This window comes from Schistocerca cancellata, chromosome 9, assembly GCF_023864275.1.
Source record: "Schistocerca cancellata isolate TAMUIC-IGC-003103 chromosome 9, iqSchCanc2.1, whole genome shotgun sequence".
NCBI lineage: Eukaryota > Metazoa > Arthropoda > Insecta > Orthoptera > Acrididae > Schistocerca > Schistocerca cancellata.
In genome coordinates, this window is record NC_064634.1 from 14,165,421 (window position 1) to 14,237,509 (window position 72,089).

The following is a 72,089-nucleotide window of genomic DNA, read 5'->3' on the forward strand; positions in this document are numbered from 1 at the left end:
TGTGACGATGTAGTAACATCAAAATGAACCTATAGCAGCATCAAGCAGCAGCACCCCGGATTACAGAAGATACATATAATTACTTGCAAAATTTATACCAGCCTACTTGAACTTTGTTTAATTTTTGATATTTTGCTGTTAAAGCAGTAAAAAAGAAACAACCAACAAACTCGTGGAGGGTTAGCTGAATGCTGGTAATGTGTTTTAAAATAATTAGATAGTGACTGAACATTGTTTTTTCTCCATGTTTTATTACAGGCTCTATCAACAAAGTGGTCTCATTAGGAGAAACATGTCCATTGCCAGAGTGATTATGTTGACAAATAAATATGTAGACATGAAGAATAAAGACATAAGATGTTAATAATAATGTTTGTGATGCTTAAAAGCTTTAAGAGTTTACATAAAAAATTTGGATGCATTACTTTTCAGCACGCACGCCCTCATACATCCACAATACTGTTTTTAATATATCCACTTACAATAAAACCCACACCCAATTTCCCACCTGCTTGTTTTCCTGTAGTACAAGATTTTAATTTAGTAACATTACTATAGCCTACCTGATGTTGAGTAATGAATTTTGTAACTGCATTACCCTATCTTCAAATCCTAATTCTGCCATTTAATGTTCTAAATAAAAAGCAGTAGAAGAGATTGGTTTCCGACTCTCACGTGGCACCAAGATCTTCGACAACCCTTCGCAATGTAGAGCTCATGCAGGATATGGTGGCTGATGTGCAGTGGCCAGTTTTCATCCAAAGTGCTGGGTGAGTTCATTCGTTTGTTCGGAAGGGGGAAGCCCATAATCGTTTTCCACCTTTCGGCAGGTCACGGATGACAGAATCGAGGCGCACAGTCTGCAGTCTTTCTCAAACAATTTTACGGAAACTAATCGATGAAAATAATTTCATTTTTGCTTCACTTAAGCTTTATATGTAAGGTTCGTGACATTGTACCGGTTTCTTTAATAGTCATTATTATTGTGATATTTACATGAAATTAAGACACTGTGCGAAATTTGGGGAAGTGTGCAATGAAAAATGGAGGTCACTATGATTCTGCATTTGTTGGATATTACATAATATGTTGTTGTATATGAAATTTGGGTAACATATTGAATTTTACTTTAGACTTGGGGTTGGTATCTGCCTGTCACCAATCTTGAGGAAACTGTTCTGATGTAGCACTCATTTGCAATCGCGCAATAAAGCCAGAGTGAAATATCGACAACATTCCTCATATTTCATAAATGGTTTCAGATATCGAAATGAGATTTTGGCAATTGTGTCTGCACAACATATTAGTGAGGTCAGACAGTGTAAACTCTGCTGTGTTTAGGCACAAAAAGCAAATTTTGACATGGCAACCAGAGAAATATGTAAGTTTCACTCAAAATTAACAACTCATGATGCTTCTCTGAAAGTTACAAATGTTTAATAAGCCAGGCGAAAATAAATTGCTGCATTTTCGGCAGAATTCTTTTTTGGGTGACAGTAGGTCTTTTTGAATGGTCACCATGCAAGTGTGGGCGTTGATGGGGCCCACTTAAAATTTGCAAAAAATGTGAGCATAGGCTTCAGTTCAGAATGGCGTGTTCCTCTCCAACACTTGACATATCTCCTACAGTGCTCTGAGCAAGCCCTCACCACTGCTGCTCTCTTCACACTTCCCTAACCGACTGCACATCTAGCGACCACAGCATTTTGCATGCACTGTACACTAGGTTGCCTGCCAGATTCCACAGTTTCAAGAGATATGAAACAATGCTGAACAGTCTCAGCTGCAAATCAGATTGTTAACACTACTTAGTGTCATTTAACACAATTAACGGAAGTGATATTTTTTAAATAAAAAAGGGACATTAAGTTAAATGTACTTGTAGAAGCACTGTTGCTGCTTTCAGCACCTTAGTCTAATTACAGAATGTATGTAAGTTATGTTGGTGGAAGGAGTATAATGAAAAACAGCATTTTATACAATCAATATATTTACGACACCATGCCACACTGCAATATAGTTCACACTTAACCTGTGAAAAGTGTTTTTATAACCATTTATGTCTGAAAAAACTTGGTAACTACTATAAAGTGGAGTAAAAACAAAAAAACTTGATATCAGTAGCTTCTTGCAATTCACATGAATTATATGGACAGGGCACAATTTTTTTTTAATTGAATGTCCTGATGTCTGGAACATCTTCAGAGTATGGTAAACGTATGTACATGAGTTATCTACAACAGAGACAAGGAACAATAAAGTCTGGAAAGAAGTGGGAAATAGGGCGGCTTCTTGATGTTACTGAAAATGAACCAGTCCAGAGATCTTCCAAAGAAACCTGTCCTTTCACTATGGTGTATGATAGTTAGCAAAAGTACATTACATCTTGTTGCAATCATATTTTAATTTTAAATGCATGAACAAAAGACAATGATCAAGTTTTGGAAATGATTTGTCGTAATTTTTTACACATGGAAAAATTTCACATTTGTTATTTAGAACATAACTTTATCAGCCTTATTATCAAACTTCATCTCAAAAACATCTTACATAAAAATGAAAACAAATATTTATTTAAAAAAAATTTATAACAAAAGCCAGAAATCACATTTATTCTGAAGATGATATTTAATAAAATAATCCACATTCATACTATTTCTTTACATATCAAGTACACAGATGAAATGACTTACGTCCCAATCTCAAACTGACATCATGCACACATGAATGAACTTAAACACTAAAACACTTCAGAGGAAGTAGTCAGCTTGTGGTTTCTTTGATGGTATTCCTCTACTTTCCTGTGGTGCAGCCTCAAAAATTGTGAAGTCTCTTTGTAGATGCTCACTGAGTTCCAAAATTGCTGCAACATTCCCACATCTGAAAAAGCAATAATAATGTGAGAACTCTGCAAATAAGTGAACACTTCTCTAAACAGTGACACGATCAGCAGCACAAGCCATGTTGCTGGTATTGACAAGAACTTTCTGACAGATACGATATAGAAAAAAATTGTTACGCTAACACCTACTGTTAATGCTATGCAGTAATGTAATTGTATGGAAAAGTTATGTCAAATTAACTCCAGTAGAATGAAAATAAATATTTTCTATGCATAAATTAAAAGGGAAAGTATAAAGGCATCCCAGTGCCAACTAGGCCACAACACATGACGAATGGGCCTAATTATGAAGAGAGTTGTGTGTTGTAATACAGTGTTTATAACTTCACAATGCAAGAATATTACCTTCAAACAATATGCGTACCAACTGTGGGCTATCTGACATACAAACAGGGGGGGGAGAGAGAGAGAGAGAGAGAGAGAGAGAGAGAGAGAGTGTGTGTGTGTGTGTGTGTGTGTGTGTGTGTGTGTGTGTGTGTGTGTGTCTGCGTCTGCACATCCGTTCGTCCATTCTGCTTGTTATGTTAATGCTTACTGGAGTAAGCATGTGATCAGAAAAGGGCATTTTCTGTATAAATTTCAACCATTCTGTCAGAAATGTGACCTACTCATTAATGAAGACAGACGCGTTTTGTCACAGTTACTCTCTTATTAGACATTGGTACTGTACTTATACCTGCCATTTGTCTCAAGGTTTGCTCAGTGACTAAATAGAGAAGGGCCAGGCTACAAATCAAAAGGTTTGGTTTTCTATTCCCTGTTCTAATATTTTTTTTCTGTCACTTATCGTTTCTTTCACTTCTGATAACAATTTGCTAATATGAAAAATGCTGAGCTGTACCGCCATTTGGAGTCCCAAGCTAAAATCTAGGTTGCCCCCCAGTGACTGGATGAGGAAGTTAACTGAAAGATCAGACAGAAATGGCATACCACCTACAACAAGACTATGCTCAGTGTAGCACTACGCCGTTTACTAACTCAAATTTTAAAACAATGTTTGTATGCGCACGCAAGTGTGAGTGTCTTATGCCTTCCTCTGCTATTTTCTTGTGGAGTAATTGTTATTGCTATATACTGGGTGTCTCTCCTGAGAGTTGTCAGACATTTTTTCTGGTGTTTTCACGAATACCTGCAACTTCGTTTTTGCAATGTATAGCTCATGTCAGCCCAAACAAATACTGCTCATTGGATGTGCTCAGCACTAACAGAATACATCAGTTTGTTTCTCATTACCCACATGCACTCATTCTGACCATAAATGAATATTCCTTACACCAGGCAACAGAGATTCACTCAGTTTGACAAACATAGTGTGTACTGCAATAGTGACACTGTATCTTTATATCTTGAATCCAAGAACATATTTTTTTTAAAACTAAGTTGCCAATGTAGCTGAAACCTAATTTCGTGAGAATGTACACAGATTACGTCACTTCCAGGCAGCAAAGAAACACTGACAGATTGAATGGTGACAATTTTTGGTGCCAGGTACCTCACACTAAAGTAGCTCTGAAAGCAATCGATATGAATTTATGACATGTTACTATGGTGCCAGTTGTCAGAATAATGCTGAACACTGATGTGCTGTAGTTTGAGCAGCTCTGATTAACACTCGCCAGTCGATTGGCAGTAAGGGAGGTCAGATGGCATTGAGTAAAGACATGTGGGATGTCAAAATTTTATCAGTAGTCTATTGAAGTATTTGTAATAAAGTTCCCGAATTTACTGCCCTCCGGGAAAGTTCTCACACTAAAATTATTCTTGGGACCGAGAGCTGGCTGACACCCAAAGTTGAAAGTTCTGAGATATTTAGCGTGTCGTGGTGTAATGCGTATCAGAAAGACAGATTAGAGGCCATATGGGGTGGGGTGGAGGAGTGTTCATTGCAGTTCACAAAAATAGTCTCTCCATTGAGGTAGAAGTTCAGAGGGGCAGTGAAGTTACCTGGTTACGTATAACAGGGGTAGGTGAATCCAAGTTAATTGTTGGATGTTTTTACTGGCCACACAATTCCCCTGCGACAGTTCTAGAGTCATTTGAAGAAAGTCTATGGTCAATAGCGTGTAAACACTCAGATCAGCAAAACTGGTGGGAGGCAACTAACATACCGAGCATAGACTGCGATTCATTGTGGCGGAATACAGACGGAGAGTCATGTGAAATACTTCTGACAACATTTTCTGAAAACTGTCTTTAGTAACTAGCTTGAATCCCACAAGCCACGGAAATATCTTAGACCTTTTAGCTATAAATAGGCTGGACCTTATCAAAAATGTCAGTATAAAGCAAAGACTAGTGATCATAATGTCATTATAGCAACAATGGTTAATTAGACAGTGAACTGACATCACTTAGTTTTAGTAAGATGGATGTAGAGGAATTATGGACGAAGTTCAAGCAGATTGTAAATCATAGTCTAGAGTTGTGTGCTTAGTACGTATATAAAGGATGGAAAAAGAGTCATCATGGTTTAATTACGAAATTCGGGAGATGTTGAGGAAGCAGAAGCTGCTGAACTCTCGGTTCAAATGAGAATGCACAAACAACAAGAAACAAAGGTTAGTAGAGATTTATGCATCTGCGAAAAGATGCATGTGTGAATCTTACAACAGCTACCACCGTCACACCTTAGTAAAAGGTCTGGCAGAGTGTCCGAGAAAATTCTGGGCCTATGTAAAATTGCTACGTAGATATAAGTCTTCCACTCATTCCCTTGTTGACCAGTCTGGTGTGACACAAAGATAGCAAAACAAAAGCCAAAGTTTTAAATTTCACGTTCAAAAAGCCGTTCACACAGGAGAAATGTACAAACATACCATCAATTTACAATCAGATGGACTCCCATATGGGCAACATAATAATAAGCAACCCTGGCATAGTGAACCAACTGAAAGATTTGAAAGCAACCATATCTTCAGTCTGGGTGGAATCCCAATTTGATTTTACGATGAGTACTCTATGCCATTAGCTCCTTATCTAGCCTGACTATCATGAATATCTCGCTGAGCACAAGCACAGGTGAGTATGTAAGACGAGTGTAAGAATGGATCCACAAAATTACAGACCAATATCCCCAACTTTGGTTTGCTGCAGAATCCTTGAACATATTCTCAGTTCAAATATAATGAAGCTTCTTGAGACTAAGAAGCTTAGGTCCAAGAATCAGCACGGTTTTAGAAATCACCGCTCATGCAAAACTCAGCTTGTCCTTTTCTCATGATATACTGTGAACTATGAATTAAGGGCAACAGACAGACACATATTTCTAGATTTCTGGAAGGCATTTGACACACAAGCTGCCAACAAAGGTATGAGAATATGGAATAAGTTCACAGATATGTGAGTGATTCGAAGACTTGTTAAGTAACAGAACCCAGTGTGTTGTCCTTGATAGCGAGTGTTCGTCACAGACAAGGGTATCGTCAGGAGTGCCCCAGGGAAACGTGATAGGACCGGTGTTGTACTCTATATAGATACACGATTTGGCAGACAGGGTTGGCAACAATCTGCAGTTGCTTGCTGATGAAGCTATGATGTATGGTAAGGTGTCTAGCTTGAGTCACTGTATGAAGATACAAGACAACTTAGACACAATTTCTAGTTGGTGTGACAAATGGCAGATAACTGTGGAAAAGTTTAAGTTAATAAGGCTGAGTTGGAAGAACAAATCCGTAATGCTCGGATACATTATTACTGGTGTCCTGCTTGAGACAGTCAAGTTGTTTAAATATCTGAGCATAATGCTGCAAAGCAATATAAACTGGAACGAGCTTGTGAGACCTATGGTAGGGAAGCTGAACAGTCAACTTTGGTTTATTGACAGAATTTTGGGAAAGAGTGGTTCACATGTAAAGGAGATCCGTACCATGTCAGTCAGACTGGAGGAAGATATTGAAGAAATTCACAGATGGGCTCCTAGATTTGCTACCGGTAGGTTCGAACAACACATATTACGGAGATGCTTCAGCAACTCAAATGGGGAACCCCTGGAGGTGGTGCAGGGTACCCTCCATATACACACCATGTGACTGCCTGCGGAGTATCTGTGTGGATGGATGTGAATGCATGTGGATAGCCACATGTGTAAGGGCCTATTCTGATATGATGAGGGGCTTGGGTTTGGTCCTGACCCTATTCATTTGTATTTCTTCTCTCTACTTTTAATTTTGAGAATAGACAATAACTGTCATTATTACATTACTAACAAAATACATGACAAAGAGTTAAAATACAACTGGTTTCATTTTTAATAGGCAGAAGGAGTATACATCTCTGTTTGTTAGATTGCAACTTATGATTTTTACAAGTGATACCCATCATAGAAACACTGGCAACAATGTTAACTGATATTTTCCGACAACTGCAACATACTGTGTACAATCAGATCAGATGGAACGAATAAATAAATAAAAAAAAGAACTGTTTTTGCACCATGAACAGTGTAAGGCGGACACCTTGCCACAGTGACAGGTTCCAGTATAGCCAAATTCAGTGTTTTTTTCCCTATTTTTCCATCAAATATGTCAACATAATTTCATACTCAACAAAAATTTAAAGAAACGAAATTATCGTATGACTTATACTGACCCCAAGTGTGCCAATCTACCATCATACCCGCTCGGCTGTCTGAGCGCTATGAAAACTGGTGCCACTTTAGTGGGTGATAGCTAAATTTATCTCGTTTGATTTTTGAAGATATCTCCTGTATGATGACGCACTGTGGTTCCAGACTTTAGTGTGAGGTAGGTGGTACTTCAACCTACATCACTATTCAGTATGGTCTCCAGTCCCCATTCCCAAACCTGTGCCTCCCCTTGTGAGAAAAAGTGTTCTGTCTTGAAATTTGTTTATAAAAGGTGCCAAAATAAAGGAATTATCCTGAACAAACAAGACAGCAGTTAAAGAAGAACGAAAATTTTAGATTTTCATGAAAAAAAATGAAACATAAAAAGTGACCAATGGTTTATTTAAACAAAATGTGGATTCATAAATATTACGTTGTGAATAAAAGCCAGGGAAGTTATAGTGCCTGAGGAGTACTGTCAAACAAAAGTGCCTATACACGTCCAACTTCTGTGCTATGCAGGGCACTGGCATACAGATGTGTAGCATGTGATTGTGCTCCACTTGTAAAAGTACTGGAGTGTAGGCTATTACTACCTCCTCTTTTCTCGAGTGTAAACATGACAGTACTGCCACCCTGACTGAAGTTCACTTTGCCTGTTTCTACTTGCATATAACGGTAGTGTATCATCTAACAGTAGTGTATCATCTTTCTACAACAGATAACACCACTGTCTCCTCTAACCACACATTATTATCAAAAATTACACTCATAACTTTCCACAGGATTCTGCACTGATACTCAACAACATCTGTCCTTCCCATTAATATTTTTCACCCATGAACAACTGAATCTTTCAGCACTGCACTCTATGAAAATTTACTGCATTTACAAAGATATCTTTTCAAAGGCAACATTAGCAGTTTTGGAAGTACTGTGTGTTCCTTATTCTTATAGTAGTTAAATATATTAAAACAAACGGAGCCTTTCTGGAAATCATCCAAGGCTGTTACTTGCTTCTTGCTTGGGCACTTCTTTCCAGGTGCCTACAGTTCTGTTGTGCCCCTCTCATCATAATCTACAGTGTACTGTTCTCTCCTCATCTCTCTCTCTCTCTCTCTCTCTCTCTCTCTCTCTCTCTCTCTCTCTCTCTCTCTCCCCCCCCCCCCCCCCACCACATACACACACAGCACTCCCCCACTCAAAACACAAATTAGTAAGCTTTGCTGATGTAAACCATTTTTCCCCCCCTCCAATTCACTTCGAAGTTGGGCTTGTTCCATTCATCATGCTAGACATAGTTTGAGATGAAACATGAGACAAACACTACGAACATCACAAATAAAAGTTACTATGAAGCACATTTCAAATTTACCAAAGCCGAATGAAAGACATATCTATAATCAGAAGGCTGCAAAACGGTGTGTGGCAGGGACTATTCCATGTACGACTGCCACTTCACCCATTTCCTGTACCAGTCACGAATGGTTTGTGGGAAGAACAATTGTTGATAAGCTTCCATGTGAGCCTGAATCTCTTTTTTCACAGTCTGTTCACAACATAAGCAGTAGAAAGCAATATATTGGTTGCCTCTTCTGGGAATTTAGACACTCAGAATTTTAACAGCAAACCTCACTGTGATGCAGAATGAATCTCCTAGTATCTGCCACTGGAGATGGCTGAGCATCGCCATGATGCTTTTATGCTTACTAAATGAACCTTTAATGAAACATGCTGGTATTCTTCCGATCTCCACTATTTGATTTATCAATTTATCTGATACAGATCCCAGAGTGGCAAGCAATATTTAAGTACTGGTCGAGCAAGAGTTTTGTAAGCTACTTTCTTTCTGGGTGGACTACACTTCCTAAGGTTTCTTCCAGTGAATCTCCCTGGTATCTGCCTTACCCGCGATAAGATTTATGTGGTCGTTCCACTTCAGATCACTTATCTGCATACTCCTGGGTAATTTATGGATGTGATTGTTTCCAGTGATTGTTCTGCAATTGTATAACCAATCCATATTGGGTCTTTTGCTGTATAATATGTTACATTTGTGTATGTTGAGGGTCAACTGCAAATCCCTGTACCAAACATTGATCCTCTGATAGTATGTCTACTTTTTGGTACAATTTCCTACTACTGTGACTTGCTTCTATAAAAATAATTTAACTATTCACACATTGTTATTCACAACTTAGGTAGGTTACAAAATGAAAAATAGGCAGATTACTCAAAAGGTAGCTGTATTGCAATTACATTGAAGTTTTCCAGTAAAAGGTGTGCTTGCGTCTGACGAACAGTGCGTCTGATTCCACTTGGGGTAGTTTTAATCTCTTCCACCAATATACAATTAATGTTTCCAATTACTATTGGCTCAGAGGTAATATATTTGGCTTCTAACTGTCAACTTAGATTTTAATTTTAAAATTTGAGTTAAAAAGTGTATCAGCATATGCAATGACACCATTTGCGTGCAACTTAATAAACCCTCAAGATATCCTTGTGATGCTTCACTAAGTAATGCTAGTGACAAACATACAGAGTAGAATTACTATCACTATTAAGTACTACTTACCGATAACAGTAGTTTGGAGCTGACCACACAGTCAGAACTGTCTCATTGAAATGCCACTTATACCCTTCCATGACAAGTTGATGTGCTCGACATATCATGTCAATGTTATTAGAAGCATTGAACTGTGACACTACATCAGATCCAAACAGATATCCTGCACCTCGAGGGCTCACTCCCCATCCCTGAGTATCTGAAACAAATTGACTCATTTTTAAAATAGCAGTATTTCAGAATATTACAAAGCCAGCTTTGCCAAATACATCAGCATAAAAATTAAGGTAGTAAGCCACAAGCAATTTCAGGTACTCATCACAGTAACACACTATTTCTAAGTGAAGTGCAGCAGGTGCACTGAGTTAATGTAACATTTTGACAACAGCTAATAAAAGGAGGATTGCTATGGCCACATTAATGAATTCAACTAACTGTAGATTCTTAATCTTGATTCTAGTCCTTTTTCCTTTGCTAACTGAACAATGTTCTGAAATAGAAGAGTATGGAGCCCAGGGAGATACACTTTTCTGGAAGGAACTTCCTTGTTTATGTTCTGTCCAGATGACACAACTACCATGTGCTGGACTGCTTTATGCGAGTGTCCTTCCTGCCTTCTCATCGCTGGAATCCAAATTGCCTTCACCAGCTGTTTAAGACAAGTTCAAGAATCACGAAAGACTGATGTACAAGTGAAAAGAGCCCGGAGACACTCGACTGTTTCAGATGGATAATATAATTTTGAGGCAGAGATTTCAAAACCAGATTTTAAACTTGAAAACACAATAATTTATTAGTTATGAACGGCAGATTTAATCTGAAAAAAATCAGAGAAAGGTAGGAAAATGAGGAGGATGGGACATGATAAATTCAAAGAACAGAAATTGATAACAGTTCAAACAGTAGCATTAGGCAACTATCGACTATTTGGGAAAGAAATGTACCAGAAGACAAATGAGTAGCTTTGAGAAACGAAACACTGAAGCAGCAGAGTATCAAATATGCAAGAAGGCAACATCTAGTACAAATCCTTGGATAACATACAATAAATTAAATTTAGCTGATGAAAGGATAAAATATAAAAATGCGGCACAATAAAACAGGCAAAAGAAAAAGAAAAAAATCTACACAATGAGACTGACAGAATGTGCAAATTGCAAAGCACAAATGATTAGAGAACAAATTCGAGGTTGCAGATGGATCTATGACTATGGGAGAGAGCTATTACAACTCAGAAAACTAAAAATACCTTTGGGGAATAGAGAAACATCCACATGAATATCAAGATCTCAGATGGCAAGGCCGTAGTAAGAAAAGAATGGAAAACTCAAGATGGAAGGAATATATTAAAAAAAAAAATAAATACATAAAAATTAAAATGTAGAAAGGCTACACAGTGTGGAATGAACTTTAAGATAATACTATAAGGGAAGAAAAAATAAATGAACAAGAATCTGGCAGGTCTGAAAGGTCTAAAGCATGGTTCCCACTGATGCGATACGATACTTGCAATACAACACGGAAGCGACCGACATCAGTGAAATGCTTAGAAACACAGTGCAATTGATTTAATTGGTTCACACTGGGACAACAACGATACAACACTGATACGTACCTCTGTCATATTGCCCAGCGCATCACAAAGTGCTGACTGCTCGACGCAACTTGTGTCTTTCAATATACAAGGCAACAAATTTCAAATCATCAAATGTACCTAAAAAATTGTTTCATGTCGATGTAGCAAACCTATACCCATCCCTGTAATTAGTTTCTTAGAAGAACATTTATTTTTTGAGCAAAACATTACAAACTACTGTTTTGGGATTCACACATGTTCACTATGCAGTCTTTGACATTCAATTTCAAAGAAACTATTTGTTAACAAAGTAGATTTTTCTGCATTTTATACTCTGACATGACAATTCGATAATGAACTGGTTTTAATTTTGCTACTGCCCATAGTCACTGTGATACTTCAAGATAAAGTAAAACGTTGCACATATTTTGAAAAGTTTGAAAAATGTGGTTGCTGATCAGTTTATGTTTGATGCATTTTAGAGCATACACTGCCGAGTACAAAGTATAGCTAACATTCTGAAATTGTTTTTAATGCTGGAAGGAGAGCCGTGACCCTTTCCAGTCTTGAGGAAGTATGCAATACATATTGTACATTTTCCATGACATGCCAAATGTGAAGGTATTGCTGTTTGCTATGGCAGAGCTCTCTCATGTTTCTGTTTTGTATGTTGACAATACATACAGAAATAATTTCTTGTATACACGCTTTCAAGCTCGAAAGATGTCTTGACCTGTGCACTTCCTTCTGTGGTGTACTTAGTGAACTTGTCACTCACGCACAAGGATTGGTCAAAGATGATCATTTTTGTCCAGCTTGTTGAGAAAAAGACCTTATATACAGAATTACACAGTGAAATCATATTCAAGGGCACATGTGACCAGCTTAGCATGGAGGAAGATAGCAACAGAAATGAAACAACAGGTAAGAAACTGCTGTGAAATCTGCACAATTGTTTTTAACTCCCTATTTTTGTTGTTGCAGTTCCTTGTTCAGATAACAAATCTATGTTTTTGGTCTGTCACTGTGAAATGTTAATTGTATTCTCAAATTACTTCATTTGTAACTAATTTGTGAAGCCCACTTAAGGTTCTGAAAACATTAATTGTTGGTATACAGACTGAACAAGCCCCAGTTTCAGTACATTCAAACATGCAGCTTGCCTGTAGCTGATTCAATGAACAGTTGACGATACAGTTCAAGAGTAATTGTTGTATGCAATGATGGCATAAAAACAGAAAATTCTTTTCACATCATTCAACATGCTTCTTGGCAACATTCAGATTATGTACTGAATTAAAGTGAAAGCAGTAAAGGAACAGCTTATCATCTGAATCTCCTGGCACACAAGAAGGATCTGGGACATTCAGTTTGCATACTTTTGACTGTCTATCAATAAAGAGTAGCAAAATACCATTCCACTGGCGTTCCCTCCAGGATCACCAACTCAATCGGTGTAAATCTGCCATTTGCATCAGCAATAGCCATCAGCACAGTTGAAAAATAGCCTTTGTAATTTGTGTTTCAATTACCCACATGTGTTTGCTGTCAATGACACAGACAATTTGGCAGATTCCACAGCTCGGCTTATCAATGTGCAATAACTTCCTACATATTTTTATCTAGGACAGGCATAAATGGGGGTTGCAGATGAGTCCAAGAAGCTTCACATGTTGGTCGAACAACGTTACGAACGGTACCTTTTCATTTATGTAACTATAGGTCTAAGTATTGAAAGTTGCTCCCTGCAAGAATAGTTGATGGGACATTTCTAATGCAGTATTAGAAATTAAATATTTCAATAAAAAATATTGAAAAATACACATAATACCTACATCTTACATACAAATAAGTGATCATTTGTCTATAAAACTGTCAGGTCGTTTCGAAGCGTAGAAACATAGTTTTAAACATATTGCTACTTCGTATATACTTTATTTTGCCGTCATTTTCAGAACAGATTTGCTGTGATCACTGGAAAGCACCTGCACTACTTTTGAAAAATTTCTGAAACCTCCAAAATCAGGATTCGTAAAAGTCAATGAAACATCACTTGCGCCACCCCCCACCCCCCACTCATTTCTTTTCCAATACATGAAGAGGTCTCCCTTTCTGGGAATGTCTCTCCACTCGAGGAAAATGGGGATGGCACAGTAGCTTCAAGTGCAACACGGTCTATCACAGGCCCTCAGAATGTGGAGAGTTGTCAAATGTCAGGAGAAACACATGATGTGATTGAATGCGACATGGTACTACAACTGCCTTCCTTAAACAGAAAAGCTGAAGCCAGCAAGAGTGATGCCAAAAAAGCATTTACCAACTGACAACTGACTGGAAATGAACTTTTTAATAATTAAAAAAAAAAATCAAGAGTCATCAGCTGATGATGGTGACCGCCCCCCCCCCCCCCCCCCCCCCCATCTTTCAGTCCATGCTTCCAGAGTCCGAGAAATTTAGTAACAGGAATAGAAGAACTCTAAAATGCAAAATTCCTGTTGCTTCTGAATGAACAGCTGGATGAAACAGAGGAGGAGATGGAATTTTCCTGATCATCATGAGCTTCTTACATTTCAAATCTTTTCTAACTCCACACAGCTACAACATCGACCTCAACATTTCTTGTGACTACATCTGAAGCTGAATCATTAAGATACTACATTAAAATACTAATCAGTTCTACCTTTTAAACTTTTAACCATTAACTGTATATGTACTTCACTGAATGAAGTATCACATTAGGTTGCCGTACTAAAACTTAATAATTCATGCAGCATTCTAACACTTTCACAAACTTACCTTATTGGAAAGAGTAGTTTCTCATCAGGAGAAACAACAAGTAAAAAATTTGTGTCCTGCTTTGTCAGAGTAGCTGATACTAGATGCTCCAAAAAGCTGAAACTGTCTGGGCCAGGTGCAGCTCACGGTTTCGACACTGGGGAAGGCTGCAACATTATCGGAAGTAACCTACACCTCAGGCTACGCTACAGATCAGTCTGTCACCACAACCAGGGTTTCAGGAGGGGGGAAATATCTCACTCTAGTCAGACATTTACATACTGTATCTTCTTTCTGCTTCATAATCAACTACTTAATAACATCAAAAGCTAAGTCCAAGATAAAATCTATAGGTAGCTTGTTTAACCCCCAATGTCACATTTCCTGACAGTTTACCACAACAAATTATTGTAAAAGATGTGTGTTGGAGGGATCTTTATGTGATGTATGTTACCTCCATTGCATGCTTATAGTTTTTGGTATTTTAGCTTCTAAACTTCAGACATTTAATGTTTTGTGCAATCAAACTGCAGTTTTTGAGTTCACATGATGAAACAGTGATGCTTCAATGATGTCCTGGATCTTGTGTTGTGATTAGCTGACATAAGTAACATGAGCAACCATCATGGAAGTGTACAGACCATATTTGTCACATTTCGACTTGTGTATTATACAAAAATATGCATTTTAAGTGATATAGGGCACACAACCCCTCAGCTGCTCTGTACATTCAGGGTTGCCACAAGTTTCCTCAAGTGAAATTCCCTGATATTTCCAGACAAGTTTTAGCATTTTTCCCTGACAAATTTTGAGATGTGACTTCTGAAATTTTCCCGGCGTATTTCTTCTTCTAATAATTTCCGGGTATGCAGCCGGATCCCGTCGACATTCTGCCACGATATTTCGGCCCAGAGACGTCCGGCCATCATCAGGTGAGTACACAACTAGTTGTGTACTCACCTGATGATGGCCGGACGTCTCTGGGCCGAAATATCGTGGCAGAATGTCGACGGGATCCGGCTGCATACCCGGAAATTATTAGAAGAAAATTTTGAGATCTCAAGGGTAAGTGAACACATAAGTTGACAAAAAATCTAAGGACTTCTGTATTTTTAAATGTGTGAGTGCAACTTAATACTAACATCAACATCTTTTGTAATGAACTCTTTTAGATGGAGAAAGCAAGCCAAATGGTTTTTTATTCTCGAATCAGAAGCATACAAATTTACAGTTGCCATACACATCAATGGTATATATGTTTCATTGAGACTACTGATGTATTTTTATTTCAATAAGATGAAATACATTTGTTGACAAAAATATGCATTTCATTGGAGTCTTAAGACAGATTTAAAATACCTTCACTGCTTTCAGAAATAACCTTACAAGAAAGTAGGCCTCATGAAAGAAGTGTATAAGGTGGGGAAGAGTTTAACACTATAGGTGACTGACAATAAAATGTTGGTTCTACTATATTCATTATTGTTGGCTATTACCCACTGTGTTATGTCTATTATTTTACAGGTATTGTGTGATTTTTCTTTCAAGAAACACATGAGTACATAGTGCACAAACTGCCAGCAACTGCCACAATTTTCTTCTTATTGTCCATACTTTCTAATATATAAACTACTTTTGAAGTGCCAAAATGTACTGGAATTAATGTCTATAAAATGCCGCACTGTACAAAGCACTTTTGATGTGAGAGTTGCAATTCCTGAAATCCATCGCCCACGGTCTCTGACCTGCCGAGGAGCACCGCAGTCCTGGGTCCATGGATAAACCAAGTAAATCCGCCACATTACACCACACACAAACAGATCTGGCCTGCAGGCAGATCAGTGAGACTAGACCTGACGGGCAGGGCATGCACGTTAGTGGGAATGATGGGCTTCAGATTGGCAGGCTCTATCCATTAGAGATACCTACAGAAATGGCCTGTGGTTTTGGCCTTTCATGGAAGTGGGTGGTTTTGGCTTGTCATGGAAGCCAACTAATTTGGCCAGTGACTCATATGTAACAGACACCATGTTGATGAAATGAGACAATGGTGGATCAATCTATCCAACAGATAACTTGCATGAATACTCTGAGAATCAATACTAATGACAATGGGTAGCAACTCACTGTTAAGATGATTGATGAGCCGCAGGCAGGTAGGAAAGACAATCCCACTCTCACAACTAAATTTTTGGCCATAGCCTTTGTGAGCAAACTAGAGTACACGCACATTCACACAATCACTCAGACACAAATTCACACTATCACTCAGACACAACTCATACTTACGAGACCACTGTCTACGGTCACTGTGTCAACAGTCCCTGAGAATCAGATACAAACAAACCACTCCCCATGCCTCCCTGCCTGTCATTGGCAGCTGGTAGACTAGAGGCAAAAAGCGATGGCAACACTGACTGCAAGCTGAGGGTAGGGTAGTGGTAGAAATAGGAGAAACAGTAAGAATGAGGGAGTAGGGAAGTGGCGCACCTGCTCAGCTGTGACCAACCAGTGATGATGCACGAAATCTCAGTAAACAAACCATTTCATCTACTGAGACAAACAAGATTTTTCCAGGATTCTTTTCAAATTTCCCTGACACATTTGAAATTCCCCGATATTCCCCCATTTCCAGAACTTGTGACAACCCTGATATTGCTCTGTTACAATTGTGTGTAAACCCTTACCTGGATTTACACTGTTTTTGTTCTTTATACATGTTTACACTGAATCCGAGTGCACCAGCTTACTTCATTTTCATCCTAACTGCAAGTTCCAAAATTTTACCTGATAAATTGCACAATGAATTCATATTCTTGAACTACTCATATGCTGCTGTTATTTGCAAGAAAGTAAAACTCACTAAACTCATGCATAATGAAGTCACAAAAAGAAACTTGCTAATAACAAACATTACCCACAGTCAGCAAGCAAAGAAACTGGGACATATTTCTTGTAAGGGGTATATTTCATGCACTTTTTCTTCTAATCATCCATGAAACACTTGCTAGGTGGTGACACTTATGTTACTGTACTCTAGTGCACTCTGGCTAGACATTTGCAAACTCATTCTAGTGGTGGTTCAAACAGCCAATGGCAGAAACAAAGTAAGTGTCTCGAACACTATCAAAACAATATAATAAACAATTATTATAGGCACATCATAGTACAACAGAGATACACAGAGACAAGGACTCAACAGTAAACTTTCAGAAAAGTTTTTATTCCGTTTTGACGTAAGCGGTGGAAAATGATACTGTTTGCAGGATGCTAGGACACCCTTAGGCTGAACCACCACAGTCTTCGGGGGCACCCATACAAGGTGCAGTTCGAGGAAACCACACCCCTAAACCTTTGCTACATAATGCTAATCGTATTTCAAGGGGCAGCCTTAAGATAGGCTACTACCTGTTCGAAAAATATCAGGTGACATCACATATAAACAGTTAAAAAAAAAAAAAATCAGCAATATTTAAATCTGTATAGGAAATACGATAGAGTAGCGTAGAGAGCTGCATCAAACCAGTCTCAGGACTGAAGACCACCACCACAACAACAACAACATCATAGGAAATATGTGAAATATGTTCTGATAATTTAAATTTCATAATACGCTACTGAGAAATTTATTTTAATATATATTTTAGGTTGGCTCTGCCTCAAAGCCTTTAATTATAAGCTGTGCCTCATCTGGACTCATACAGTGGAATTTGTGTTCATCCTCAGATGTGTCACAGGAAACTACACCCAAACTTTGTTGGACATTAACAGCACTGTATAGGTGCACCCAATACTTCCTTTACTTTTTTTCAGTTTTTTGAGCTTTACATAATGGTAAGTAAAAATAGCAATAATAATGTCCTCTTCAGAACAGCTCAAGACTGGACGTGAGGTAAAAAAGTGATTCATTTTGTCTTGTTGCTTGTCATATATTGAATCGCACCATGTATCATATTGCATATTGTTTCGCCCCACTGGGAACACGATTGTTGAACAGATAAGTATCACACAGCATGGCCTTTATTGCAATGTGTCTTATTGCATATTATACTGCCTCAGTGAGAACTGTACTGAGTTGAAACAAGGCCTCTGGAGTAGATGACGTTCATTTAGAATTACTGAGATTCCTGGGAGAGCCGGTCATGACAAAACTGCTCCACCTGATGGAGAAGTTGTCTGAAACTGGTGAAATACTAGCAAACTAAGACTGATAATTTCAATTCCATAACAGGCATGTGCTGACAGGTGTGAATGTTGTAGAACCACCAATTTAACAGCGCTTGCTTGCGAAGTACCATCACAAACTCTTCACAGAAGACTGGAGACACTGTTAGATGTCAAACTTGGGGGAAAATGAGTTCTGGGGATTTTTTTTAGGAAAATGTAATGCAATACTAACCTTACGACTTATTGTAGAAGACAGGTTAAAAAAGGGCAAAGCTAAGTTTATAGTATTTGTAGATTTATGGAAAGTTCTTGACAATTTTGAAACAAATTCTGAAGGCAGTATCAATAAAATATAGGGAGTAAAATGTTATTTGCCAGTTGTACAGCAAGCAGGTGTTATAATTCTAAGATGAAGTTCTCCTTGTCCGAAAGAGTTCCAGTTCTACAACTAGCCTTTCTCACTGAATTTCTTTGTGACAGATGGTGATGGCGTGAGGCCTGGAGGTGGAGCTCAGTGTGTATATTTTTTCTACACTGAAGAGCCAAAGAAACTGGTACATCTGGCAAATATCATGTAGGGCCCCCACGAGCACGCAGAAGTGCCGCAACATGACGTGGCGTGGACTCTACTAATGTCTGAATTAGTGCTGGAGGAAATTGAAAACATGAATCTTGCAGAGCTGTCCATAAAACCGTAAGAGTACAAAGGGGTAGAGATCTCTCCTGAACAACATGTTGCAAGGTTTCCCAGATATGCTCAATAGTGTTCATGTCTAGTGAGTCTGTTGGCCAGATGAAGTGTTTACATTCAGAAGTTCCTGGAGCCACTCCAGCAATTCTGGACATGTGGGGTGTTGCACTGTCTTGATGGGATTGCTCAACTCCATCGGAATATACTGATGTTTCGTCGAATGGTTCACACACTGACACTTGCCAATGGCCCAGCATTGAAATCTGCAGCAGCTGGCCACTGTGGCTGAGCAGTGCTAGGTGCTTCAGTCTGGAACCGCGTGACCTCTACAGTCACAGGTTCGAATCCTGTCTCAGGCATGGATGTGTGTGATGTCCTTACGTTCGTTAGGTTTAAGTAGTTCTAAGTTCTAGGGGACAGATGACCTCAGACCTTAAGTCCCATAGTGCTCAGAGCCATTTGAACTATTTTTTTGAAATCTGCAGCAATTTGCGGAAGGGTTGCACTTCTGTCACACTAGGTAGTTCTCTTCAGTCACCGTTGATTCTGTTCTTGCAGGATCTTTTTCCGGCCGCAGCGATGACTGAATTTGATGTTTTACCAGATTCCTGATATTCACGATACACTCATGAAATGGTCATATGGGAAAATGCCCACTTTATCACTATCTCTGAGATCTTGTGTCTCATCACTAATGCGCTGACTATAACACCACATCGAAACTCTGTCAAATCTTGATAACCTGTCATTTTAAGAGCAGTGACCGATCTAACAACTGAGCCAGACACTTGTCTTATATAGGCGCTGCCGACTGCAACGCCGCATTCTGCCTGTTTGTATTTGAATATGCATGCCTATACCAGTTGCTTTGGCTCTTCAGTGTACAGACACTGTATCCAGGAATCTGGCCGTTCTCTTAATAACATGTAAAGGTAGGATAGTTAGCCTTTTTTTTAAGTTCTATCAGGAATTTTATATTACGATGGACAGATTTTAAATAGAAAATTCATGATGAAGCTTGAAAAAGAGGGCCAGCTACCTTTCGATGAATTAGTTAAGAGGAGAACAATCTGATCGGTGAGTGAATGTGCACACAGAAAACCTACACACACTTATCTATCTCCACACTTCTAGCCATCACTATCAGCCACAAAGGAATCCAGTGCTGAAGACCCTGGTTTGCTGAGCTAGAACACTTTCAGACAAGAGGAGCCCCACTGAAGAACTTTAACACCCAGGAATAGTGATCCAAAGAAATGGGTACTCAGACTGGCAAAGTGGACAGGGGTTGCAGTCAAAAATAAAAAACGCCTGTGGAAGACAAGCCAAGAATTCCTTATCTACATTATGCTGGCCTAATATGCAAAAAGATTGTAACACACACACACACACACACACACACACACACACACACACACACACACACACACACACACACACACACACACGGCATCCAGTGTACTTCGCTCCCTTCAATAAAGATAACAACTTTTCTTTGTGATGTTGAAGATAATCGACCTCTCCAAAAGCCAAGTCTATTGCATTCAATGCGAAAGTGGCATGTCTTACATGGAACGGATTATCAGGGCAGTCAATGAGAGATGCCAGGAACATCATCAGCGACACACCTGACTAATATAATTGAGCACATAAGCTGTTGCCAAGTACTGCTTACAATATAACCATGAAAAGAAATACGTTGAGATCACTATCAAGGTTCAAAGGCCAAGTTTCTGGGACAGCGTAATTAATGAGTTAATCAAACTAAAGATGTGGGGAAACCTAATAAACAGGGAATGAGGTTTCCTCCGAAAAAAGGGCTGCTACTCCACATACTACGCTGTCATCACATCCACCATAGCTGGAAAATGCTGAGAAAATGTATGTTTCATGGAATATCATTGCAAGCTCCAAAACACAGAAGAGCATCAAGGAGCGGGTGTTAAACTCAGCTAGGAATAGTGGCGTGAGACCTATAATAGTTCGAGACCTATAATAGTTTGAGACCTATAATAGTTTGTATTCTAATCCGAGTCCAAGCAGCAATGACATGTTACAGCAAAAAAACAGCACCTGAAGAAGATGGTTGACGTCATTAAAATATTGTGCATTAAATGGGAACATTAACAGCATAGAACAACTGGAAGAATACCACTATTCCAAAATATTCTGTATCTGTGTGTAGAATTTATTTTGTCACCTTAGACTCTTCAGTGCTTTGAACCACACGTCTGAGCACAGCATATCATTGGCAATATTGCCAACTACCTGTTTAACACATATAGCATACTGTATGCACTCATTTCATTGTGCTAAGAGGTTTTCATTGGCTTTAAAGTATATTATGTGCACCTGACACCTGAACTGCCCAATTTGCATCAACTAAATATGCTTCCACCAGGTCATAATAGAGACAAATAGAGCAACAATTTGTTTTACAAAGTCGTAAACATCAGATGCAAATAAATCACATGTTCGAACACACTTTGCTATCCTAGAGGCTTTGTAGTTTTCAAGCATGTCGAAGATCAAGAAGTTGAAAATTTAATTGGTTCTGAAAAGGAGGATTTTGAAGATGAAAATATTTTTGTGGATGTGCACAAAAATGAGTTTTGTGTGTGTGTTAATATATATATTTTTAACAAGTCAATCTTACAATAAAATGTACGGAAAACAGCAAGAACTAACATCTTACCTTCTGGGTCTGACCACAGCAAATCACACATAGGCCCATCATGAGGTACTTCTTGTTTCCTATCTATTGTCCTTATTTGGTCAAGGGTCTGTATTGATGGCGAAAGTCCTCCATGCACACAGAAAATCTAAACATACATGAATGTAAATGATAAAAACCTATTTTCAATTTCTTGTAACACAAATATCTGATGAGAGCCTCTGGTTCAATACAAAATATATAGGCGTATTTTTAATCATATTACACTTTATAGATAGCCATGAAAATAATCAGTTTTTGAAAATTTAATATGACTGGGTAGATAAAAATAAATCTCTCACCAAGCATGGTCAGGAGGAAACACACACAAAAATATTGAAATTTGTGATCTTTTGGAGGCAGTGGCTCCTTCTGACAGAAGGGATGAAGGGGGAGGAAGATGGGTAAAAGGGGGGGGGGGGGAGAGAGAGAGAGAGAGAGAGAGAGAGAGAGAGAGAGAGAGAGAGAGTGTACATCACACAGCTGAATGCTTGAAAGCACAGCAGTGCACAAGGAAGTGATTTGGCATTGTCTGAACCAAAATCACCATCAATTACAGCGGATGACACAGAAACTAAAGTAAGAAGTGGATTACTTTGCACTAAACTCAGCAGTCCACCCAATGACTTGTCTTCACTATCTTGTGACACAGCTACTATCTGGGCACTAGAGGTAAACACAGGCAATCATGCACACTAGTTTCTCCATGATAATTAACAGCCAACTTCATTGTTTGAAGATCAGGCAGAGTCCTATTAAAAGTGTGCAACGAGTTTTAGTACAACAAATTCTTCTCTCATTGGAGTTCACTGCACCAACAAAATAAACTTGTCACTAAAACTACAATCAGGTTATGGATATCATGTTGTTGTTGTGGTCTTCAGTCCTGAGACTGGTTGGATGCAGCTCTCCATGCTACTCTATCCTGTGCAAGCTTCTTCATCTCCCAGTACCTACTGCAACCTACATCCTTCTGAATCTGCTTAGTGTATTCATCTCTTGGTCTCCCTCTACGATTTTTACCCTCCACGCTGCCCTCCAATACTAAATTGGTGATCCCTCGATGCCTCAGAACATGTCCTACCAACCGATCCCTTCTTCTAGTCAAGTTGTGCCACAAACTTCTCTTCTCCCCAATCCTATTCAATGCCTCCTCATTAGTTATATGATCTACCCATCTAATCTTCAGCATATCATGCAAAGGCAAAAATGAAAAACTAACATCAATGACGTAGTTACTTATCCTGCTCTTAAACTCTCTTTAAAGAAAGAAAGAAAGGAAAAAAGTGATGAAATGTTCCTCTCCTTTCCTTGTATGAATTCCACCCATTACTTTTTGGATTGTATCAATGGCCTATGACTGCATAATTGACTGCACAATACAGTGTACTCCCTCGATTATTCGTGTGCAGATTATCTGTTCTGAGGATTATTCATGCATAAGAAAGAAAGATGTGCAATATTCTTCTCTACCAAATGGAAATAAGCAATCCACTGCGTGTCAGTAATTGGTATTTTCACTGTTAAAATGACCACTATGTGACGACAGATTACTTTTCATATTGTTAGTGGCCAGCCCGTCCTGCATAAATTGGAAACAATCTCAGTTTACTGATGTTAATCGCCATGAAAGAGTCAAAGGAGCTAGTTAAAAGAAATTTTTAAGAGATATGATGATGAAATGGAAGAAACATGTGTCGACATTAAAACAAAAATTAGAATTAATTGAAAGATTTGACAAGGGGGAAATTTCTGTACAGGTGCTGATCGGAATGCAGACTGTGCATGACATTAAAAAGAATAAGCAGAAACGATTTTGTCAGGAAATGCAATTTAGTTCTTGACCAACTGCACAAAAAAGCATGAAGAGGCCTACATCTGACAAATTAGATTCTACTCTTTTGCAAATGGTTTCATCAAAAATGATCAGAAGGTGTAACTGTTTTAGGCATGATGTGTGCTGAAAAAGATAAATTTATTCATGAAGCTCTAGGGTTTGAGGGAGAATTTAATGCCTTATCTCGATTGTTAACCAGTTTCAAAAAATGTCACGGGATTCAGAAACCTACAATGCATGGAGTATGGCTAGGTCCAAATGTCATGGCAGCTGATTTCTTCTGTGAAGAGTTTCAGAAATGTATGGAAGAAGAAATTTGACCCTAGACTGAATTTATAGTGCAGATGAAAGTGGTCTGGCAACCAGAATCCTTGCTTTTAAGAGTGACCTGCTTGGTCCTGGATATAAGTCGACTAAAGAACACATTGTAATTCTGTGCACAACTAATGCTTCTGGGAGCCACAGAGTGAAACTACTAATGTCCGGGAGGAAAAAAAACGGCATTCAACAATATCACAACTAAGGATCTTCTTGTCCATTCTTACAACCAAAAATGAGCATGGATGGACAGCAAAATTTTAAAAAACTGGTTCACATCCATTTTGTACCATAAGTTCAGTGACCTCTAGACGAGAAAGGATTGTTACAGAAGGCTATTCTATTGCCTGATAGTGCCCCTTCACATATCAATGAGAGCATTCCCGTATCTGATGATAATCTCATCGTAACTAAGTTTTTACCGCCTAACATGACTGCCATTATACAGTTAGTGGGGCACAGCATAATCCCATCGGTGAAACAGTACCACTGGGTTGATCTTCTAAGAATGCTAGTTGACGAGGATGATTTGGTGGCGTTCTGGAAGTAGTTGGCAGTGCTTGATGCCATACACAAGATTTATGATGCCTGGCAGGAAGTCGAACCACATTCACTAGTTTGATCCTGTAGGAAAATTCTTCCAGGTATAGAAGAAAATAATTTTCAGGGTTTCAGTGATGATGAAGTAACAACTGCACAAATAATGCATTTGGCAAAGGGTTTAAACGGTTTTGAAGATGTCCATGAAGACAACTTAATGAGCAGCTCCAGATCGATCCATGTGAACCCAGCTTCCAGTACACGAGTGATGCCAAAATTTCAGCACTTCTTCACAACAAAACAAAGTGGACAGTAAATGTGAAAGTGGGGCTCAAGACAGTGACCTATCAGTCACTGTAATGCATTTAAATGTGTTGACACTCTTATAGATCATATGGGCCAGAGGGGTATTCAGTACAATGACAAATTCAAAATGTTGTGAGAAAAAAATGTCAACTTCTCACAGAAGCAGACCATCACTCTCTATTATAAGAAAAACTGGCTTACAGTAACTATGCACAAAACTTGGATAAGCTTTTGAACAAAGAATACAGGTTTGAAGATCTGTTATTCATGTTTTTTTTGGTTATTTGTGCATCTTCTCCCAAAATTACCCTTAACAATTGGGAGTACACTGTATTTTAACAATACAATAAATTGCGTGTTACTGTCGTGTACCTTCCCAAGTATGAAAACTAAGGATTATCTAGCCACTTTTAAAGTTATTCTCTTAGTTTCTTCAACTGCAACAGTGTGCCTTTACCAAGACACACTATTTGCTCAAATGTTACAGAACTTTGACATGAATCTTGACTTAGGTGGTTGTGCAAACAGTAACACACATTTCCAATACTGCATTTAAACTTCTACAGGCATTCGTCTTTACTATGCTTCACAACTCACTGCCTCAAAGCATGATATATACGAATCAGAGCTACCACATCAGAGAACTTCAAGCATCTTATTACCGTGGGTTCTATGCACCAACATACGACTTCAATTTAGCCTGCTCTTAAGGTGCCCCACAGAGCGCAAGCACCCCTCTGCTTGCTCTCTGATAGATGCAGCTAGTAGAGGCTGCCCACCAGGTGGCCCTTCTGGAAGCATTCTGTGCGTGCAGGAGCCGCCTGGCACCCCTGCCCTGCACTCGTCCAGTGCACTATGGTGGCATATGCTACAACCTCGTCACCTGATGGCCGTGTGTTACTGTTCACCCATCCCTATGCCAATTGGCCCTTGGCTGGAACAGCCTACTGTCAATTACATTAATTTGTATGCATATTTACAGAACACTTATCAGGAAACACTTTAATACTAAAACCTGTGAACATTCTAAAGATGGATTCCACAGCAAACTTTTACTGCTTACCTTCCCATCAATAATAGCAGAAAGGCTTAAATAGTCAAATATTTCAGTGCAGTATCTCCAGACAGTCACACTTCCATATTTTCTTAAGCATTCGTCATAGAATCCATAAACTTGAGTGATCTGCCTCGATTCGTGATTACCTCGAATGAGGGTTATGCGATCAGGATATCTAACCTGTAGTGAAATAGAAACAAGAATCATAAATGCATTAATCTGCTTATGACTAGGCAACTGTACTTTAACATTTATGCAGCTATATAAACATGACATAATAACAAAAGATTTTGGGCCACAGATCCATTTTTCATATAGTTTACTACACTAAAAATACATGTCATTGATATTTTCTCCTCTGTAGCAAACGTAGTTTGATTTGAATAGTATTCTTTGCCTCATTTATTGTCTATGGTTTTAATGTTGATTTGATTGATGCTTTATTGGCTTTTCTTTCATAAAAATCTTAAAATTGAGCACGTATATTTAAATGTGTGTAATCTTATTTATAAATGTATATGCTTGTTGCAGCTTTTGTGAATTATTAACAGAACTTTTGTGTGTGTATGCATATGAAGTACTATGTCCAGCAGGACAAAAATTGATATCTATGTAATTAAACAACAGTGGAGACAGTTCACGTGGGGTGGAAATATGGTGTAAGTAATGGAAATATGTTAATGGAGGATTGGTTTTGGTGTTGAGGTTACTGTAACAAGAAGAAAAAGTGGAGCGGTTTTGGAATACTTCCAGACACAACAAAGAATTTTGTCAGAGGGGCTGAGCAATGGCATCTTGGCAGGATGTATTGGCAATATCTAACTGAACATAAACATGCAAAATATTCTTTGGAGACAGCTCAAGAAGAGAAGAGGTATATCTACTGACAGGACAAGAAAAGAAGGAATTAATTTTTGGGTGAAGATTATCCATAAAGAAGAAGAGAGAAAGAACCACGATCATGAAGTGACAGAAAGTAGATGGAGTGTGGTTTTGAAAAACCGAATAACTGATGAGACTAATAATAATCTGTCTAGCAGAAGGTGAACAAACTGTGTTGCATGGAGTGTGGAGTTACGTGGACTCTATTTATGAGTTATATGAAAGGCTTACTTTGACTGTCCAGTGGAAGTCAAATGGTAACAAACTTACGAACTTTGCTTTCAGAATTCATGAATGTTATACACAATCATTACGGCACACAATTATCACTGCTTCAACTTACTGTAGGAGCAAGAGTATGGGTGTGAGGCACATTAAGCAAACTGCATGTCGCTCGACCAAATAAATTTATTGTGTGAGTGCACCGTTTCTACATACAATGCTTGTTTTACTCACATGCTACATCTAAATCCAATTCCACAGTTTTTCATTAAAAGATGGAATGATTGAATACAGAGTCAACACCTGTTTTTCTGTTTATTTTGGTGAATGTAAGAACAGTCATTTAAGCCATTCAAGATATGTATATAAAGGAAACAGACTAGCACAGATAAAGGATCAAAAGTTTTATCTGTTGACCGTGTAGCAGTTATTCCTGCAACAAGCAGCACCCATTTAGACCAGTTCAGCAATCTTTGAATGAGAGGTACTGATTGAGCAGAATTTTATACTAATCAGAGCACAACCTAAACTAAAGGGCATTAAAATGGCACCAATACAAGAAACGTTTGAACACCTGGTTAGAAGTAACGATGCACAGGTGGAACTGGCAACAGGTGAAACAGCTGAATCATAAACCTGGAGACCAGTAACAATATAATAAAGGCAGGTTTAAAAAATTATTTGTGCAAGCATAACTTATTAAACTTATGATTTCGTAATATTCACACTTACACCTGCCGTCTATGGAATTGGAATGGTTACATTCTCCTTCTTCTTTTTTTTTTAAATAATACATCTAAGGGTGTTCTGCACCTCACACATCTTGCCTACTAGGTGAAATAGTTTTCTCAGGGTTTGTTTTCCAAAGGGTCTCAGGGTCTCAAGGTCTCAATGGTTCCGAGGAAACATTGTCTACTACATGCGCTACATCAACTTACATCTTTCAGTGCTCTGTCAGAATCTTTTTGACTGCATCCGGACTTACACTCATCCACTTTCTATGGAATGTTCCTTTCATTTGTCCTTTGAAGTTCCATATCATCACACAAATCTCAGTCGTGTCTGTGGCCAGAGTCCATGCACTCTGAACTATGTGCAATGCTCAAGATAACACCCAATGCACTACTCTGTAGATTTAATCATAAACATTTATTGGTGGAACTGAAAGAATTCTCTGCAGAGCTAGACTTGTAAAATTTGTATAACTGAGCGTCACCAGCACCACTAACTCACAAAATAGGATTAACTTCTCCGTACTAGAATGGCAATAATTAAAATTCTGTAGCTGAGTTGTAACTAAGCCCAGGAAGATTTAAAGATTTGACCTATGGACTGGAAAATTTACAGTGCTAATAGTTCATACACTGTCTCCAACTGGTTCCTAGGAATCTCCTCTTATTATCGCCACAACAAAACAGGAATTTGTGAAACATCGACACTTTTGAATTACCTCTATTTTCCATACTACAAGAAATAACTTGGTTGTTCACTTACTCCCAACTAAGAAATACACTCTAAAACACCACCTTAGTCCGTGAGAACACACAACTCCTATACCCAAGGACGGTTGAGCTCACCGATATTGCAAGCTCTAAAACTGTTCCTCGAAACTGTTCTAACATTCCTGTCTTCATCCAATTTTCAAGAGTTTGTTTTCAATAGGTGATGGTGAAGACCTGTCGCCTTGGAGAAAATTGCTTATCCTTAAGCCAGCCTCTCGTGTCTCCTACACAACCTATTTAGCACGATTAGGGAAAGACAGGCCAACCAACTCTAGGCAGGAGAGAATTTCCTTCCCAGAATACTAACTCTGCTGTAGACAACAGCCACTATAAAACTGCAAAGGTGCAGCCAGGAAATGATAATATTATGTTTAGCCTATGTTGTCTTCGAGTACCTTTCCTTTGCACTGACTTTGTGTATATTCATTCTACCTTACAGCTGTCTTTCCTTTTCCAAGTACTGACTTGCCATTTGCACTCTTATGTTTATGATTCTCTTTGCTGCAAAAGTAAGCTTAATTTTTCTGTATGCAGTATTCATATTTCGCACAGTCAGGCTTCTCCAGATCTGCATTCCTCCTCATCCAAGTACTGGTTTATAACTTTAAATTTTCTGTCAATCTCATTTTTTGATCCCTGTATTCCCTTTTGCCTGATCCAGTTTTATTATTTTCTCTTTTGCTGAGTAGCTTGTATATTTCACGTGTTACCCAAGGATTTCTACTGGGTCTTGTGTTGGTCTTCTGCAGTCTCTACTTGGTATCTAGAAGATTTCTATAGTTTCTTCAGCTTTTGTCTATATTTCATGTAACACAATCTGGTCAGGGTCTGCATCTGCTCCTGGAAATATTTTGCAGTTTAAGATTTTGTTTTTAAACCTGTGCCTTACCCTTAGACAATCTAATTTAAACCCTCTATTGTCTCCATATTACTTACACACACACACACACACACACACACACACACACACACACACACACACACACACACACACACACACAACTTCCTTTTAGGATCCTTAAACCATATCTTAGCAAATTTAGCTACAATTAGCAAATCCTGTCAATAATATCAGAGATTGAAATATAAGTCAAAATGAGCTATGGATCATCCTGCTATTCGGGTGTAACTGAAGTAAGAAACTCTTCCACAGACTGTTGCAACTGAATTAAATGCTGACTGTAAATGCCTATGAAGAACATGTACAAGTTCCTTTATAGAAATGACAAATTAATACATTCAAGAAGACGAGTCTACAATCTAAGGCAATGCAATAATATGCTGTATGTAAATAATGACTGACAGCGCACATTGCCTACTACTGAAAGCAAAATTTTGAGTGCACAACAAATGTTTGTACATACAACTCTCGTGTTACGTAGATTCACTGAAAACTCACAGCATCTGTTTACAATAATTACCAAATCACTCTATAGAGTGATCCTAAAATGGCCCTAATTCATAAGATGTGCCATAGATGGATCAATAATGACCCGAATATCACTTTTGAATAATTTCTTTGAACTGCAATCCACAGTCTAAAAAATTGTAAAGTGATATTTTTCTCTATAAAAGAAAAATGACATCAATTCAAAGCCTTTATTCTACTGACAGCTACAGCCATATAATAATAATAACAATAAATGTGAGAAGCCATGTAAGCACACAGTGTTATAGTCTGTCTGTAAACTGAAAGAGAGAGCAGGTGATTTCCCTTACTCTGCCTACCTAGCTACATGACAAGGAGCATCTACAAACTTCTACAACATTATAACAACCATTCTGCAGTGCACAGCTCAGGCAATGTCTATTTTCACTAAATGTGTGAACACTTCATTGAAGGAAAAAAAAAAAAAAAAACGTAATAAACTGAAGTACGAAATGTTTATGAACAGAAGCTATGTAAATCACAGCACACTGCACTGTACTGCTAGACAGCAAATTAGGTCTTAGTCTTACTGTACGGCAGTTTAAGCATTCTTCCGGGAATATCTTCCCCCATCACAACTGCTGTTTGTACTTCAGTTAACTGACAGATTATATAACTGCTTCCACCTCGACACAAGATGTATCACCCTGCCTGACCATCCACATCCAGTGTAAAAATATTTTTTCTGCAAACTGCAGTCTGTTAGTAGTAAAGCAACAAATTTAACAAACTTAATCTGTCAAACAAGGTCTTTCTGGTAAGGTCATCGAACAATTACATCAGCAGCAATTTTTTTGTTTATATGAAACAATGTAGAAATAGTTTACCTTCAATGCCAAAAGCAATAAGAATGTCTCCACACTGTAGAAACCTCTATCAACAAAGTCACCCATAAAAAGATAATTTGTTTCAGGAACATCACCACCAACTTTAAATAGTTCTTTCAGATCGTAAAACTGTCCATGTATATCACCACATACCTGTGACATAGAAAGGAAAATAAAAAGTACAATTTACAACAAGAGCTCACGGAGGCTACAATTAAACTCAATACGAAGAATAATCTTATATCTCATGCACACGGTAAAAATTAGACTAATCAACTTCTACAGGCTAAAAAAATAATTAGAAATTTCTTAATGTGAATTTTCTTACTGTTACTGGGGAATCTACTCTCTGAACATTGCTTTCTTCCACCAAGATTTCTCGGGCTTTGGCACAAAGTGCTTTCACTTCCGATTCTTTTATTATTTCACATTTCTTAAGTTGCTCTATCTGACGATCCAAATCACTGGACTCCGACATGTCTCCAACAGAGTTATCTGTAAGAAAATAAAGGAGTAACAATGAAATCTAACTTTCCTGTGTTCATGAATCATACAGATAAACAATGTTCTGTTGGTGTTAATGCAAGCACTTAATATAACCTCAAGTAATCATGAAATCAATATCCTCTACAACAGTCGTATATATGTGTGTCCACACTTCAAGCTCTTATTTCTAGAACAGCATATCTGAAGGCAAACATGCACAAACAGATTTCTAAATAACAATCTTGACCTGATCACTCTGCTGGTACATGATCAGCATAATGATTATAATACTGATGCAGAAGATAAGAATGATGCCAGTATCTGACACTTAGAAGCACTCAGATCATAGGCACTGACTCTTGTGGCTCTGGTAGATTTGTGCGCCATTGGTAGCACTATGCACGACAAAATATGAATATTCCGATTGAAGTTAAAGACCTTAGGAACTCTAGTAATTGCTTCAAGAAGTGAAAAAGGCCCAGTTACTTTTGTACCCTTACCCTGGCACCAGAAAGTAACGTAAAGAGGCAATAAGACAGACTTTAGAAACCCAGTTGCTTCAGCTATTATCTGATCAAAATGAATATCACCAATGGAGAAAAAGACAGACTGCTACTTACCATATAGAACACACATTAAGTTGCAGACGGGCACAATTAAAATACACTTACATAAAGCTTTCAGCCACAGCCTTCATCAGAAAGAGAAACACACACCATTCATACAGAGTCAAACACATCTCTTGCACATATAGCGTACGGGTGGGGAGATTGACGAATGTTTTCTGGTAGAGTGTGCAGGGCCTAGAATGCCAACAGGTGCAGTGTCAGGAGGTTGTAGGATATGGAGTTGGGAGACAAAAGGAGCAAAAAAAAAAAAAAGAGAGGAGCAGCAAAAGATTGGTGCGTGCATTGGCATAGGGTGGCAAATAAACAGAATCAGACATACAGCACTGTGGAAACTGTTGGGTACGGGGTGTGGGGACAGCATGTTACCATACGTTCAGGCTGAGATAATTAAAGGAGCAGAGAACGCATTGTAAAGATAGCTCCAATCTGTGCTGTTCAAAAAAGCTGGTGGTGAAGGGATGGCCTGGGTGGTCAAGCAGTCACTGAAATCAAGTGTGGTATGTTCAGCTGCAGGTTGTGCCACAAGGGTGGTCTACTTTGCTTTGAGCCACAGTTTGGCGGTGGCTGTTCATCCTGGTGGACAGCTGGTTGGTAGTCATACCATAAATAAAAAGCTGTGGAATTACTGCAGCAGAGCTGGTAAATGACTTTGCTGCTTTCACAGATGGCCTGGCCCCTGAAGGGGTGGGATAAACCTGTGGCAAGACTGGAATAGGAAGTGCTGGATGGATTGGGCAGGTCTTGCACCTGGGCCTTCCACAGGGATACAATGCTTATGGCAAGGGGCTGGGATTGCGAGTGGCATAAGGGTGAATAGGATATTGACAAGGTTGGATGGGTGATGCAACACAACTTTAGGAAGGGCGGAAAGTTTCTCAGGTAGGATGTCCCACATTTCAGGGCAAGATGACAGGTAAACAAAGCCCTGGTGAAGGATGTAGTTCAGTTGTTCAACTTCGGGTCGTACTGCATGACGAAGGGGACACTCCTCTGTGGCTGGTCCTTGGGGGTGGTGGGATGATTTGGGGTGTGAGGGGAAATAGTATGAGAGATGTGTTTGTGGACTAGGTCTGGGGGTAGTGTCTGTCTGTGAAGACCTTGGTGAGACCCCTCAGCATACCAAGAAGGGCATTCTTGTCACTGCAGATCTGCCATCCTCGGGTGTCCAGGCTGTGTGGGAGGCATTTTCTGATGTGAAAGAGACGATGGTTGTCGAAATGCAGATACTGTTGAGGGCTGGTGGATTTAATGTTGACAGAGGTGTAGATGGAACCATCAGAGAGGAAGGTTGTGGCCAAAAGCTTTATGTAAGTGCCTTAATTGTGCCTGTCTGCAACTTACTGCATCTTCTTTAAGGTAGGCAGCAACCTATCTTTTCCTACATTGCTGATATTCCTGCCTGAAGTTTCCAGTGTTTGATTTTACTCAAAAGGAAAGAAGATTATGGTTTAACGTCCCACTGACAACAAGGTAATTACAGATGGAGCACAACAAAAAAGGTATACCACTATCTGAAGATCAGGTCCTAACTTGCTACAATATAACAGTAGTGTGGGTGTGGTTGATGATGTAATAGCCACAAGAACACACAGAAGTGACAAAATTTTAGCACTATAATAGAGAAGACTTAAATACACAAAACATGTTAGCATGACACTGTGTGTGTGTTTTTAGGAGGGGGGGGGGCATATCTCATCGACAAGATCACTGGAGGTAGAGAAGAAGGTCAGATTGAGTGCAAAGAGTGGGAAGAAGACATTACATCTCTTTTTCAAGCAACAATTGCCATGACTGGTGTTTGTAATGTAATGAGAGTTTATGTAAATAGCCATAGTGTGATGTGAACCTCCATCTCTCAAATGCAAATGACATGACATACCCATGGCAAAGTGACTCATTTCTACTAATATGTCATGTACCGTATGTGACAAATGCTGAATTGCACAGACTAATTGAAAAAATAATACACACGCAAAAACTGAAACTTCCTGGCAGATTAAAACTGTGTTCCAGACCGAGACTCGAACTCGGGGCCTTTGTCTTTCGTGAGTAAGTGCTCTATCAAGATCACACAAAAACTGGTCAGTTTTCTGTTATTTTTCCATTTGAGTGTGTATGGGCAAACAAACACACAACATCATTGTGTCACAGGACAAAGTCAATAACTGGTATTTCACACTGTTTCAGAGGACATAATAAAGTTCATGCAAAACTGGCCAAATAAAATTGCCATTGGTAATGCAATATCACATTCAATACTACCATGCCACTCATTTACTTTGATCCTTCAGTACATTAGCCAATTATTAAATCCAGATGGAGTGGTAAGCAAGAGTTAACAAAAAAAATGTCCATAACCTTGCTAGAGCTTTTACAAACATGGATAATATCCTGCCAAGCTAGTCCTGATATAGATTTCCTGTTCTTCTTATGGTGCCAACAAACACATCACCATTGGAAATCAGTAATTAACCAGTTCACTTAAAACCCAATACTATCCAGACCTTGGAAACTCATAGTTTCTCAACTATCTCTCCTCACTGTTCTAGACACATCAGCTGTCATCACACAAAATATCATTCCATCACCGGCTCATGAAATATCCTAGCCCATCCCTACCCCATCCCTGCTCACAATCAAACAAGAACTATCAGTCTCTTCTGTTCACAGGATAAAATGGTTTACATAATCATTACATAATAAAAGAAATGAAATAAATTCAATTATGTGCAGTGTAAAGTATTTGTTTACACTGATCTGAAGAGGATAATTAAGCACTTTTTATTGTATAATCTGAATCACTAACGGAAACCTTTTTAATAACTCCCCTTTCCAGCATCATGATGTGCAATTGGCCATGTCATACGTAGGCAGTTATAAATGAGTTCTATGGCTATGACAATTATCTACCTGTATGAACCGTCATTATCAACCTGTAACTAACTGCGAACTCTATTATTCAGTTCCCAAACACCTAAACACACACACACACACACACACACACACACACACACACACACACACACACACACACTCACTCACTCACTCACTCACTCACTCACTCACTCACTCTCCTCCCCCCCCCCCCCCCCTCTCTCTCTCTCTCTCTCTCTCTCTCTCTCTCTCTCTCTTTTGAGCACTTCCTTGTACACCTGCTCCTCTAAACAATGCAGATATGAGCTTTCTCTTCAGAATATCCTGTTACTATGTCTGCATAGCTTCTGAAACCCATGTATACTTGATCGAGGTTGCCACAAGTTTCCCCAAGTGAAATTCACTGATTTCCAGACAAATTTTAGCATAAATTTTGAGATGTCAAGGGTAAGTAAACATATGAGTTGACAAAGTAAGGGCTTCTGTAATGAACTGTTTTTAGACGGAGAAAGCAAGCCAAATGGTATATATATTTCATTAAGACCACTGTTGTTATTTTATTTCAATAAAAGGAAACAAAAAGAGGCATTTCCTTGGAGTTGGAAGACAAGTTTAAAATACATTCACCGATTTCAGAAATAACCTCAGAAAAAAGTAGGCCTCTTGAAAAAAATCGGGGAAGAGTTGTGTAAACCAAAACTATATGTAATCACCAATAAAATGTTAGTTCTACTAAGTTTGTTGTTGTCAGTTATTAACCACTGTGTTGTGTCTATTTTTTTTTACGGGTACTGTGTGAATTTTCTTTTGAGAAATATGGGAGTACATAGCCTACAAACTTCCAATGATGGCCACAATTTTGTTCTTGTTATCATCTATACTTCCTAATAAATATATAAATTATTTTCGTAATGCCAAAATATATGAGAATAAATAAAATGTTTATAAAAGATCGCACTGTACAATGTACTTGCAGCGAGACAGTTGCAATACCTAAAAACAATCGTCCTTTGCCTCTGGCCTGCTGAGGAACACTGCAGTTCTGGATCCATGGATAACCGCCGGAAATCTTCCACATTACACTACACACAAACAGACCCGACCTGCGCGCAGATCAGTGACACAAGATTAAATGGGAAGAGGCTGCACATTAGTGGGAAACGATGAGCTTCAGATCAGCGGGCCTAATCTGTTAGAGATACCTGCAGAAATGGCCTACGGTTTTGGTCTGTCATGGGAAGTCCACTCATATATTCACGTATCACAGACACCATGTTGACGAAATGAGACAGCAGTGATCAAGCCATGCAACAGATAACTTGTGCAAATGCTCTGAGAATCAATACTAATGAGGATAGATAGAAACTCAATGTAAAGATTATCACTGAGCCACAGACAAGCATGTAGAAAAGACAATGACATTCTCACACAAGCGCGCGCGCGCACTTGTTGGGGCTTATGGACACTCAACATCAATGTCATCAGCACCCTGACACACATTAAAAGAAACGAATGTGGGCAAATTTAGTAAAATGGAAGGATACATGCAAAGAAAGTGGGAAAAGGTGCAAAATGCTGTATAAGAAAATAAAACTTAAGGAAAACGAGAAAGGAATGTCAAGGATGCCACAGGAAATTGTCTCTGGCTGGCCATTTACGTAAAACATGGGCGGCAAGTCAACTGCGGACCACTGGTCAGAAAATAAAACACAATCCAATAAAAGGTGGCGCACAGTTACCTGGATCAAATTTCCGGCCACAGCTTTTGCCAGAAAATAAGAGCACGCAAGCATGCACACACAAAATCACTCAGACACAACTCATGCACACATGACCAGCGTCCGCAGCTGCTGCATCAACAACATCCGAGAATCAGATCCAAACAAATGATTCCTCACGCTTCCCTGCCTCTCGCCAGCAACTGCTAGGCTAGTGGCAAGAAGTGGTGGCAGCACTGCCTGCAAGCTAAGGGGAGTGTTAGAGGGGAGAAATAATAAGAATGAAGGTGTAGGAAGCGGTGCATGTACTCAGCTATGCCCAGCCAGCGGTGATGCATGACATCTCAGTAAACAGACCATTTCATCTACTGAGACAAAAACAAGATTATTCCAGAGCTTTTTTCCCCCAAATTTCCCTGACGTGTTTGATATTCCCTGATATTTACCCGATTTTCAGAACTTGTGGCAACCCTGTTGATACTGCTTACTGCAGTCAACCTATGGTCTCCTCCTACAATTTATATTCACCACACAGTTCCCTCCATACTGAATTAACTATTCTCTAATATTTTAGAGTGTGCCCAACCTTTCCCTTCTTTTGGCCATTTAAGTTATATCATAAAGTTATTTCTCTCCAAATCGATGCAGTATCCCTTCATTAGTTACTTGATCTTCTCATGTCATTTTCAGCATTTTTCTCTAACACCACATGAGACTTTTAGGCATTCATTAAAACACACACTAAGAAAGTAAAAACAATTTTAAATGTGTATAAATCATATATAAATACCACACACACACACACACACACACACACACACACACACACACACACACACACACAGTATGGTGTGCTAGCAGAACATAATATTGTAAATTATGGAAAAGTAATCAGGTGAAATTTAAACATACATCAACAAATCATTGTAAAACTTTAATAAAGCATTAGAAAAATGAAGCAATGGGTGAAAGCAAACACACACGTTCTCCAACCTCGTAATACATGCATCAATAACTTCAAAAATTCAGTTATTGTAGTCCAGTGATGAGTCAAGCAATAAGAAAATGAATCTTCCAAAATTATGATTTTAGACAATCCACGAACAAAAGTACCTAACAAACTTTCTTCAACTCTGAACTCTAAAAACTTGTTGCGGCCATCGTACTAACTATTTAGAGTAGACTATATGTGGTAGACAAGAAAATCTCAATGTGCATTTCAAATAACTCTTACTTTGGCGTTTTGTGTACATTCTCGAGACGTATTTTCATCTGGCACAAATAATAACAAGAAACAATTTAGGTCTCAACTTTACTCGATTTCATTACCAATTACTTCGGTTTAATATGTATTCTAATATACTGTAGCTATCTAAATACGAACATACGCAGAAATCGGACAAGTTACTGCGCTTCCGCCTAGAAAATCATTCCTGAAAGTTTTCTCGTTGTCCAGTGTACAATTTAAACGAATAATTGTGTCATCAACTGTTTAACTGTAACCAGACACTGTAGGTTGTACACACACGTACGCGCCAACACCAATGTAAACAATACCAGGTAGTTTAAATATTAGCGAGAAAGAGTATGTGTTGTTCCATGATGATATTAATGACTTACCGAACTTTAATATGGAAAGGCATCTTTTTAAAGTTTAAGAACAAGAGAAAAGTGAACACAAATCGTTAAATAGCGTTAATTTCATACCATAACCTGTCTTTTCGCATAAGTGTCAATTTCACTACTTAGAAAACACGAACCACATAACGGTGTAGTAAACCTCTGTATTCACACAAAGAAGTTAATGATATTTATACAATTACCTCGTTCTGGACTCAGTATGACAGAACTCCCTCCTCACTCTCTCGAACTACCACAAATTCCCCAATTTCCTATGATTAACGATGCTTTGGTGATTGGCTGTTACGGGAAACTTACTACCAAGCTGCGAAGTCACAGCCTACTATATCGTTACGTTCCGAGTGAGTGCCACTACACATCTCGCAATTGATTATAACTTTTATGGTAGGAAGAAACATTGTTGTGCGAATTTTTAGAAAAGATTAATGCTCAAAACAATCACGGCTTTGTTATTTATATTTAGTTAATAAGGACCGAACAGAAGACTGCGACCAAACGATCGATATAGGTTTGCTTCTTATGTTCGAGCGTTGCATGCCGGGTAAGCATCACTGCGGGTAAGGCTGCGCGGAACTGTCAGCGTTGTTATTTTTCGCGTAAAGTGGAATGTGCAGCTCGTTTGCCGTGCAACTGTAGTGCTCGAGACATCGTTACATAGTTCGTCAAGTGAAGTGTTCATTGGATTATCACAGAAATGGGAAACATTTACACCGTGGGACCAAACGAAGCCCTCATTGTATCAGGTAGGCGTAACTCATGTCTTAATTTTCCCACCCCAAAGTGCGACAGTAGGTTTTTAAGTGTTTTCGCCAAGTCTCACTTCTACAGAAGCTTTATACGGAACTGAGCAACTGTTCAGTGTTAGTTACATAAAGCCTCTTTCGTTACTACTCCTGGGGAACGAAAATGCTAAACATTACATGGGCAGCTTAAATGCAGAAGACAGTCGCCTCCAGAAAAAGCGAACATATTTTACGGGCATAGAAACAAGAGCAGTACTCATATTCTCTGTTTGCTGTTCTCAGCAATGAGTTTACTTGTTTGTGTTCTGCATTTATGACAAGCGCGGAGAAGCGGCCGCGAAATATTTGCAGAGATTGTGTCCCGGCGAACTGTAGCGTGTCTGAAGTTAGAAATTACATTGTGGTCGTTGTTAGATACAGAGGTCACTTACCAAAGCGCACTCTGAAAGACTAGTTTATTAAAAACTTTAATTAGCTTCAGCGCGCCGTACCAGCGTCAAGACTTAAGAGCTAGGTTGTGTTCTTCAGTTGGAAGACTGGTTTCATGCAGCTCGCCACGCTAATCTATTTTGTCTACTGCAACCTATTTCCAATTGAATCTACTTGCTTAGCGGAGTCTTACTTTTTTAATTCCTGTATGTTTTACGTCATCTAGACGTAGCCCTACATTTTTTTCAGATATGCTGCCCAACGTAGTAAAACTTCATCTGTAGTGCTACATGAATAAAAACTTAATACAAACGTGACACAGCATTCTCGTATATGCTAATGCAGTTAACTACTGTATGTGTGATTCCCCTTCCAATCATGCACTGGCGAGTGTCAAAGTCAGTGTTAATGTCCTGGACTCGCATTCGCGAAGACTGGAGTTATACCCAGTCCGACCATCCTGACTTGTGTTTTCCATGGATTCCCCAAGTTGCTAACGTGAATGCTGGGATAGTTTCTTTGGTGACGCCATGGCCGTCTTTCTGTCCTACCCTTACATAATCCTATCGTGTTTTGAAGTGTTCTTTATATATATATATATTGCTGTAGTGTATCTGATATGTCCGTTACTATTGTACTAAATGGTCTATGGACGAATAAATAAATAAAATACGTACGAAGTGAAATGAAATTGTCTAACAATTGTAACGAAAATTGTGACATTTTGTTTTATAGCCTGCTGCTTTCGTTATATTTCTTCCTTTTCTTGTTCGCGACTATCTTATTTGGAACAGTAGTGAGTACAACTTTTCTCGCGGGTCTTCCTTGGTTGTACTGACGAATGTTGTGACAAGTTACTACTTAAGGTGGCTGTTTTTGTTCCACTCGTTTGAACTTATAGCAAATAGGTGATATGTAGTCATTCTTGTTGTTGATAGAAAGTTCGCCAAATTCCCAAGAAACACCTTTCGTGGCGCGTTAATTCATTAAGTCTATAACATCATTTCGCATCCTGCGGCATACTTAATAATAGAGAATTAATGCGATCCGTGCACAATTTGTGCCTTCTAATCGGTGGCACGGTGGTCAGCACAGTGGACTCGCATTCGGGAGGCAGACAGTTCAAACCTCCTTCCGGCCGCCCATAGTTAGGTGGTCGTGTTTTCCCTAAATTGCTCCAGGCATATGGCGAAATGGTTTCCATGAAAGGGACACGGCCGATTTTCTTCCCTCTCTTTTCGTAATTCGATCTTGGCTTCGTCTGTAATGACCCTACCGTCGACTTGACATTAAACTCCAACCTTCCTCCCTTCCTCCGACTACGCGAAGTATGCAGATGAGTGGACGTAAAATAATTAAAACATTATAGTTTCAGCTTTTTAGTGATTGTACTGATCGAAATTTGTGTGTAGACCCTATGTTCTACCACATAAATATTGTAGGTTTTCACTTCATCGTAAACAGTTTGAAGTGTTACACTTCAACATATTTCCTGTCATATTATAAAATTATAATGGAAGTTTTTTTTGGGTCCAGCAGTTAATGAATCGAAAAAACGAGCAGGTTGTATATAGAAGCAAGCGGACTCACCATACTATAGAAACGACAGCGGTGCAAACGGCAGCTCGGTTAATCCAGTAGAAAAATAATAGTTTAATTTACATAGACATCATTTCTCTGCCTCTAAAGAAACAAAGCTATCAAAGACAGTCAACAGTGTTTTACGCATTAAAAAAATAAAACTTGCTTCAAAATTTCATGTTAGCGAAATATTTTGTTCCTCCTCCATTCCGCCGACCGGAGTGGCCGTGCGGTTCTAGGCGCTACAGTCTGGACCCGAGCGACCGCTCCGGTCGCAGGTTCGAATCCTGCCTCGGGCATGGATGTGTGTGATGATCTTAGGTTAGTTAGGTTTAATTAGTTCTAAGTTATAGGCGACTGATGACCTCAGAAGTTAAGTCGCATAGTGCTCAGAGCCATTTGAACCTCCTCCATTCTGTAGTTTATGACTCCTTTACCTCTCTTCTGTTTTTAGCGCAGTTCTCTTATAATATGAACGCTTATAATATGTATAAGTTATTTTTGTTTGAGATTACAAACAATTGTTGTAAGTGAAAGAGTTTGCCAAGAGACTTACGGCGTCTGCAGCTGTGCTGATAGTTTGCTGATGCATTCCAGATTCCAGATTGGTCTGCAGGAACAAAGGAGTTCTCGTCAGTGCCCATCACAGACCGACCCTGCTGCATGGAACCTAGTCATTCTTGGTCTATCACCGGCATATCTTTATTTATTCCTTTTATTTCTTGTTTTAGCCAACAGCTGTAACTGGTGTGACACTCCCCTCCATCTCTTCTTGTCTCGTACGCATGTGTCTCGTGTCCCACTATGCTCAACGCTTCCAGTTTTATCTCACTGTTGATCCCTCTAGTACACGACGTAACATTTGTGCCAGAAATCTATCTCTCCTGTTCAGTGCTTCCCCTAGAGCCGCCAAATCTTCCTTCCACTTTCCATTGCTTGCTTTATCTGTTCGCTTAGGCTGCTACTCTTGCGCCATGTAATGGAAAAAAAACATTTTTAACATTTTCTCAGTCAACGTTTCACTTGCTTATAGCATTATTTTTACATTGCTACGTTAAAAAAGGTGTGTGTTAATTTTGTATTGTATTGTCTACGTTTGAAGTACTAGAAGTATTTCATTTGTGTTATCGTAGTTCTCGTCGCCTTGCACGCGAAACAACTTTGTATATCAACGTCACGACGGCGGAAAAACTCACTAGACAGTCGCAAAGACACCTTCTCAGGCGTGGCACACGAATACAAGTCTAATTTAGCTCCATTTCACCGAAAAAGTAGTACACGTATTTTTTTACAGATGTGCCTTATACTAAGCACGTTTAAAAGTTCAGTACAGTATCACTTAACTAAGAACAGAACAGACAAACATTAGAAGAGGACATAAAAAGTACAACATCAGAGGAAATCAGCTTTTTAAGGAGGTGAAGGCGTTCGCGGGAAACCAACAGGTTCCTGTTGAATTGTTCATGGCGCTCAGTCACGCTACTACTAGTACATCTGGCACGCTACAATCGGTTTATCTTAGAAACTGTTTCGGAAACAAAGATTCGATGTTTTTGTAGGAGGTTTGGAGTAAGGGTATTAGCTAAAGTGTAGATGTCAATAAGAAGTAGCAGGTTTGTCCTGACTGTAGTCAATCATGGCGCAGAAGACTGCGAATCGAGCGCTGCGGTGCAGTTATTTCGACGCAGGACTTGCAGTGGGATGGAGCGACGTTCAAATCCGGTCACAGTATTTTGTAAGGTATCTGTGATTTGCATTAAAAGTTGCTTCTGAGTGTTGGATTCTTTTAGCTGCTGTAATTTTGTGTGGCATCGGACTAGTTATTAATTTTAGAGCACTGGTGGGTAGCCTTAGTAAACATATCGCAACAGTGCAGTTGTTAAACGTGTACCTAAGCGACACTCCTCTTCGTCCTCCCGATCATAACTAGCTCCATAACGGCAAAAAATTACGAGAAGTGGTTTCTTGAAATCGCGAACAATTTGTGTGAAAGGCATCGTTTCTTGTGTGACTTTGTAGGCTTCCCCGGCTTGATAAGTCTTGAAAGTCTCCTCGGTGTTGCTGCTGGATTCTGAAATAAACGTGATTCGGTATCCGCCTCTCCTTAATCTTCAGCAGAACGCTGCTGCTGCTGCTGCTGCTGAACTCTCTTCAAAACTGATGTCAAGGCTGCAATTGGTCGTCCAACATAGACATCCGTACCGTACACGGCGCATGAGCCGGCCGTCACGTGACTGGGTTGGCGGAACACCGGCGGCAACGATATATCGCGCTTAATTTTCAAACACTCGGGCTGGTCGCACCGAAGAACGTTCTGTCTTGATACGGCATAGTACAGGGTTCCGCGTCCTGCTAAGAGGAAAACCATTCTCTCTAGCAATCAGCTTGTCTGCCAAACTAATTTCAGTTGCCTCTTTATAAACACTGTTCCAAAAAACCGGAAATGTTTGCAACTATCACAGTGTCGTTAGATTTCATTCCCTCTCCCTGGTTTAGGCAATGTTCTGCCATCGCCGATTCGTCCGGCTTTGTTTGTAAGCTTGTGTGACGTTGATGTTCCACGCACTTCTTCTGAACTGAGTGAATCGATCGACTGTTGTATGGCCTCCGACAGAGACAAGGATTTTTATGTATACCAGACTTCCTAAGCCCCAAATCTTTTTCACAGAGCCGAGTAGTGCCCCGATCTTGGAAGGTGGAAGGAATTTGCTCTTAATGTTAAAACTACTTAAAATTCTTCCAGTCTTAAACGATAAGCCCCTAGTGTAAGGAATGAAGACCACAATTATTTGCTCCTCTTCGTGCACCTCCGGGAATGGTCCAAACTGCGTAACCCGACGAATCTGCATCTCAGAGTTTCCATTTTCCTTAAAAACAGCCATCAAATGAGCAAGATCTTGGGTTAAACTGTCCGCGTCGGAAATGGTATATGTTCTGCGTACCAGACGCCGTTGCGTTGGTACTTTGGATGGCAACTCCTAGCGTGCAGATACCGATCGATGTATTTCTGCGAAAACTATGTCCCAGAGTACTTTTTTTTTTGTTTAAACGACAACGTCCAAAAATGGAAGCCTCCCATTACTTTCGACCTGGGATGAAGACAGTTGAAGTGGCCCAACGGCCCAACAGTCTGTTGAGAGTATCGTGTCCACGAGGCCAGACGAAGGAGGTGTTATCTTCGTACCTCCAGAAGCACGTTGGTCGCAAAGCTGAAATCCTCAGTGCCGCATCCTCGCGGTCCTCCGTAAATAAATTGGCTGATATGGGCAATAAAAGACTCCCCAAAGCCACTCCGTCATTCTGTTAAAAGTGTTGCCATTAAACGAAAAATACGTGGATCTCAGCACACGACGACAAAGCTTGACGAACTCTTCTTCCAGTTTTTCAGTGATCAAGTTCAGGGACTCTCCCTTTAAGTGCGATATATCGTTGCCGCCGGTCTCGTACGAAGGGCGGCGCCACCAGCCCGGTCTTGGAGGGCAGCAGCTGCGATGGCGGCGCATGCGCTGTCTACACTACTAAGGGCTATATAGGACGATGAACTGCAGCCTCGGTGCGAGTTTTCAGCGGGAGTCAGCAACAGCAGCGTCCTCCTGAAGAAGGTGGACAGGTGGATCGCCGAAATATTGAGTGACGTTGGTTTGAGGATCCGGCAGCAAACCTGAGGAGACTTTAAAGGCTAAATTTCTTGTGTGTACAGAAAATTACCCTACGGTGTCCACTGTCCATGCACACCGCAGCAGCATTCACACGATTTCACAGACGCCTCTAGATTTAGCCATTGCTTCCAGTTTCAGTAAGGTCGCCGTAAAATACTGTCTGTTTTCTCATTTCATACGAAAACGCAGGTAAGTCAGTGGTTAGTAATCTTCGTGCATTTTTCTGCATTCCGAAATCACGACTGATAACGCCTCTCTCAGCTGACGAACACCGAAACCAGCTTAAGACATCACACACTGTCCGGTGGACACAGACATCGCGGTAAGTGTAAATGGGGGATGCTTCCCATACTCGTATGCGATCTCTCGGAGGCACACTCTGACCACATCGACTCCGCGCTCGCCAGTCACTGAGCGCAATGATCGTTAAGCTCTACGTTGTGTCCTGAAGTGACGCGGCAAAAAGTCCGACAATATTTTATACATATTTCGGTAGCATGTGTGAAGTACATTTCTTTCTCTCGTTGCGCCTTGTCCCGCGCCAACGCGGGGTCGGCCGTGTTACTACGGATTTGGCAGTATTACGTGCTGAGTGTGCCCGCATGCCCTTCCTGCCGCCATCCCCAATCCGCCAGGAGGTAAGTAAGTAGTGTACCCCAGCTGTCTGCGTTTAGTGTAAGCCACGAAACAGTGCGAACGTGTTCAGATGTCTGTAAGTCGTGTAACTGAGGTGGAACGTGGGGACCAGCCCGGTATTCACCTAGCAGGATGTGGAAAACCGCCTAAAAACCACACCCAGGCTGGCTGGCATAGCGGCCCTCGTCGTTAATCCGCCGGGCGTATTCGATCAGGGGCCGGCGCGCCTGCCCGAGTCCAGGAATCAGCGCATTAGCGCTCTCGGCTAACATGGCGGGTATGTGCGAAACACATCTTTTATGTCATTAATGTAAATGTGACTGCCGACTTCCTGATTCAACGATCTGAAAATACTTCCTCATATGTTTAAATCCAACGTATGCAAGGAGCTACGCAGTAAATCTAAAAATAAACCCCAAAGAATGTAATATAGTAAAGATAAACTGAATGTATAATTAGGAAGCCTTCACGGGTCTTACTTGCCCACGGCCAAATGGGTTCAACAAGTGCTGTACGGGGAAGCGATAGAGAACAGACTGACGACAATATCTCGGCACCGCCCTGTTGCAGGCGCGCGTGGCAGCTCTGAAAGTTCCCTTGCGCCCCACCACGCGACTTCAAACGATCGTCGCACCTGCTCGAACTCTTTGCAGTAGTAATAGATCGATAATAGCAGCGATACTAAGTGCATAGAAGAATATCAACAACGTTCTAGAAGAAAGATTATTTTGACGGTTCGTCGACGTTGCGGTCTCTAAGGCCCTTCTACCCTTCCACCCGGAACATGTTTTCAGGTCTATGGTGACAGTGGCGGTAAACACATCTCGTACTGCATTCGCACGCTCTGTAACGCTATTTCTCATAGTGTAGTCGCGTCTTCTGCGATATTAGCTGTCGCAGATTTTCCGCATCGTTCGCCGCGTGATATCTAGCGACGTGGTGATACATTTATGTGCGGCGTTGCACTTCCAGCACTGAAAACCTTAAGCAAACGAGCAGAGGACTAATCGTTGTTGGGAGCGGAGAACGTACCGCAGAAGAAATGGCAGGAATAACTACCTACCGTAGCTGAGTATGTAAAAACTGGCTGGTTTACATAACTTCAGTAGTATGTCATCCTCCCGCTTTGGTCTGGCGAATACGACAGCATAATCTGTTTCAAAGAAAAACACGGATTTCAAGAAATCAGTTCTAATGAATCAAATACTAGCTGTTACTCTCAATTCGTTTTTACGGGCGATTGTATATTCACTTCAAATTTCTAAACAAACAATGCCACAAATAACATCTAAAGTTTCTGAAGCACTGTTTGAAGGCCTGAACAATAATAAAAGATAACGGAATGGAATAAAGTCGTTAAAATACAGATTTTATCGATTTTTTATTTAAAATTAATTTACAGCGCTGCTGACACAACGGTGTAGTATAACTTCTTCCAATTTCGCCTCTGCCTATATTGATTGTAGTGAATATGGCACGGGTTTATGTGCTCCTTTATGCCCCTGCCACATGGACACACTGAAGAATCCATATTTTTGTAAAAGTTCAATTCCGTTTCAAACAGGGTCTTATTTATTTTTGGTTTCCACCTTCTGCAATGTATTTAATCCTAGCGTTTCAGAGGCAAAAATATAAGAGTTGGGCAGTTTTCTTTGCGTGGTCCATTCCATTTTACTGCATACGACCAACGATCACTAACCCTAAACGGCAGCAGAACTCGAAATATAGACGTAAGCTACAGCCATACAATAGCAGTACACAGTAGCTGATTTGTGGGGACATTGCCATGTTATATCCGCGTTTCGACACATGTTTGCGGCATTATGCAAACATCGGCCGCCCGGTAGTTGCCGGAAATATTTTTGAAAACAATTCCCAAATTCTTTGCTTTGGTAACAGATTACTGGCCCACATGAATATGGCTGAGGAAAGAAATCAGACGACGTCTGATTGAAGCAACCATCCCGGTATTCGCCTCGTGTGTTGGTGAAATAGAGGAAAACCTACCCAGGCGGGTCTGAACGGAAATTTGAACTCGCACCTCTCACATATGAATTCAGTATGTTGTTCAACGCCTGCCAGTGCGGCCGAGTTGCTCTAGGCGCTTCAGTCTGGAACCGCGCGACCGCTACGGTCGCAGGTTCGAATCCTGCCTCGGGGCATGAATGTGTGTGATGTCCTTAGGTTAGTTAGGTTTAAGTAGTTCTAAGTCCCATAGTGCTCAGAGCCATTTGAACCATTTTGTTGTTCATCAATGCATCACTTCGCTCGTTACTACTGCTTTAAACGCACGTGACCCATTCGGATGGGTGCTCTCCACTGTCTATTTATCGGACCTGATAAAATATAGATTTATCAAAGCGGTTGTCGTACAAGTTTTTTTTTATTGGCTTTCGGGCCGTGCCCATTCAGCCATCTCACTAGTGTAGTATCACGTACGACGATACGACCCTAAGGCCAACACAACACCCACTCCCCGAACTGAGAAAATTTCCAACCCAGCCGGGAATCGAAGTGGGGCCCCTTTGCTCCGCAGTCCTCCCTGCTGACCGCCCATCTACCGAGGCAGACTTCGTAAATATTTGTAACAATGGAACAAAATCTGGGGTGTGTAAAACTTCCGGTAGTAACAAGGCTAGCGCAGGGCAAAAATTTGCTCCTATTGTAGCACAAAAAGGACGAATATTTCCTCGGAGCAGAGTTCCGGGTGTAAAAGAAGGGAACCAGCTTTTCGACTTACGTGGCAGCTTCTAAGAAATATTAAGTCAAAACTACTTGACATGTTTGCGCTCCTTTATTTGTTGGTATTATTACCCATGTCATGCAATATAATGCATCCTATCAAATAAAGTTATAAATCGTGTTATGTCGTGTAACATGACACATGCCATCATGTCATACAACATACCATTTGTCACATCGTGCAGTATGAAATTTAGGATGCATGCGTCCCCACTGTGGGATACTACCTATTACAGATGCATTCCCACTCTCGGATACTTCTTATTGTATGTGTATCCCACTATCTAGAAGCACATAAATTTCTGCCTGTTTGTTCTTACGCACCTCACCACACATATAACAAGGTCTGGGTTTAAGAGATCTCGCTGCGCAGCAGAACCCAATTCGTAAAAAAAAGCACGAATATGTGAAGATGTATTGATTTAAATGTCTTCGAAACGGCCAGACAAGTCGAAAAGCTAGTTCCGTTCCTTTACATCCCTTACTCTGCCCAGGACATACTCCCTTGTTTTGTGCCAGGCTAGGAGCATTTTTCATTCTGGTTCCCAACTTTTACTCTACCATAATTTTAATATTATACCTTTGAAAGCGAAGTTTCAATTTTATCGTAAGAATGCGTATTTTGTTTTTAAACAGTTTTCGCGCGTTCAGTTCATATGAGAACGAATTTTAGATGCTAAGTTTATCTCGATTTTAACCATCGTATCTCGACAACTGATAAACTTTACTCGATAAAAGAAATCGTTTTGAGTTCATCCGTTTACATACCTTCGTGCGAAGTTTGAACAGATTCGCACAAGTTTATAAGAAGAGAAGTGGCGCGCTTCAGAAACCTCCAAGAAAAACGTGTTTCTTGCACGTAAAATACAAACGAAAGCAAGATTTTTTCGAGTGGTTAAAACTTATCTTACAAGGGAACCTCCCCATCGCGCCCCCCTCAGATTTAGTTATAAGTTGGCCCAGTGGATAGGCCTTGAAAAATTGAACACAGATCAATCGAGAAAACAGGAAGCAGTTGTGTGGAACTATGAAAAAAATAAGCAAAATATACAAACTGAGTAGTCCATGCGCAAGTCAGGCAACACCAAGGAGAGCACGAGTTCAGGAGCGCCGTGGTCCCGTGGGTAGCGCGAGCATCTCCGGAACGAGAGGTCCTCGGTTCAAGTCTTCCCTCGAGTGAAAAGTTTACTTTCTTCATTTTCGCAAAGTTATGATCTGTCCGTTCCTTGGTTGACGTCTCGGTTCACTGTAATAAGTTTAGTGTCTGTGTTTTGGCGACCGCACCGCAAAACCGTGCGATTAGTAGACGAAAGGACGTGCCTCTCCAATGGGAACCGAAAACATTTGATCGCAAGGTCTTAGGTCAACTGATTCCTCCACAGGAAAACCCGTCTGATATATTCTATACGACACTGGTGACGGCATGGGCGTCACATGACAGGAATATGTTGTCGACACCCCTAACTTGTACACACGGCGAATGGGTAAAAAGATTCTTCTACCTTGCCCAATTTATGTTTTCTTGTGGATTTGATAATCACTCCCAAAAAAGTGATGAAAACATAAGAGTTTGTCATATAAACTGCAACAAATGAATGCAACAGTTTCACAGTTTTCCCTGTGCTCTGTCAGATAATAATTGTCTGAAAATAAACAAATAAACTTTTCAGTTTAGGGAAGACATGAAACAAGGACTTCTCGTTCCGCAGCTGCTCACGCTAACCACGGGACCACGGCGCTGCTAAGCTCAGACTCTCCTTGATGTTGCCTATCTTGCGCATGGACTACTCAGTTTGTATATTTTGCTTATTTTTTTCATAGTTCCACACAACTTCTTCCTGTTTTCTCGATTGATCTGTGTTCAGTTTTTCGAGGCCTATCCACTGTGCTAACTTATAACTAAATCTGAGGGGGGTGCGATGGGGAGGTTCCCTTGTTAGGCCAAGGTCCGATACACCCGTGGATCGAATTTGAGCCATCAGCCTCGTTCCAGTTCGGAATTATTTAAGGTGATCGTTTTCGCACGTAAAATCCGAGCGGGTCACATACATATAATTCCATTAGCTGAGCATTAATTTCAGCCCAATTAACATCTTTTGCGAAAGGAATTAATCGATTTGCGCAATTTAACTGGGCGCCAGCTCCAGTTCGTTGTTCACACTTTAATATGCTGTGACTTAACTATAGCAAGACAGATACTCGAATAACTATACAAATGGCCACTACTCCAGGTTAAATCAAACAATTTTCACCCCATGTTCCTAGCTCAAATGGGAACCTAGCAAGACGCTCCGAACCGCGATTCTGCGAGCAGCCTTTTCTTACATGTTTGTTATAGCGCTCCCACGCAGTAACTATTGTACATGTGCCGTCCCGTCCCATATACACATGGTCACCCTGTCGTACGACTAAAGTGGCGTGCTTCGTCGTACTGACACAATTTGGCATGACGTAAGAATTTTTCCAGACCTGTTTATGGATTCATATTTCAGGCCAAGTTCACTAAAAAATCCACTTGAATGAAAGGGACGATTCTACAAGTCATGGCAATTATCAGACAGCTACAAATTGTCGTCAAATGCGGCTGGCAGCGTTGAAAATATTACGTCCATCTGCTTTCCGTGTTGTATATGCTTGTGGATCGCTTGGGATTATCCAGCGAGGGACAGGGAAAACAAACTACCGGCCTCCTCATGCTCCGCCTATCCCAATCCGCGGGAAAAATTGTCATCTTCGTAAACCGAATTCGCATAGTTTCCCGCCACACAGACTTATCAACTCAGTATCGGTTTGAGGAAAGCCACAACATGTAACGGATGCTGATTGGTATCAAACTTCCCGAGAGTCGTTTCTCCTGTGCTCTCTAAAGCAGGACTTCACAACATACGTGCTCGCGGAGCAAGCTGTGAGCAGCAAGGCGCGAGCACGGAGCAGCGCGAGCACGCTGCCCCCACTACCGGACCAGAGCGGAGAGTGGGGAGAGTCACATGGGGCACGCAACAGCTGCCGTCAGTCAATGTAAATCCGCGGCCACCTGCAGGGATATCACTCACGAATTATTACTGTGACAAATGAAACAAATAAAGGAGAATGTACACGTGCCACATAATTTTATTAGCTTAGTGTATGCCTCTACATTCGTATTAATTTGTGAACTGTTACACAATAAAAGGTGTCACTGAAGTGTTGGATTCTCGGTTATCGTACTTTTTGCCCTTTACAATTGCGTCTATGTTCGGAGTAATTATTCTTGTGCATCGTAGACGCAGCGTGCAGTTTAAATTTCGATCAGACAATGCGTTTCTCAGGCGCGTCTTGTTACATTTCATTGCAGAGAACAGTTATTCACAAACATACGTGGAACCGAACATTGATATTATTGCAGCCGCCAGTTTGTGCAAATGAGGAAATCTATCCTGAGGGAAGTGTCTGTAAAATTCCAAAATGTTTTTCTTGTTCGGAAATTTGTCTCTGTATTCTGTCACACTGCAGCTCAATAATTTCTAGTTGCAGCTCAGGACGAATCTCTCCAATATTCGCTGAATATGGAGAGGAGAACAGATCAGAATCACTGTCTAGTGCTGTCAGATCTTGAAAGCGTTGATCAAATTCTTCCTTAAGGGCAACTAAACTATGTGAATAACGTTCACAGTCTTTGTGAACATCATGATAATTTAGGAAAATGAGCTAGATTTCCTGTTTCCAGCTGACTCACCCAAAGTGTCAATTTCATTTTAAAAGCTCGTATTCGGTCTATGAAATGAGTAATTAGCAGATCTTTACCTTCTAGTGAAATGTTCAAAGCATTCAGATGGCTAGTTAAATCTGCTAAGAACGCGAGATCACATTTCTATGAAGGCTCTTTCAATTCAGGAACACACATGTTATTTATTTCCATGAACATATTTTTCTCATCTAATAGGCAAAAATTCGATTTAATAATTCGCCACGACTAAGCCAGCGGACCTCGCTGTAATAAGGCAGGCTACCATACTGGCTTTCTACATCCTCAAGAAAGCTTTTAAATTGTCTGTGTTGTAGCCCATGCTTCCTTATATAATTGGTCGTACGAACAACACTGATCACATTTTTAAGAGTGATACTCTTTGCACATAAGTTTTCCTGGTGGATCACACAATGAACGCCCCTTATTTCATTCGGCACGGTCAGTTTTTGCATTTTCTCCTTCAACAGCGCAACGAAACCTAATTTTTTCCCTGTCATCGCTGGTGCACCGTCTGTAGACACTGAAACTAAAGAATTCCACGGCAATCCTATATTTTCAACACTTTCTTCAACACTACTTAAAATATCACCTCCGGTTGTAGTGTTCTTCATGGCTACTATATCGAGGAGCTCCTTCCTCACCTGAAGATCTCTATTAACACCTCTAATAAATATGGAAAGCTGCGCTGTTCCAGTGATATCAACACTTTCGTCCAGAGCTAGAGAATACGCCATAAAATCTTTATAGATATTTGCAAGCTGGCTCTGGACGTCGTCTGCCATGTCCTGTATGCGACGCATAATGGTCATGTCAGATAATGGCACAATCCGAGACTGTTCAACTTTGAGATGGGCACAAATGTTCCGCTGCAACTACCAAACATCTTTTATTAAATCGCCATTAGTGAAGGGGCGCAGGGATTTTGCTAAAAACAAAGCAATTTTGTAGCTCACTCTGAGAGCTGCCTCAGTTGATTTTTCTTCGTCGTCCAGATCTTCTTCGGATAGCTTCCTTTTAAGTTTAATAACTTCCTGTGCACAATCTGGTCCATCACATTTTCCACTTCCGTAGTCTTTCGCGTGGTACGACATATAATGTCGCTGCAAATTAAATTTCCTAAAAGAATTCAGCGTTTTGTGACATACTAAACATTTTGCAACACCATCTTTTTCTGTAAACAGATACAATTCCTCCCAGTGGGGGTTGAACTGCGAAAGCATGGTTGGGGTTACACAACGGCGACTTGACATGATTCTTAACCAGCGAAGTGACTGTTAGAGGTGATCGTAGTACTTTAAACGTTACAAAGTCGGCGCGAATTCAATAGGCACGCTGCGGTCCTATTCATACGTACGCGCGCATTTCCCCTCCCTCCCCTCCCTCCCCTCCCTCCCTACTCCGCGACCTTGCACCTGGTCGCGAGCACGTGCCTGAGCAGACGCGAGTACTCGCGCTCAAAACCGGCCAATTGTTAAGCCCTGCTATAAACTCTTGGCAACAGAAAACGTCAGATAACTCTGCATTCTCAAATCGTCTGGTAGCCTTTTATCTTCAAATTGCGGTGTTATTTCTCTTGTTACCAGCCAATGTCTCAGAATTACGCATGTTTTACGCTCAAAAATTATGACGTTCTTGGAGAAGGAAAATCTCGTCTATAAATATCAACACGGATTACTGCGAAACTCAGCTTGCTCTGTTCCTCCATGAGACCCACAGTGCCGTAGACAATGGTGCTCAGGTTGATATCGTGTTTCTTGACTTCGGCAAGGCATTTGATACCGTCCCGCACTGACGTTTACTGAACAAAAAAAAATAAACTTACAGAGTATCGGAGCAGATTTGCGACTGGATTCAAGACTTCATTGCAGACAGAACTCAACTCGTCGCTCTTAACGGAACAAAATCGACAGACGTGAAGGTAATTTCCGGAGTACCCAAAGAAGCGTGGTACATGTTTATAACATACACACATCAAAAAAAGTTTGCATCACCCGGTTACGAGAGTTCCGCAACCTGTACAGAAATTTGGAGTAGAGACCAACATAAACATCGTTTCCGCCCTTTTTATTGCTCATGAAAACCACACATTGCATCTCGTACAGTGAGACATTCACAGGCGGTGGTCCAGATTGCTGTACACTCCGGTACCTCTGATACCCAGTAGCACGTCGTCTTGCATTGATGCATACCTGTATTCGTCGTGGCACACTATCCACAAGTTCATCAAGGCACTGTTGGTCCAGATTGTCCCACTACTCAACGGCGATTCGGCGTAGATCCCTCAGAGTGGTTGGTAGGTCATGTCTGGAGAACATGTTCTACATCTACATCTACATTCTACATCTACATTTATACTCCGCAAGCCACCCAACGGTGTGTGGCGGAGGGCACTTTACGTGCCACTGTCATTATCTCCCTTTCCTGTTCCAGTCGCGTATGGTTCGCGGGAAGAACGACTGTCTGAAAGCCTCTGTGCGCGCTCTAATCTCTCTAATTTTACATTCGTGATCTCCTCGGGAGGTATAAGTAGGGGGAAGTAATATATTCGATACCTCATCCAGAAACGCACCCTCTCGAAACATGGCGAGCAAGCTACACCGCGATGCAGAGCGCCTCTCTTGCAGAGTCTGCCACTTGAGTTTGTTAAACATCTCCGTAACGCTATCACGGTTACCAAATAACCCTGTGACGAAACGCGCCGCTCTTCTTTGGATCTTCTCTATCTCCTCCGTCAACCCGATCTGGTACGGATCCCACACTGATGAGCAATACTCAAGTATTGGTCGAACGAGTGTTTTGTAAGCCACTCTAGCCGAACGATGCCGTTATCCTGAAGGAAGTCATTCACAAGATGTGCACGATAGGGGCGCGAATTGTCGTCCATGAAAACGAATGCCTCGCCAATATGCTGCCGATATGGTTGCACTATCGGTCGGAGGATGGCATTCACGTGTAATACAGCCGTTACGGTGCCTTACTTGACCACCAGCGGCGTACTTAGACCCACATAATGGCACCCCAAAACAAAGGGGAAGCTCCACCTGGGTGTGGCTGCACTCGCTGGACAGTGTGGCTAAGGCGTGGAGCCTGACCGGATTGCCTCCAGACACGTCTCCGACGATAGTCTGCTTGAAGGCATATGCGGGACGCATCGGTGAAGAGAACGTGATGCCAATCCTGAGCGGTCCGACTGTACCGCGCTGCAAGGTGTCGTTGCAAAGATGGACCTCGCCACGGACATCGGGAGTGAAGTTGAACGTCAGGCAGCCTATTGCGCACACTTTGACTCGTAGCAGGACGTCCTGTGGCTGCACGAAAAGCATTATTCAACATGGTGGCGTTGCTGTCAGGGTTCCTCCGAGCCATAATGCGTAGATAGCGGTCATCCACTGCAGTAGTAGCCCTCGGGCGGCCTCAGCGAGGCATGTCATCGACAGTTACTGTCTCTCTGTATCTCCTCCACGTCCGAACACCATCGCTTTGCTTCCTCCGAAACGCCTGGACACTTCACTTGTTGAGAGCCCTTCCTCTCACAAAGTAACAGTGCGGACGCGATAGATCCGCGGTATTTACCGTCTAGGCACGGTTGAACGACAGACGACACGAACCGTGTACCGCCTTCCTGGTGGGATGACTGCAACTGATCGGCTGTCGTACACCCTCCGTATAATAGGCGCTGCTCATGCACGGTTGTTTACGTCTTTGGGCGGGTTTAGTGACATCTCTGAACAGTGAAAGGGACTGTGTCTATGATACGGTATGCACAGTCAACGTCTATCTTCAGGATTTCTGGGAACCGGGGTGATGCAAAACTTTTTTGATGTGTATATATAAATGACCAAGTAGAATGCGTCGGTAGCGGCTTTAAGACTGTTCGCAGACGATGTGGTTGTCTATAACAAAGTAGCAACGCCAGAATATGGTAACGATTTGCAGAATGACCTCCAGAGAATGGATGAACGGTGCAGGGTCTGCCAGTTGACACTGAACGTAAATAAATGTAACATATTGTGCATACATTAGAAAAGAAATCCACTGCTGTATAGTTACAATACTAATGAAGAGCTCCTGACAGCAGGAGGTCTGTTTGTCGTAAAATACCCAGGAGCAACTGTCCAGAGCGGCCTTAAGTGGAACGACCACATTAAACAAGTAGTAGGAAAAGCAGATGTCCGACTCCGATTCATAGGAAGAATCGGAAGGAAATGTAGCTCATCCACGAAAGAAGTGGCTTGCAAGGGGCCTGTTCGCCCGATTCTTGAGTACATTTCATCAACCTGTGACCCTTACCAGGTAGGACAGATAGAAGAGATAGAGAAATTCCAACAAAGAGAGAGACGTTTCGTCACGGGAATCTTTTAGTCGACACGAGAGCGTCAGGGAGATGTTCAGGAAACTCAATTGGCAGACGTTACAAGAGAGGCATCACGGAGAGATTTGCTATAGAAATTTCGAGAGAGCGCTTTCCGGGTAGAGTTGGACGACATATTACTTCCGCCAAAAACTTCTCGTGTAATGACCATGAGGGGAAAATTTGAGAAATTAGAGGCAGTACAGAGGCTTACCGACAGTCATTCTTCTCACGCGCTGTTCGCGAGTGGAACAGAGCGAAGGGCTCAGTTACAGGCACAAAAAGTACTCAACGCCACGCGCCATTAGGTGGCTTGCGGATTATGACGTACAAGCCAAAATCAGCTAAAAATTTGGATGTAGCAAGTATTCGCATATGTATGAACATTACCTTCCTGACAACAAAACAATGCGTACGAATCTCGCACTAACTACACAGCCCATTTTGTGCATTGTACTGTAGTAGCAGGGCCGGTTTAAGGCACACGCCACGCAAGCCGCTGCTTGGGGCGCCAATACATGAGTAGTGGTTCCGAGCACAGATGTTTTGTTGTGGATCTTCCGACCGTCAAAGGAAGCCGAACTGGTGGGGAGGCTTTGCCGACTGTTTTCTGATAAGAACGCCCCTTCGTATTTTAACTGGACTTAGGAGTGGCTATGCACACAGTACAAAGGCCCGTTTAAATGCTCTTTTTAAATTTTTGCGTTCTTTTTGTCTTTTTTTCTTTCTGCAACATTACTTTCGCAAATAATTAAACTTCTTATTTTATGACTTTCAATTTCTCACTCAGTTTTATGAAAGAAAACCAGAGATGTGAAACATATCCTTAAACCACCCAAGTCGTTATATACACTCCTGGAAATGGAAAAAAGAACACATTGACACCGGTGTGTCAGACCCACCATACTTGTTCCGGACACTGCGAGGGGGCTGTACAAGCAATGATCACACGCACGGCACAGCGGACACACCAGGAACCGCGGTGTTGGCCGTCGAATGGCGCTAGCTGCGCAGCATTTGTGCACCGCCGCCGTCAGTGTCAGCCAGTTTGCCGTGGCATACGGAGCTCCATCGCAGTCTTTAACACTGGTAGCATGCCGCGACAGCGTGGACGTGAACCGTATGTGCAGTTGACGGACTTTGAGCGAGGGCGTATAGTGGGCATGCGGGAGGCCGGGTGGACGTACCGCCGAATTGCTCAACACGTGGGGCGTGAGGTCTCCACAGTACATCGATGTTGTCGCCAGTGGTCGGCGGTAGGTGCACGTGCCCGTCGACCTGGGACCGGACCGCAGCGAATCACGGATGCACGCCAAGACCGTAGGATCCTACGCAGTGCCGTAGGGGACCGCACCGCCACTTCCCAGCAAATTAGGGACACTGTTGCTCCTGGGGTATCGGCGAGGACCATTCGCAACCGTCTCCATGAAGCTGGGCTACGGTCCCGCACACCGTTAGTCCGTCTTCCGCTCACGCCCCAACATCGTGCAGCCCGCACCCAGTGGTGTCGCGACAGGCGTGAATGGAGGGACGAATGGAGACGTGTCGTCTTCAGCGATGAGAGTCGCTTCTGCCTCGGTGCCAATGATAGTCGTATGCGTGTTTGGCGCCGTGCAGGTGAGCGCCACAATCAGGACTGCATACGACCGAGGCACACAGGACCAACACCCGGCATCATGGTGTGGGGAGCGATCTCCTACACTGGCCGTACACCACTGGTGATTGTCGAGGGGACACTGAATAGTGCACGGTACATCCAAACCGTCATCGAACCCATCGTTCTACCATTCCTAGACCGGCAAGGGAACTTGCTGTTCCAACAGGACAATGCACGTCCGCATGTATCCCGTGCCACCCAACGTGCTCTAGAAGGTGTAAGTCAACTACCCTGGCCAGCAAGATCTCCGGATCTGTCCCCCATTGAGCATGTTTGGGACTGGATGAAGCGTCGTCTCACGCGGTCTGCACGTCCAGCACGAATGCTGGTCCAACTGAGGCGCCAGGTGGAAATGGCATGGCAAGCCGTTCCACAGGACTACATCCAGCATCTCTACGATCGTCTCCGTGGGAGAATAGCAGCCTGCATTGCTGCGAAAGGTGGATATACACTGTACTAGTGCCGACATTGTGCATGCTCTGTTGCCTGTGTCTATGTGCCTGTGGTTCTGTCAGTGTGATCATGTGATGTATCTGACCCCAGGAATGTGTCAATAAAGTTTCCCCTTCCTGGGACAATGAATTCACGGTGTTCTTATTTCAATTTCCAGGAGTATATAATAGGGATCATCTGTTATGGACGGCTGTCTGTCAGCCACACACGTAAATGGTTCAAATGGCTGTGAGCACTATGGGACTTAACTTCTGCGGTCATCATTCCCCTACAACTTAGAACTACTTAAACCTAATTAACCTAAGGACATAACACAGACCCATGCCCGAGGCAGGATTCGAACCTGCGACCGTAGCGTTCGCGCGGCTCCAGACTGTAGCGCCTACAACCGCTCGGCCACACCGACTACACGTAAATGTAATGCCACAAAAACTAACAGGGGCCAGATACAAATTTGGTATTCTACTGAGAATTTATACAACCCAAAATAGTTATGTAAAGGATAAATGTCCAAAACCAGTTCCTTGTTGCCATGGGTCCCCCTCTATTGGCCAGCACTCCTGTAAACATGCCGTTCACTGTGTACTGTGGATAGTGTAAAATACTTGGGAGTGGCATTATTAGTAAGCAGAACGTGAATATTAAGAATCTAAAAACTACAATGGAAATTAGAAAAATAAAAAACCTTATAAAGTTGGTTACCTTTCAATTTCCATTGTAACCTTATAAGGTTATTAATGTTCATTCTCTTTAAGTATAGAGGTTGGAGTCAATGCCGTAAATGTGTTTGCTCCTGGAGATTGGTTATACACTCCCACTATAACTAGATTCAGTTCAATTGGAAATTGATTGACAACAATGTGTAATGAACTGCGCATTGTTGGCAGAAGACTTAAAAGATGCGACAAACCCACTTAAAAGACAGCCTACATTATACTTGTTCGTCCTCTGCGGCCGGCCGTGGTGGCCGAGCTATTCTAGGCGCTACAGTCTGGAACCGCACGACCGCTACGTCGCAGGTTAGAATCCTGCCTCGGACATGGATGTGTGTGATGTCGTTGGGTTAGTTAGGTTTAAGTAGTTCTAAGTTCTAGGGGACTGATGACCGTAGTAGTTAAGTCCCATAGTGCTCAGAGCCATTTTCGTCCTCTGCTGGAATATTGCTGCGCTGTGTGGGATCCTTACCAGGTAGGATTGACGGAGGACATCGAAAAAGTGCGAAGAAGGGCAGCTCGATTCGTGTTACTGCGCAGTAGGGGTGAGAGTGTCACTGATATGATACGCGAGTTGGGGTGGCAGTCAGTGAAACAAAGACGGCTTTCTTTGCGGCGAGATCTACTTACGAAAATTCAATCACCAACTTTCTCTTCCGAATGCGTAAATATTTTGTTGACACCCACCTACGTAGGGAGAAATGATCATCATAATAAAATAAGAGAAATCAGAGCTCGAACGGAAAGATTTGGGTGTTCCTTTTTCCACACGCGCCATTCGAGAGTGGAATGGTAGAGTAGTAGTATGAAAATGGTTCGGCGAAACCTCTGCCAGGCACTTTTTTTAAGTGTGAATTGCAGAGTAACCATGTAGACGTAGATGAAGGCAGTAAAATGGCGCAGTGCAACTATCGTGTTTGTACGTGCTCATGGCAACAACAATTTATTGATGTATGGACACGGACTGTCCAAAGTGTGTACCAGGAATGGTGTACCACTCGCAACCATGTAACATTGGTCGTAGAAAGATCCTCACCGACAGGGACCACAGACGACCGTCACACCTTGCCAGTGACAACTGGTTTCAAACTCATCGTTGCTTTGTGCCGTCCGTGAATGCAAGTCCGTCTCAACGAGTTTCCTCTCGAGCTTTACGAAGGGAAGTGCGTGTGATGAGCGCCTAGCGTCAGGTACCCGGCTGAAGGCCACGGTTCACGGCAGCACGTCAAGCTGCACATCCTCACTGGGCCAGACATCTCAGGGACTGAACAGCAGCTGATCGGAGGCGTGTGGAGTTTTCCGACAAGTGGCGACTTTTTGTAAATGATGCAACGCGTGGATATGCTCAGATGATCCAATAAGGCGTTTAACCGACAGTGTGTGAAGGGCGTGCTTAAGATTAGATGTGGTTCTGTGAGTATTTGGGGGCTGTTTCTCGTTCCGTGCCCTGACCTAACCCATTCAGTTTGTGGTGTTCTAACATTCTGCGTGATGTCTGTCTGTTCTAAGTCGTGTCTCCCTACCACTTTCGCGCAACGACGCTCCGAGCGTGTTTTTTAGGGAATTGACTAGTTTGAACCTGGGACCTGTTGCTGGTAAGGAGACGCCAGACCACACATGACATGTAGAGTTCAGAAAAGTTCAGTGAGACTAGCGATGATATAATCAAATACTTAATGATTTCAGCGTCAGCTCCACTGCACTCCCTGTAAAAGAATCTTAATACTAACTAAATTTAGTGGAAGGGATTCAAGGCTTTCCTATTTTTAGTTAGCTGGTAAAATAACGTCGAAAAATCAGTTAAGTTTACCATTGGAAATTTTATACTACTCACAAAACATTGTTCATAAATTGCTCTATTGGTAAAAGGAAATATTTTAATACAGGATGATAAAAACCAACTGCGTTCAACAAAAATGTGAACGAATATTCCCTGAATGGGTTTCAAAGTTCTACAATGGATCGAAGGATGACCTATGCCATATCACATCTATAATCTAGGTTTAAGTTAAGTTTCATAAAAGAGAAAACTATCCAAATGATCTACAGTGACCCTCAATTATCTTTAATTACTTATTTAACTTGTCGCAAGTTACAGTGGCTGATGTGGCTTCTCAATAATTATATAACAGAAAAATCATCGCGTTTCAGATTTTAACTTACGTAGCAAATGTGAATACCATGAGCTTTAATTGACGATCGGCACTAGTATTACGCAAAAAAGGGGGTGTAACAGATCAGACTTCTGCAGTTCCGAGTGTAGCTTTATGCGCTGTTATGCGGCATCGCGTGCGTTCATTACCTTGTCGTTGGTTAGGCAGTGTCAGGGGGCGTCGGGCGACGCAACTCCATCCAGCTCGCCGTCTCGGAAGCAACTCTTTCCTAACTTCTCCTTACTACAATTTACCGAAGTTGGTTTAGAAAAAAAAACTATCTGGCTGTGTTTTCATCTGACCAATCAGGGTCTCAATGTTAACCTTAAGCTCCGCCTACAAAAATTTCCGTCTATCCAATGAGAAACGTTATACTTTTCGTGGTGAGGCAATGTTTTTAAACTTTGCAACGTAACAGAGACGCGAAATAGTCTCACGCTAAAACTTGCAGCTGGTGTTAACGTAATATCTATACTGTTCTTCTGGAGGGCTCTATCTTTTAACATGGGCTGGGGGGGTGGTCCTGACGTAACAGACGCTAAAAAGTCTCACGCTAAAACTTGCGGCTGGGGTGTGGTCCTAGCGGTTAGCTGGCGACGTGGGTGTCTGTCCCTTATCGTAGGGCGTTCCAGCTTAACACGGTTCTGCTCTCGGCTTCTGTTCTCGTTTCTCCCCTCGGAACTGCGTCTGTCTCACGGTGGGAAGGTATGACATGCATTTAGGCGTTCTTGTGGTAATCTGTGGTATTCCATTTGCTCACTCGTTGATCGTATTACTTTGGTTAATTTAATGTCAGGATTTATTTGGAGCTATGTGACATACTGCCGGATTTGCTACGATGTCAGGGTTTTCATGGAAGGTGTTGGATTTGCCTGACACCTTACAGTGTATATCGAGCAATATGTGTGTTTCAACATTTTCAGTGGCCAAGTGTTGCCTGTCCGCTGTATACAGGGTGTCTCAAAAATTTTGGGTGAAATTGAAACAGGTGACAGTAGTTCCACAAGCGATTATATTGAGATAGGGAACCAGTGGTCGGAGAAGCGTATTTGTTGTGTCATGGACATACACAGCGTACACCGTGTAACAAAACGTATTAATTGTTCAATGCATGCACAGCAACGGCGCGTGCAGTTGTGCCACACCCTCGCAAATATACAGGGTGTCTGTTGCAGACAGTAACAGGCAGCGGCTGATAAACAGCGTACAGCGGTGACTACGAAACAGAGATACTGTACATAAATTAGCTCGTAGCACGAGTATCGCATGACGATCGCAAGCATCGTACCGCCGCATCAATCTGTGTCGCACTCATCCCAGTCTCCCCGATCTCTGTTCATTGCATTAGATACTCTGTGGTACTGAGGCCACGGTGAGGTGTGTTACTTTATACACTGCACGAAGCGTGGTCGAAGATGGAGCCTTACTTGTCACAATAGTTAGCAGGGATGCATTTAATGTACAGTGCGACGGGATGTAGTGCCCGTGAAGCAGCACGAATGTACAGAGAATTCTGTCCCAACAGTTGCCATCTTTAATGGAAGAAGTTAATTTACGTGGATACCAACTTGAGAGACGCGGTCTCCTTCACGCCGTAGAAAGGCGGCCAAGGTTCCCGCCAAAGACATGTCCGAACACCAGACTTTGAGGAGATGGTGTTGGATCGTGTGGCCGACCAATTAGCACTGTCAAAAAGAACGTGTACAAGCACCAGGACCAACAGATTTGTAGCCCCAGATTCACTTCTGTCAGTGGATTATCCACCGAAGCGCTGCAGTGCCAAACTTTGTACACTTTTTGTATTCACGGACGTGGCCTCATTCACCTGCGATTGTGTTTCCCAACAGCCATATCTGTACTGAGGACAATCCGCAACGCACCCACATCGGTGGCCACCAACGACGATTCTCTATCAACGTATGGGCGGGAAATGTCCAAGATCACCTAACGGCTTCTGATTTGGTGCCTCCCCATTTGGCTGGTCCGCGTTACCTGGTGTGCCTGCGAGATGTGTTGCCACAGTTCGTGGAGACTGTACCCGTTGTTCTCCGCGAAAGGGCGTGGTTTCAACACGACAGTACACCAGCCAATCTCCGTGTTAGTGTCCGCGAGTACCTGAACAACACGTTCCCTCACTGGTTGGTTGGAAGGAGAGGTCCTGTCCCACGGCCAGCGCTATCGCCGGACCTCACATATGCGGACTACTTCATGAAAACTGATCAAAACTTGCGTGCTAGGGTCCAAGCTGCCTTTCTCCTGGTACAACAGACACCAGGGACCTTAGAGAGAGTACAACAGAACTTTTTGCGCCGTTGCCACGGAATAAGTAGTATGAGCTACGTTGTTAAGCCGTGTACGCTATTTTTGTCCACAACACAATAAATATGCATTTACGGCCATTGGTTCCCTAGCTCAATATAATGGCTTGTGAACCCACTATCAGCTGTTTCAATTTCAGCGAAAATGTTTGAGACATCGTCGCTTCACGATGTGTACACTTCGGACAATTCTGTCTCCTAAGAAGAGAAAGGTGTAGTTTATGACGTGGACACACGCGCTCCTGGTTCGACGAAGAGTCAGCACACCGCTGCACCTCGACTAGTCCGTTAAACCACTGAAAATGTGTGCGACTATTTGGAACAGGGTGCGAAACGTCGAAACAAAAATCCCCGCAATTTGGTATCTCCGTCGGATCTGATCGTGAATGAATTGATTTTGCTGAGTGTGGCATAGCTGAAGAAAATAGTAGACTCACATTAACGGCGACTTGAGGCCATCGTCAAAGCTGGAGGCGATGTATCGTGGGGTGGGGGAGGAGGGACTAATTTTTTGTCCATCGCAATCCTTCCTCCTCCCCTTTCCGCATTTTGCGGGCCACTGACTCACACTATCTGAACATTCGTCGAGTAATTACCACCGTATTTTGAGTCGCCCGAGCCGCTGTTTCCCACGATCACTGTCTGGACCCCTGGCGACCTCGCCCGGTGCCAGAGTGCTCGGCTGCTCAGCGGCCACACCGGAGCATCTGTGCCGGCCACCGCAGGCGTGCTGTCGAAGTGTCTCTCCAGTGCCGAGTCAGAAAGTGCTTCTGGCAGAAAACATTTCTTTGAAATATCAACTGTTGTAGAAACTGTTAGTACGTAGTACTAATTGTGAGAGAAGTGACCGCGGCAAACGCAACATGTTGTACAAACAACTTGGGGACTTTGAAGACAATTCTTTTAGTTATCTACGAATGACTGCAAAGTTGGTCGGCAGTGTTCTGAAGGCTGTAAAAGAAAAAACACGAAAAGAAAATAAAGTTTACAGAGATAGTGTATCACCTGAGCAGCGTCTATTGGTAACATTAAGGTCGTTAATATAAATTCAATTTATTCGTTTTTTGAAGTAGTATATTACAAAATGAGTGAGCAAGAAGAAACTTTCTAGAAGTTAATTTCGATTTCCAAGAAATCGAAGACAGCACAAGGAAGAGTGACACGACGGTGAGCCTATTTGAGGAATTATGTGGGAGACTGCAACAACACAACGTCATTTGAAGCAGAGTTGTCGGAAGTGGTTAAATTGATTGTTCTTCTTCCTGTACCGACTGAAATGCTTTATTATTGTTTGAAAAGTGCCAATATTAAAGCTTCGCCATCCAGGATAGAGAAGAAGCGACTGAAATCACGTAATCAGCAGCGTTTTTCTGGTAGTATGACCTCGGAAGCCAGTCGGCGACGCACCAGGAGCAACCGACACGGCCGTTCGTCAAGCCACAGACCAAGCTACTAACTTAACCAGCTGGCGCTCAGTGCGGCCGGTGTCAAGTGAGCTCACAGTTGTTACTAGCGAGGTGAGTCGCCTGCCGAGTCGCGAGATACCTATGCTCCAAGAGAGGCGCGCTCGCTGTGGCAGGAACGTCGTGTGACAAAGTTAGTGCCCGCTACATCCGAAATTCGAGTTTGTTTGGTGGCTTAATCCCGAGCATCGAGAGTATCATTTTCTTCAGAGACCACATTCCACGTGATAAGCTGAAAGGTCCATTACTCATCACACTGTTGGCAGCACTCTTACGTGGAGTCGAACGACAGCGACAGTGGAGTGATATTCCTTAGATCTGCCGACTGGCATGAGAGGGCAAGTCGGAAACGGGCGGTTGTAGGCGCGGCTAGTGTCAGCAGAGCGGGGCGTCAGCTGCTGGAATGAGCGCCTGTGACCCGCCATTTGACCGCGACCCAGTTGCGTCAGCGCCGCCGCGGCGCATGCGCGCGGCACAGCAGGAAGAGGATGCGCCGCGCCGCGCAGACACTCTCGCCCTCGCTGGCGGAACCTTGGCCGGCTTTCAGACACCTGCTTGCCGGCCACTGACCGGGCACCGCAGCGCGCGGCTCGGCGCTCCACTACTGGCCGCCGGAGTCCACGTGTCTACTAGAGATGGGGGACCCGCTCTTGAACTGATTCATAGAGTTGAATCTTTCAAAGGAGTGAACAATCAGTGATTCAGAAAAAAAGAACGGTAGCTTCAAACGTTTCCCACGGCAGAGAGAGAGAGAGAGAGAGAGAGAGAGAGAGAGAGAGACGGAGCATATCAGCAGCGCCTCTGCTGGTCACAGCACAGTGGACGCCACACAACAGAGCCAGCGCCGGCCTCTGCCCTGCTTCTACCTTGGCTGCCTGCATTGTGCAGTGCCCCACTGGATTTTGTGTTTCACATATGCCGTGCCGTCTCTGTGCGTCGTCTGCCGCGTGCAGTGTCTGGCGCAGCTTAACTTCGCATCGCACTCTGTCGGCGATCGTTTCAGTCGCACGTCCTGCCCTCTGGGCAGTTGATGCGAGCAACAGGACAGAGAGCCACCTAGCGGATAACATAGGAACTACTTGCAACAACCTGCTCGCAGGGGAACGGACGATTTGTCTCGGAGCGGGTGAGTTCACCGCTCCCCCCACCCTCGGAACTCGCCCGCTCAACGCTCACCCCACCGTTCTCGACTCTAGCCAGAGCGTTGAGCAAAGCAACTCAAGTGTCACTCTGGTCTCTGCGGTCTTAGCTCACGCAGTAATACAGCTCGCGGCTCGACCTGCTCGACTCGGTGCTTCTGCATCGGAGTTCGTCTCTACTGGATATTGTTCTTCGTAGTAATACCGCTATGTATATTACATTATTATGTGTACATCATTTGTTTTTATTTTATTTTTATTTGTTTAAACTGATCAGATTAGGTTCCTGACGACTCCTCTTACTATAGGATTTTTATTATGGACACTCGAATTTACGCTTTAATTACGAGCGAACCGATAAACGTATTGCAAAATGTGATACACCAATATTTTCCTTGTTCTATTCTGCGTAAGGCTATATGCAGCACTTTCGTTTTACAGTCAAATTTATATTTTTTTTTCTTATTCTGGTACGGATTTTGCGATTTTAGGTGTCTTCGGAAGGAAACGTTCACTTTAAAAATATATGGCTTGCGATGTATTTGTATGAGGTTAATGAAATTTTAATACATTATAGCCAAATATATTGTTAATATAAATCTCAAGTTACAACATTTTCCGATCACCCAAAAAACCACGATAGTGCAAAATAAATCAATAATCAAAAACTTTGTCATATCGTGGAAATTTCAATAAACAATACAAAATTGTTACTCATTACCTGTGTTACTTCAAAATAGGATCAAATAAGATCAAAATACAGGTATAGTACTGGAATAAACCAAGTTTAAAGGGCAATGTGCCTTCCATTTATTTTCTATTGTAAATGAGTGCTGAGTCATGAAAAAGAGCTAATTCATTTCAGGGAGTGAACAGTTCTGATCCGATCTCTGAAAAGAACAGTTTTGCCCAACTCTAGTGTCTATGTGTACGCACATACTCCGCGACACAGCGTAGAGTGCGTCACGGTACCGTGACCCAGTACCACTACTAGTCATTTCCTTTCCTGTTGCACTCGCAAACACATAGAAGGAAAAACGGCTCTCTACATGCCTCCGTATGAGCCCCAATTTCTCGTATCTTACCTTCGTGGTCCTTGTGCAGAAACTGTGTCGGCGGAAGCAGAAACGTTCTCCAATCAGCTCCAAATGCCGGTTCTCTAAATTTTCTCAGTAGTCTTCCTCAAAAAGAACTTCGTCTTCCCCCTGCGATTCCCATTTCAGTTCGTGGAGCATTTCCGCAATACTCGGGTATTGGTCGAACCTACCGCTAACAAATCTAGCAATGCGCTTCTGAATTGCATCGATGTCGTCCTTTAATCCGATCTGATACGGATCCCAAACACTCGAGCAGTACTCAAGAATAGGTCGCACCAGCGTTCTCTAAGTGGTCTCCTAGGCAGGTGGCCCACTCCTTCCTAAAATTCTCCCCATAAACCGAAGTGGACCATTCGTCTTCCCTACCACAATTCACTTGCTCGTTCCATTTCATATCGCTTTCCAACGTTATATGAGGTATTTAAACGACTTGTCTGTGTCAAACAGGACATTAGTAATACTGTATCCGAACGTTACAGGTTTTGTTCTTCCTACTCACCTGCATTAACTTAATTTTTTTCATACTTAGAGCTATCTGCCATTCGTGACACCGACTAAAAAATTTCGTCTAACTCATCTTGTATCATCCTGAACTCACTCATCTTAGAAACTTACAGTACGCCACAGCATCATCGGCAAACGTCCGCAGACTGGTGCCGACACTGTCCGCCAAATCATCTACGTATTCAGAGAACAACGGCGTTCCTCTCACACTCGGGACGATGTCCCTGACTATGATGAGCGCTCGCCGTCAACCATTTTGGTTTACCTTTCCTGTCGCTGCTTCTCGTGAATCAGTTTCGCCAAATGCTGCGGCTGTTCTTTCAGCTAGATTAGTGGTTCCCAACAGGTGGTCTGCGGTTCCCCAGCGGTCCGCGAGCTATGCCAGAGGGGTCCGCAAGATGCTATTAGAATAAAAAATGCATTAAATATATTTCGCATGATAACAGATTTTTTGTTTTGGCCGCTTCTGATGGAGTATGTTGTATCTGTATTTTTTCAAATAAATAATACCTTGTATGAAATTAGTGTTTCCTTATTTTTCACACATGTCTACTCAATGCAATCTCAAGTGTAGTACACTTGAAAGACCAATACATTCAGTTTTAATTTTTTTCTTTCATTTTCAGTTCATACTCAATTTTTATTTTTTTTGAGAATTTGTTGTACTAAACACCTAGATTTGAAGACAAAGATTTTGAGCAATAATCAAAAATTTAACAATGACAATGGTGTCTAAATTGAAAAAGTTTTAAGCTCAATATTTTTTCAATAAGGAATATGTCTGTTTTTTAAGTAGCAAAAATAGAAAATGTATAGACTCTTAATTTGGCTTTTTTAGGTACTTGATACTGCGATATGACAAGGTACCAATCATGCTCGATGAGGGGGTCCTCGAGAAAATTTTGTTGGGAACCCCTGAACTAGACGATAAACAATTTCCTCCCTCCTTCCCCCTTCTACTCCCACCCCCACCATTCTTGGCCAGCTTAGTCGATGCTCTTTCCCCAACGAGCCAAAAACCCACGCACATCAAACTAAACGGCTGTAAAAAAACTTTTCTAATATTATTGAATTAGGAACGCATCTGTAGCCCTGTTGTAAGTGGCAGGGGCCACACTTTATATCTACACACAAGAAGATGAACAACTAAATTTAACGTTCAGAAACTAAACTCGAAGTATGGAGAAATGAAAACTGTTACACCTGAAATGTCTTGATGGAATCCTAAAACTAGAGGCTAGGAAAAAAAAACACACTATTCGATTATAAAAGCTCGATAGAATAAAGAATGCACGACAACTAAAAAAAAAAGACATGCATGGCCACACAAACAAAGATCACACGTTACATCGCGGTGATCAGACCTGCAATTTTGTACAGGGGCGAAATTTTAATTGTCGACGCAATAGGCGATCTGGCAAGCACCCTGAAGGAAAAATGGTGATAAGGAAACATTTTGGCCTAGAGAAAGTGAAAGACGAATACTGACTGAAACCCAGTAAAGGAACAGAAATTTTCAAATCTGCCAGCAGATATGGAAATACTAATCTTAAAGTTTCATGGAAATACTTAGACTCCCAGCAATGAAGCTTACGGGCTAGATTATAACATGCATCAGAAAATTAAGAAAGATACCATGCCTCTAATAAGTTAGAAAGGACCTCGAGAAACCCAGATACAAGCGATGGAATCAGTAGACAGGAGTCTTTTGAATCAAAATGTAAGCTTAAAACTGTGTGCCCGACCGAGACTCGAACTCGGGACCTTTGCCAGCCAGGAAGTTTCATATCAGCGCACACTCCGCTGCAGAGTGAAAAATCTCATTCTGAAAATGTAAGCTGGTGGGCAGTACAGCCAGAGAATGAGGTTCAAAAAAGACCAGGCACCAAGCAGACCGAAGAAAGAAAAGCAGTCATAGGGAGAGAATGAGATCCGTATGGAAGATCGGAAAAAAATAATCTAAAACAACAAGTCGGATGGAGCCGAGTCGGGACTTGGGGACGACGATCGGCGTCAGAGAACCGAGGCGTCGGACTGCTGCAGATTCCGCAGCGCTCGTGTGTGTGGTCTGGCGTTGTCATGCTGAAGGACAGTGCGCTGTTTCTCACGCATCTCGTAGTTACGTTACACACCGTCATGTGACAGGCTACAATTCGGGAACTTCTAGCGGTACGTGGACGTCAAGAATAAAGACGTAGACTGTTAATAACCTATGTTTTATTTCAAAAGCTTCGGGCGTTTTCACATAAAAAAATTCGTTACCATTACATTTCAGAACGTCCTCTTACATCCATTATGTATTATGTTCTATAAACTCTGACTGTTAATTAAAATAATATGATACGCTACAATAGCCACCAAATCTTTACTTCAACCACTACATATTTCGATGGTTACATCATCATCATCGTCACCACCACCACTACCTGGTGGAAGGTATGTTTGAAATTGCCGTTTTCAGTGGCACGCACGTTAGGTAGCTGAGATGGTAGGCAGTCATTTGCCCTATCAATAAGTAACTGAATTAGCCAGTGCAGCTATAGAAGTGACGTGGCAAGTAGTTTAAAGATTTAAAAGGTACTTACCGTGTACGAAGAACAGTCACGGACATTTTGTGCTGCATTTCGATTGCGATTTTCCGCATCAGAATGGGGACGTTACTGTTGTCAGTGACTGATAGCCGCACATGTAATCCATAAGCCCCCAACCTTCTTTCGAAAAAGAAAACACCATAGAGTCTCGTTCTTGAAATAAATAAGGTAACACATAGTTATCTACCTTTTTCGGGTCCTGGCACACGTTGTCCTGCAGTGATCCGATGACGTTCTTCTTTGGTGAACGGTATTGTAGGCATATAATGGAAGAAAGGTCGAGTTTTGAAAATAACTATACTAAAAGGTGCTATTAATATTGACACATTCCTAAAAAATGAGTAACGGATGTATAATCTATATTTTTTTAAAAAATGTATTTTTGGTCATAGGCCTAAGCTTGATGCAGTGACTCTTTTGCGAGCTAATGTATGAGGGTGGTGTGAAAAGTTCTCGGAATCACCACGAGAGGTCAGCGCTAGCGCAGCGAGTTGTTCACGTGATGTTCACTGGACTGTTGCCTGTAAACACGCGCCACGTCAGTGGTCTTGGAAGAGAGCTGTGGCGGTGGCGTGGCTCTGTTGTTGCTCCCGCGTAGTGATTAGCGAAGATGGAAAACATCGAGAATCGAGCAGTGATTAAGTACTTCGTAAACAAAAGTATGAAAGCAAAGAACATTCATGCCGATTCCCAGAATACACTGGGGGACTCTGCTCCTTCATATTCAACTGTTGCCAAGTGGACAAATGAATTGAAATTTGGTCGGAAGAGCGTAGACGATGATCCGCGCAGTGGTCGGCCAAGATGTGTCACTTCTCCAGAAATCATTAGAAAAGTGCACAAAATGGTCAAGGAGGATCGCCGATTGAAAGTGTGTAAAACTGCTAACGCTTGCCAGACGTCATCTGAAAGGGTATATCACATTTTAACTGAAGAATTAGAAATGAAAAAAATTATCTGCAAGATGGGTGCCGCGACTCTTGACGCTGGATCAATAACGCACGAGAATGGACACATCGGAACAATGTTTGGCCCGTTTTAGGGGAAACGAACAAGATTTTTTCCGCCGGTTTGTGACCACAGATGAAACTTGGGTGCAATACTATACCACAGTCCACAGCTTGTGGTCGTGCGGTAGCGTTCTTGCTTCCCACGCCCGGGTTCCCGGGTTCGATTCCCGGCGGGGTCAGGGATTTTCTCTGCCTCCTGACGACTGGGTGTTGTGTGATGTCATTAGCTTAGTTAGGTTTAAGTGGTTCTAAGTTCTAGGGGACTCATGACCATAGATGTTAAGTCCCGTAGTGCTCAGAGCCATTTGAACCATTTGAACTATACCCCAGAGACAAAACAGCAGTCTAAGCAGTGGAAACATGCTGATTCTCCACCAGCAAAGAAAGCAAAGACAATTCTTTCGGCGGGAAAGGTCATGGCATCAGTGTTCTGGGATGCGAAGGGCATTCTGTTTGTAGATTATCTCCCCACTGGGGAGTATTACTCGAGAATACTATGCCAAGCTCCTGGACAAATTGAAACTAAAGATACGGGAAAAAGGCCAGGTTTCGTAAGGAAGAAAGTCATCTTCCATCGAGAAAATGCGCGCCCGCACACATGTGCCGTCGCCATGGCAAAATAACACGAACTAAGAAATGATTTGTGCCACACCCGCCTTATTCACCCGATATGACCCTGTCAGACTTCCATCTCTTCCCAAAACTGAAACTTTTTCTTCGTGGATTCACTTCCAACGAAGAATTGATAGCCGGAGTTGACAACTATTTTGCAGGCCTGTAGGAAACTCATTTTCGAGATGGGATGAATTCACTGGAACCTCGTTGGACCAAGTGGATTAATCCAGGAGGAGACTATTTCGAAAAATTAAAAAAAGTTTCAGTGATGTAATTTTTTTCT

General features: G+C 41.7%; 1 protein-coding gene across 1 annotated transcript; it reads right to left on the reverse strand.

Moving 5' to 3' along the window:
* Positions 1 to 1,972: 1,972 nt before the first annotated feature.
* On the reverse strand, positions 1,973 to 38,614 carry LOC126100683 (serine/threonine-protein phosphatase 4 catalytic subunit). Its single transcript, XM_049911300.1, has 7 exons — positions 38,408 to 38,614; positions 31,206 to 31,372; positions 30,878 to 31,030; positions 26,022 to 26,195; positions 21,940 to 22,066; positions 10,045 to 10,234; positions 1,973 to 2,880 (listed from the first exon to the last, which is right to left on the reverse strand). The coding sequence occupies exons 2-7, from the start codon at positions 31,353 to 31,355 to the stop codon at positions 2,751 to 2,753; spliced, it is 924 nt and encodes a 307-aa protein (XP_049767257.1). The 5' UTR covers positions 31,356 to 31,372; positions 38,408 to 38,614; the 3' UTR covers positions 1,973 to 2,750.
* Positions 38,615 to 72,089: the final 33,475 nt, after the last annotated feature.

What these genes read in the sequence shown, in the direction of transcription:
- LOC126100683 (XM_049911300.1), bottom strand. Translation starts at nt 31,355, where the DNA reads ATGTCGGAGTCCAGTGATTTGGATCGTCAGATAGAGCAACTTAAGAAA. An exon ending in CTGCTATTATTGATGGGAAG is followed by an intron (nt 22,067 to 26,021) that starts GTAAGCAGTAAA and finishes ATGTATGTTTAG; the next exon opens with ATTTTCTGTGTGCATGGAGG. An exon ending in GCTCCAAACTACTGTTATCG is followed by an intron (nt 2,881 to 10,044) that starts GTAAGTAGTACT and finishes TTGCTTTTTCAG; the next exon opens with ATGTGGGAATGTTGCAGCAA.